The sequence below is a fragment of the Dama dama genome, chromosome 21 (genome assembly GCF_033118175.1).
Source record: "Dama dama isolate Ldn47 chromosome 21, ASM3311817v1, whole genome shotgun sequence".
In the NCBI taxonomy this organism is placed as follows: domain Eukaryota; kingdom Metazoa; phylum Chordata; class Mammalia; order Artiodactyla; family Cervidae; genus Dama; species Dama dama.
Window position 1 is genome coordinate 3,612,529 of NC_083701.1, and position 69,061 is coordinate 3,681,589.

Consider the following 69,061-nt stretch of genomic DNA (forward strand, 5'->3'; position numbering starts at 1 on the left):
ACCATCACCACCACCATCACCATCACCACCATCACCAACACCACCACCATAACCATCACTAATAGCATCACCATCACCACGACCACCACCACCATCACCACCACCACCATCACCACCATCACTAACAGCACCACCAACAGCATTACCATCACCACCACCATGACTAACACTACCACCACACCACCATAACCACAGAACCACCATTACTGCCACCTCCAGCTCACATTTTATTCACGCCCTGGACTAAAATAAGATACTCACAAGTCCTTAGCAAACCTGAGATTGTAGTATTCTGGGATTCTGAGTGTCTAACCATCGTTCCAGATTAAATTTCTTCAAAAACACTCTAATGCTAGAACTTTAACCAAAACTTACCATTTTAGCAAATGATTTTAAATGCAATCTTAAAATAAATGATCTAACCAGATTTATATAGTAGTCTAATATTCTAACACAAAAAGTTACTTTTAGCTACAAATATGCCAGTATGCAGGTCAAGAAGCAACAGTTAGAACTGGACATGGAACAACAGACTGGTTCCAAATTGGGAAAGGAGTCCATCAAGGCTGTATATTGTCACCTTTCTTATTTAACTTATATGCAGAGTACATCATGTGAAATGCCAGACTAGATGAAGCATAATCTGGAATCAAGATTGCAGGGAGAAATATCAATAATGATATGCAGATGACACCACCCTTATGGCAGAAAGTGAAGAGGAACTAAAGAGCCTCTTGGTGAAAGTGAAAGAGGAGAGTGAAAAAGTTGGCTTAAAGTTCAACATTCAAAAAATGAAGATCATGGCATCCAGTCCTATCACTTCATGGCAAATAGATGGGGAAACAATGGAAATAGTGACAGACTTTATTTTCTTGGGCTCCAAAGTCACTGCAGATGGTGATTGCAGCCATGAAATTAAAAGATGCTTGCTCCTTGGAAGAAAAGCTATGACAAACCTAGATAGCATACTAAAAAGCAGAGACATTACTTTACTGACAAAGGTCCGTATAGTCAAAGCTATGGTTTTTCCAGTAGTCGTGTATGGATGTGAGAGTTGGTCTATAAAGAAAGCTGAGGGCTGAATAATTAATGCTTTTGAACTGTGAAGAAGACTTTGAGAGTCCTTGAACAGCAAGAAGATCAAACCAATCAATCTTAAAGGAAATCAGTCCTGAATATTCATTGGAAGGACTGATGCTGAAGCTTCAAGACTTTGGCCACATGATGTGAAAAACTGACTCACTAGAAAAGACCCTGATGCTGGGAAAGATTGAGGGCAGGAGGAGAAGTGGACGACAGAGGATGAGATATTTGGATGGCATCACCGACTCAATGGACGTGAATTTAAGCAAGCTCTGGGAGTTAGTGATGGACAGGGAAGCCTGGCGTGGTGCAGTCCATGGGGTCACAAAGAGTCAAACACTACTGAGGGACTGAACTGAACTGAACAAATATGCCATTAAAGTTATCCTCCCCTCCTAATCAACAACTGGTAAACTAACATTCTCACAAACATTTTACCAAAATTTTAGAACAGTAAGATTCTGTTAATAATAAATAGTCTAACATTCATATATTTTTATATCTGATGTACATGCAAACACCCTAACACACTTTCAGACATCTCAACAAATACCCTGACATGCCCAGGAACATTTTACCATCTGACCATCTTCGCAAGCATTGGCGTGTTCGGTCAGCCTTCCCAAGTATGACTCCACCAACAGCATTCCGTCTTCCTTTGGTTATCAGTTGCCCCTGGGCTGTGGCTGGCTCAGAGAGACATGCGGGAGAGCACACTGCAATATGGGAGCACTTGGGACCCCAGAGGTGTGGGGCTCGGGCGTCTGGCGGTGCTTAGAGACTTGGGGAGCCTGGAGCGTTGAGTCAGGGTATGAGCGCAGCCAAGCAGGAGGGTGCCCAGTGCCGTGGACCATGGTGACAGCCCTCCCTCCCACCGCTACAGGATATCATGAAGCATCTCACGATGGCAGAGCTGACTGACCTCATCTGGACGGCCGTCAACGGCCTGGGCTCCACCAGCCCCTTCCGCGTGCAGGCAGCCGCCGACATGCTGCTCACTGCCATCCAGGAGCATGGGGCCAAGCTGGAGACTGTGAGGGCAGTGGGGCTCCGCGGAGGGCCCACTAGGGCGGGGCAGGGGGCAGGGGGGCGGGCTCAGCATCAGCACCCAGGGGTTAGGGCCTCGGGGCCCAGGCAGCATCCCCAAGCTTGGGCCTGAGGGGGCGACCCAGACCCCCCCCTCTGATGGGTTCCAGTGAGTGAGTGAATGCAGGACAGAATGGCCCACCCAGGTGTCCCAGGGTTCGCTGGGTCTGGGGCAGACATGGGCTGATGGAGCAGGGATGGGATGGGAGTGGGGGGAGGAAGGCGCAGCCCAGACCCTCCAGGAGCTCTGAATCTGACTCCAGACTGATGAGGAGGGGCAGCGCAGGCCCCTGGGGGGACCGCCAGATAGAGGATGACTGATGCCTCAGGGGGGTGCTCTTGGAGCCAGGCATGAATGGATGAATAATGAGACCCGAAAGTGGAAGGGGAGGGGCCTGCCAGACATCAGAGCAGCAGGTACCAAAGTGATGACCAGGACACGATGTCATCTGAACGTAAGGCAGACACCCTGTCCCCCCAACCCCAAGACAGGGGCTAGAGGCTCTAGCCCCTGGGTGTGTCTGAACCTTCAGCGATTGGGCAATGTTTAGACAGACTTGGACGACCCCAAATGCTGTGCAGATGTTGCTTGTCCCCCTATCTGCCCGAGGGTCCCCTTCTGACTCATGCCCAGGGCAAAGAAGAGCCTCCCCATCAGACCTCCCTCTTAGAGCCCCCAGGGCAGGGCTGTGCTTCCCCCTCAGGAGAGCAGCTACCTGAAGGGGCTCCACGCCCACTGGGCAGCTCCTCCCTCCCCGTTCAGGCCCCCCGAGGCGGGGCCTGGCCCCCTGCCCAGACCAGCCCTCTCCCCATACTCTTCCCCCCTGCACAGGTTGCCACCCTGGGCCAGGCCATCCACCTGCAGCTCTGCTCCGTCCGCATCCCCCAGGCCAAGGAAAATGCCCTGCAGGCCATCACCCTTCTGGCCCGGAACCACACCTCCGAGCTGGTGGCCACCTTCCTGGACTTCTCCATCTCCCTGGACAGGTGCCCAGCCCTCCTTCCCTCCCCGCCCCACTGTCCACCGTCCATCCTCCCCCAGGCAGAGGGCACCCTGCTCTGCCCTCCTGCTTGCCCACTAACGGCCACAGGGCTGGGAGTCCAGAGGGAGCACTGCCCTGTTCATTTACTGTGCACCTCCCGGGGCCAGCCCTGGGGAGGCACCACACACCATCCCTTCTCTCGGTGACCCCATAAAACGCCCCGCCCAGTCACCACCACCCATCACCTGGTGGAGAGGGGCCCGGGATCCTGGGTGCTCCCGGCAAGACCGCTGTCAACACCAAACCCCCCATCCTTCCTGCTCCTCAGGGACCCTCCCCCTCCCCCCGCCCCCCAGTGGCACTGCAGTCCCCAGGCCCCTGAGCCTGGAGACAGTACTTTATCTCTAAAATCCCAGTTCTGAATCCCAGGTCTTCAGTCTATATCATCTGCTTACCCAGCCACCACGCACCTGCCCTGGGTCACTCCCGGAACCTTGAGGTTGTAGCTCCTGGTCGCCGACACCCTCTCACTCACTCCCGCTGCCTTGATCTTGGGGATGCCAGCATCTTTTGCTCGCCCTGATGCCTCAACACCTGGACCTCCTCTCCCATCTCCCTCAGCCGGCCCCTCCCACAGTCATAGCCTCAGCTCAGTCACCTTCGGTTTCAAGCAACTGTCCCCTACCCTGACCCCCTGCCGCCTCACTCCGTCTGGTACCCACCCCCGACCAGTGAGCCTCTGCCCTCCGGGACCTCCACATTTGCTACCTTGCTCACCTCCTCACGGCCCCTCCCCTGTCCTCACCTGCCTCCTTGCCAGCATAGAACCTGCCTTTCGATGTCAGAGTAGCTCCCTGCACACACCCCAAGCCCCTTGGCCCCTTTGTCACGCTTAACTTGCAAAACTCAACTGGCTCCATCTACTCCACACCTGCACCTGTGCAGCCAAGTGCAGGAAAGAGCCGCCCTCTAAATCCCCAGCCACACACCACCACGGAGCCCACAGCGTGGCCCAGAAACCACATTTCCCCACCCTCCCCTCTCCTCCGTCCTCAACACCTCTGTCCCCGCCTCACACTCAGCCACCGGCCTTGCTTCCATTCCCCTGAAAAATCGTAAGCCACCAGAAGAGAACTCTCACAAGCTCCCAGAACCCAGGACCTGTTTCCAGGAAGATTTCTAATTTTCATATGGAAGGGACTTTTTGTTTTTATTATCAATGTCTAGTTTTATTGCATTGTGATCAGAGAATGTCATCAAATATTTCTGGTTTATGTAATTTACTTATCTTTTAAACAATTTTTGTGAATATTCTATGGGCACTTGAAAGGGTGTTTCTTTTTTTTTTTTTCCTGTTATCAGGTTTAGGACTTGCTATAAAGATTTACTTTATTGATTCTGTTGTTTAGGTCTTCTACCTCCTTGTGTCTATTTGATCTGTCTTGTACTGAGAGTGGTGTGTTAAAGTTTCCTATTATTAATACGTTTCTATCTATGTATCCTTCCATCTCCTGTGGTTTTTATTAATACTTCATAAGGTTGTCATGTTATTTGGTGTATACATATTCATAAGTGTTATATCTTCTTTATGGATCGTGACTTTCAGCATTAAAAAGTGCCCTGCCTTGTCACATTTAATGCTTGAAGGACTTGAATTCCATTTTGTTATCAGAATCACGTCCCCCACTTTCCCATTTTTCCCCATTTGCCCAGTATTCATTTGTCTGTGCTTTCATTTAACCTTTCAGAATCCATTTGTTTTAGGTGTCATCATACATATAGCACGTAGTTCGGTCTTGACCTATGATCAAATTGAAAATCTTTTGATTTTAATAGATGAGTTAAGTCCGTTCACATTTATTGATATGACATTTATTGATGTGTCAAATCTCAGTTCTGTCATAATATTTTGTAATCGCATGTGTTTTATTTGCTACATGTTTTTCTGAGATGTGTATTCTTTGATCTTTGGCTGTTTTTTTTTATTTAGCAAGAGTTGTATTTTTATCCTAATTGTTACCTTTGTACTCCTAACCTATTTTAGTGTCCTTAGTCCCTTGTTTTCTTATTTAACTTTTTAACATCTGGTTTACCCATTTTTACTGATATCCTTAAACTCCCACCCATGCCCGGGTAACAACCAGTGAGATTATTCATCCCTGTCCATCTGTGTTTTCATTTGCACAGTTCTTTGTCAAAATTTGCACTCTACTCCTCCCACGTTGGTTTTTAGTGAGTACACACGCTCACCCTAAGTCCCTTTGCCAAAGATTTTAGGTCATCCCGTAGCTTGACAAAGTTAATGCTCTGACAGTTTCCTCAAGAAGGCTCATGGATTCAGAATGCCCTAGCTTATTTTATGTTGAAAGTTGTTTACTTGAAAGGTGGCTTGATTGAATATAAAATCCTTGGTTCACACTTTCTTTTATTAAGTTTTTTGGTTTTTTTTTTTTTTTTGGCCACACCATGCAGAATGCAGGATCCTAGTTCCCCAACCAAGGATTGAACCCAAGCGCCCTGCGTTGGAGCATGGAGTCTTAACCACTGGACTGCCCAGGAGTCTCTAATTTTTTAAAGTGCTGCTCAGCTGTTGCTTTGCTTTGTTTTTGAAAAGCCTCATGACAGTTGTTTTGTTTTGTTTTGTTGTTTTTGTAAGTTATCTTTTGGCCTGGAGACTTTGGAAATTGTTTTCTTTATCTTTGAAATTCAACAATTTTACTAAGAAATGTCTAGATTAGACCATTCTGTGTTCATTTTCCCAGGTACCTGTTAAGTCTTTTGAGTATGTAGATTTAAGTCTCTAACATTTCTAGAAAGTTCTCTAGGTTGTAATTATTCTCTTCCAGTTTATTGAGACATAATTGGACATACAGCACTGGGTAAGTTTAAGGTAGACAGGATAATGATTTGACATACATATATCATGAAATGATTACCACAATAATTTAGTGAACATTCATCATCTCGTATAGATACAAAACAAAAGAAATAGAAAAATTATGTTTCCTTGTGATGAGAGCTCTTAGATTTCCTTTCTCCGTAACTTCCACACATAACATGCAGCGGTGTTAATTAATCATGTTGTATGTTGCACCCCTAGTCTTCTTATCTTATAACTGGAAGTCCTTTTGACCACCTTCATCTGATTCCCCCATCCCCACCCCTCGCCTCTGGCAGCCACAAGTCTGGTCTGTCTTTCTATGAGTTTGTTTGTTTGAAAGTATAACTGACCTGCGACACTGTGCTAGTTCCCGATGCACAGCATGGTGATTCAGTTTCTATACATTTCCAAATGCTGTCCGCACACAGGCATTGCATTATCACTAACTGAATTCCCCATGCTGCATATCTCATCCCCATGACTTACTTATTTTGTAACTGAAAGTTTGTACCTTAGTGTGCCTCGCCCTCTTCTCTCTTGGTAATAAGTTTAAATATTGGTTCTGTCCCATTGCTTTTTTCCTTTTTCAGAAACTCCAGAGATTCAAATGCTGTTCTTTCTTCACCTGTCTTCCATTTCTACTACTTTCTCTGTGACCCTTAGTGCTTCTCTTAAATTCATCTTTATTGTCTTGGTGGTCTCTCTACTCTTCATCAATGTTCCTTCCTAAATTTTCACTTGAGTCTTATCTCTCTTGAGCACCTTATAATTTTTTTTCACTTCTGAGTTCAGTCAACTCTTTTTTTCCCTTTCTTACTAGAGGGTGTTTCTTGGTCCTTTTTGAATTTATAATTCAAGGTGGTTTTTCATGTCTTTAAATGCTTGCTTGAGTATATTTACCTGCAGGAGAGGTGTTTTCTTACACTTTTTTTCTGCATCATGATTGTTTATCAGGGGAGGAATTTTCTTATTGGATCTGTGTTTTCTGTTTTCAAGGGAAGGGTTGCAATAACTCTGTGAATCTATTAATTTTTCTCCTGTTTATATACAACACTATTGGAGTGTTTTGTAGGATTTCAAATTCAATGGCACCCTCTTCTGTCAGCATAGCAAAGGCCAGATAACTTCGCAGATTTTTAGTTTTGGTGGCAGGTGAGAGGGCCGTGTATCCTCCACTCTCGGGGGTGCCCTTCTTCTCGTGCAGGTCCTTGAATTTTTCCTATTTCACACCTTTACCTTTCACTAACCAATTTCAAAGGGTGCGTCTTTCTTTTCTGCCCTTTCTTTCCTCCCCAAAGCTGTGTGTCTTGAAGGCTGCCCTCCCAGATGAGCGTCCTTTTCGGTCCCTTTCCTGGGATCCATGCTCTGATTTACTTGCTCTCCTTCTTTTTGTTGTTTGATATTCTCAGGCTTAAGATGGACCTCGTCTCCCTGAAGATGATTTAGATCAGCTCCGAGCCCTGTTAGCAGCTCCCGTCCCCTCTCCTCTCTAGGGTTTCTCCAGCCTGCCTTTATCTGCTGCAGAGCTTTGTGGAGGAGCAGGGGTGGTTGAGAGAACGAGACATTGCAGGCTGGGCTGGCGTAGCTCTCTCCCGCTTGCAGTATCTCTCAAGGCACACTGTGGCATGGTGTAGCTTTACTCTTCTTCTTGCTGGATTGTTTCTCAAGGACATTTTGAGAGGTGAGGGGACCCCGGCAGCCACCGTTGTCCTCAGCTGCTCAGGTCTATAGATCAGTTTTACCCATACTGGAATTTATATCTGGTTTCCTCAGTGCTAAGAAGCACATTTTTCATACGTCAACATCTATGCAGTGGGAGCACATTTTACACTGATGCCGCCTTTACCTGGGCTGGCGGGGGTGGAGGGGTTCTCAGTCACCTGGGTGCACTCTCAGCCAGAGACCAGTGCAAATTTTGAAGTCCCTGCTGGAGGGTTTTGGGGGGCCCACACTGGTGGTGTGAATTCAGAGCCCTGTGTGGGTTTTGTGGCTCAGATTCTCAGGCGCACCCTCTTCTTCCCTTCACAGGCTGAGTGAGCACCGGGTCTTCTTGTTATTTCTTCTTGCCGGACAGACATTTTATCTTCTCTTGTTTTATCCTATTTACCTTGGGGTACACACAGCCCATGGGGTCCAGCCTTTATGATGGGGTCCTTATTAGACTCCCATCTTGGATTGCTGTCCTTTCTCAGGAGCACGTGAAATAATGGTGGCATGTCCTAAAAGTATCAACAGAATTGTGTGATTTGTGCCCTTCTAGTATTCCACTGTTGTCTGGTTTCCGCCCCCGCCCCCCCCGCAACATTTTGTGTTTAAGATTCATCCCGTTATGTTACCTATAGCTGGAGTTCACTCACTCTGAGTTGCCGTATCATGTCCCATCTTGGTAAACACCAGCTCCCCTTGTCAGCGTGGACGGACGTCTGAGTTTGGGTCTGTGCCTAACACTGCTGTGACGCTGCACATGCGTGTGTCCTGAGACACACCCACACTCAGCTTCCTTGTGCAGGCATGTCGCTCACCTAACATGATGTGAAATACTCCCGACATGCTTAGACCACCTCTCACACCCACAGTACTTTTATGTATGTGGTTCCTGTTACTCCATGTCTTCACTGACACTTAACATCAACCTTTTAGTCAACCATCAAAATTTTAGTCAATCTGGTGTGTGGTATTAATCATATTTCCATGTTAACTTTCATTTTGCTGATTAAATAATGAGGTTGTACATCTTTTCATGCAATTTTTGGCCATTGGGGCATCTTCTTTGGGATGCCTGTTCAAGTATCCTACAGATTTTTCTGTTGGGTTGTCCCTCTTTTTCTTATCAACTTCTAGGAATTCTTTATATAATCTGGATACAAGGTCTCTGTTGATTATTATATTACATATCTTCTCCACTTTTCAGCTTTCCTGTCTCTCCATCACTAGATCCTTTCATGAAGAGGAGTTCCCAGGTCCATCATTTATTCTCAGATGTTACCTTATAGAAGTCCTAGAGTGTGGGAACTTCCCTGGCGGTCCAGTGGTTAAGACTGCTCTCCCAGTTCAGGGGGCCCTCAACCCCTCTTTGAGGAACTAACATCCCACACATCACATGGCACCGGCCAAAAAAGCACCCCAGACTTTGCCTTTCTCATTCAGCCCTCCGACTGCCCAACTGAGGGCCGTGTGCCGGGCCCTGCCTTCAGGCTCTCTGCCTGGCACTGCTGTCTGTGCCGGGCCAGCACCCAAGGTTCTCATTCCTACAGCTTTAGAACGATTCACCTCCCCGATCCAGAAAGCTCCCCCTCCTCCTCCTCCTGCAAGGCTGTCCTGGCCACTCGTGGCCCTTTGCCTTTCTCCGTAAACTTTAGAATCATCGCCTAGCTTCCTCGTTTTCTTTTTCCCCGTTCACCCTTGGGCGACTGGTTTTATTGGATTGGCCCTCAGAGCTGGACTGGGAGTAACCCTTGCTTGGTCACTCTCACCCACCCTGGCTCTAGGCGTGGCCTGCTTTCTTTAATTTAGTTCTTTACTCAGAACAGGGATTCTTCTCGGTAATCGAATGCGCACCTGGGAGGCCCTTGTCTGGACGAAAGCCAGGGCCCTGGTTATGAACTGCACCTAAGGACCAGGCTGCCCACCCTCACTGGCTCCATCCCCTGCTCACCCACCCAAGGGTCTCCATTCTTTTCCTTTCATTTTATATAGTGTGTTTGCATCCAAACATATTCTTAAAACATTTTAGTTGCAGTTTCTCTAATTTATATAAAGAACATCACGATGCATATAGTCTTCGAAGACTTTTTTCACTGGCCTTTTTTCACTAATGTAGATTTTTAGGTCTAAATTCTCTATTCTAACCTAAATCTAGTAACACCAGTTCTTCTTTCTTTAAGATTGTATTGTATGTCTCTTTCCACTTTTTTTTTAATAGACTGTTTTTGGAGCTGTTTTAGATTTACAGAAAAATTAAGCAGAAGTTGCAAAGTTCCCATCTACTTCCCTCTCCTGCCAGGCTCTTTTCTTGGTAACGTCTTGCCTCAGTATGGTAGGCATATTATACTTGATGAACCATTACTGATATATTAACAAGTCTATAGTTTACATTACAGTCCACTCTTGGGGGTGTACATTCTATGGGACAAGTGTGCAGTGACAGGTATTGACTATTATAGTATCAAACAGAGCAGATCTGTGGCCCCAAGCCCCCTGTGCGCTATCTGTTCATCCCTCCCTCCCTCCAAACCCCTGGCAACCTCTGATCTTTTGACTGTCTCCATGGTTTTTCCTATTCCAGAATGTCATAGAGCTGGAATCATCCTGTGTAGCCTTTTTAGGTTAGCTTCTGTCACTTTCTGATAAGCTTTCAGGTTCTTGTATGTCTTCATGTCAACCACTCTCGCCCCCAGGAACTCTTTCTTTCTTATTTCTTTTTTGTTGGGGGTGGGGGTGTGAAATGATCCCCACAGTAAGTCTAGTCAGCAGTCATCATCATTCCTAGTTACAGATCGTCATTCCTAGTTGCAGATCTTTGTCCTTGTGACGAGAACTTGTAAAATGGCAAAAGTTGGAAATATGCAATACAGTATTAGCAGTTACGGTCGCCCTGCACTATGTTACATCCCTGTGACTTATTTATGTCGTAACTGGAAGTTTCTGCCTTTTGATCCTCTTCCCCCATTTCGCCTACCTCCGACTCCTCACCTCTAGCAACCCCCAACCTGTTCTCTGTAGAGAGGAGCTTGTGTTTTGTTTCTTTGGGCTGGATTTTGGTTTCATTTAGATTCCATGTATAAGCAAGATCATGTGGTATTTGTCTTCCTCTCTCTGATTTATTTCACTGAACATAATACCTTCAAGGCCGATACATGTTATCTCAATTGGCAAGCTTTCCTTCTTTCTTATGGCTGAATGAGATTTCATTTTACACATACACACACACACATAGGGCTTCCCAGGTGGCTCAGTGGTAAAGAATCTGCCTGTCAATGCAGGAGACGTGGGTTTGATCCCTGGTCAGCAAAGATCCCCTGGAGAAGGAAATAGCAACCCTCTCCGGTATTATTGCCTGGGAAATCCCATGGCAGAGGAGCTTGGCAGGCTACAGTCCAGGGGGTTACAAAAGAGTTGGACACGACTTAGCAACTAAACAACCACAGCATGTGTGTGTCTGTTGATGGGCAATTATGTCTTTTCCGTATCTTGGCAATTATAAATAATGCTGCTATGAACATGGGGGCTCACATATCTTTTCAAATTAGTGTTTTCATATTCTTCATATAAAGTCCCATAAGTGAGACCATGTGGTGGTCCGATTTTTAGTGTTTTGATGAATCTTCATACTGTGTTCCATAATGGCTGTACCAATTTACATTTCCACCAATAGAGCATGAGGGTTCTATTTTCTCCACATCCTGGCCAGCACTCACTATTCCCTGTCGATTTGATAACAGGTGTGAGCTGACAGCTCATTGTGGTTTTGACTCCCATCTCTTTGATGATGAGAGACGCAGAGCATCTTTTCATGGACCTGTTGGCCGTCTGTAGACTTTCTTTGGAAAAGTGTCTGTTCAAATCCTCTGCCCATGTTTTAATTGGACGGTGTGGGGAGCTTTTGTTTATTTCTGATATTGAGTTGTGTGTGTTTTCATATGTTTGGATATTAAAACCCCTTTTCGTAAGTATGATTTGCAAATATTTTCTCCCATTCACTGTGTTGCCTTTCATCTCGATGGCTTCCATTGTCGTGCAGAGGCGTTTCAGTCTGATGCAGCCTCGCTTGTTGATTCTTTCTTTTGTTCCCTCTGCTTCTGGTGTCAGATCCAAAGACTGATTGCCAAGACTGATGTCAAGGAGCCTACCGCCTATGTTTACTTCTAGGAGTTACAGTTTCAGGTCTTACATTCAAGTCTTTAATCATTTAGACGTCATTTTTGTATTTGGGGTAAGATAGAGGTCCAGTTTTATTATTTTGCATGAGGCTGCCCAGTTTCCCCAACACCATTTGTTGAAGAGACTGTCCTTTCCCCATTGTATATTCTTGGCTCCTTTGTCGTAAATTAGTTGAGCACGTCTGTGTGGGCTTATTTCTGGGCTGGGAATGCTTCCTTAACGTGGCTTTCAGACCCACACTTGCCTGACCCTCACTACACATCCCCGGCTGCTGCTGCTCAGCCTCCTGGCTGCTTCCTCCCGTCCCCTGACTTCTTAGCTCGGGGATTGCAGGGCTGACCTCAGGCCTCATCTCCACTTACACTCCTCCCCTGATGGTCACACCCCCAGACCAGGTGGAAAGGCCATGGGACTAGACACGCCTGACCTCTGGTTATGAGGCAGGGCCCTGATCAGGGTACACCTGTCTCTAGTCCTCGGTTTCCTCATGCGCAAAATGGGCACAAGGTCTCTGCAAAGCCCTACACACACCAGCGACGGCCCCTAAGTTGGCCCAGGTCAGGCCCCAGGGAGCTGGTGGTCCCCAGCAAACCCAGGCCTAGAAGGAAACGGCCACTGTATGGCAGGCCCTAAAGGCTGAGCAGGAACAGGCCCTGTGAGGAGGCCCAGAGGCAGGAGAGGAGGGAAGGCAGCCAGGTGCTGGAGGTCAAAGGGCAGGGGTCAGAGGGTGACAGCTCTGGGTACCAGCTAGACTTGTCCTGACTGTACTTGGGCACCATGGAGGGTGACAGAGTTGGCCATTGGGATGAGAGGGGCCTGAAAGAGGGAAGACCCCAGAACACGGGCCAGGGCAGCCAGCCCCACCTCTGCTGCAGGCCGCGGGCCGCACACACCGCAGTCCTGGCCCCGGCCCTAGTGCCCCTCCCCCATCTCACCCACCCATCCTGCCAGGGTTCAGCTCGGCACCCTGCTGCAGGCACCTGAGGCCCTGGGCACAGTGGCTGCTGCTGTGACCCAGGCTGGGCTGGCCAGAGTCTCAGCACCACCCTCACGGCCACCCTTTGCCTGCAGCCACACCTTCCGGTTGTGGAGGGCCCTGGGTGCCGAGCAAGCCGTGAGCCACCGGGTGCTGGCCGTGCTGCTGGGCTGGCTGCTGAAGCGGCCCCTGCCTACCAGGATCAGCGGCGGCAGCCCCCAGCCCAAGAAGAAGGCCTACCTGCACTCCCTGGCCGTGAGTCTGCCCCCACCACCCCACGTGCCGGCCCAGCTGCCTGCTCGAGTGTGTTCAGTCACACATGGGTGTGAGGCACCCACTGTGTGTGCCAGGCCCTGGGGAGGGGGAGCCCCATACTCAGCCTGGCCTGGACGAGGTGGCCCAGCTGGGAGCCGACCATACAGGCCCCGGGTCCAGGCCCAGCTCCCCACTTCCCGACCGAGGGCCCTGGACCCCTCCAGCCAGGTGCAGGCAGTGAGGAAGGGCATGGAGAGATTAGTGAACCCCTGCCCCCATAGTTGGGTTCTGGAGGAATCTTAGAGGCTGCCTCCAACGGCTCCCACCCTCCTGTAGGCGTCCATACCCATTCACCAACCCCCAGCTTTCCCCACAAGCCTAGACCCTGCTTGCACAGCCACAAGAGCAGGGGGCTCGTTTCCTAGCGTGCCTCACCTGGGCTGGACGCTGACGGGGCCGCAGCTGTGCCCCAACCCTGTCTGATCCAGGGCTAAGCACCCACTCACACCCCCCAGCCCCCTGAGCAGTGGGCAGAGTCTCCTAAACAAGCTGCCGCCCCCAGCCGAGGGGTGTGATGGCCATACTCGGTGCCCGGGGAAGCCCACCCTGTCTCCATGCCAGCCCTCCATCAGCCCGGCCCCTCAACACCCCCAGACCCGGACCCTCCCTGTCGGAAACCAGACTCAGCATGGGGTCAGCAGGGCCGCCTTCCTGGGTCCCGCCCTCCTCTTGTCGTCCTCCCCACCTTGAGAACATTCTGGACCCAAGGCCCCTCTCCAGGTGTGGGAGGCCCCAGGGCTGCTGTCTGGTAGCTCCCCTTCCAGGACCGTGTATCTCGTCCAGCATTCGTTCTTGGGCACCTGCCATGTGCCAGGGTCTGTGTTGGGGGCATTGCAGGGAGCACAGCCCACGGGGCAGAGGGGCCAGACCCAAGGCAGTGAATGAGGGCGGAGGGCAGAGCGGATGGGGATGGTGGGCCGGAGGACCCACTGCAGGGCCAGCAATGGGAGGGGGCGGGCAGGGAGCATGCAGGGTCCAGAGGGCGGGCCGTGCCCCCAGGAGGTACGTCTCAGGCAGGCTGTGGTCCCGGAGACAGCGGGCAGACACAGGAAGGCGAGGTCGGCTGTGGGTTCTGTGGGAAGGCTGGCGTGCAGGCCCGGCCCCCAGGCCCCCTCAGCGTCCCCTGCCGCCCCTGCAGGCCATGAACACCCTGCACGAGCTGCAGTTCGCCCATGAGTTCAAGCAGGCCATGCAGGAGGCCTTTCCCGAGCTCCTGCTGGCCCTCCTCTCCCAGACGCACTACCTGCTAGAGCTGAACCTGCCCCAGGAGCCCCAGCCCGGCACGGAGGCCCAGGAGACAGCCCTGCTCGGCCCCCAGAGGTAAGGCCGGGCCCCGGAGAGGCAGTGCGTGGGCTCCCCAGGGCTGAGGGACAGAGCTCCACAGCCGGGCAGCCTAGAGCCGCAGGCGGGTATTCTCGCGCAGTGCCAGGGGCTGGCACTCCGGATCCAAGGTTGGCAGAGCCACGCTCCTCTGAAACCTGCAGGGGAGGCTCCTTCCCGCCTCCTGAGTGCTCCTGGCTTGTAGACGCCCCCTCCCATCTCTGCCTCCGTCTTCACTGTGTGCCTCTCTGTCTCAACTGCTCTCTTCTTATGAGGACGTCAGTCCTGGTGAACGAGGGCCACCCTGCTGACCTCATCGTAACTTGATTCCACCTGCAAAGACCCAAATGAGGTTGTGTCCCCAGGTACCCTGTGTCAGGACTTTGCTGGTTTCTGGGGACACAGTTGGATCTCCAATAGGTGTGATTCCAAACACAGCTGCCTCCAGCAGTCAGCCGGGAAGGCAGGTGGGCACCCCGCTTCCTTGTGACTGTGGATGCCTGGCAGCCAAGATGCCCGGTGACAGCTGACCCACGAGGACTCCAGGGGCCCGCATGGCACACCATATCTTACCCAAATGTGGTCCCTGCGGGGATTCTGAGAGACAAATGTTGTCTTTCCCTTTGACGGATGAGGAAACTGAGGCTCAGAGCGGGCCAGAGGCTTCCCCCGAGCCAAACAGAGTGTCCGTGCGTTGCTGACCTAGAGCCCGTAGGATGGCAGGGGTGTCTGCCCAGCGACCACTTGGCCCTGCAGGCAAATGCCCACCAGGGCCTGTTGCACAGAGTGCTTGACCCCGACACCTTTTGACTCTGATGTCGTGGGCAGTTGTCAGCCTCCCCCAAGCCTGCACCCTTGACCAGCGTGGACAGGACTCGTGTGGGAGGGTCCGCGCCCCACCCCTCACTCGGGTGGTAGCACTGGCTGGCCGCCTGGCCTGCCCCCTGCACTAGGGCGCATCTTGAGAAATCCATTAAGCGAGTCTTTAAAAACCGCTGGGGCGACTCTTTTCATCTGTTTGTATTACGATGTGCTTCACACGATTTGTCAGTCTGAACAGCTCTCCCCAAGGCACATCACTGAAAAAAAAATGTCACTTCTCTCATATTGCTTCTGAATTCGAATGTACATGAAGTTCTTTTTTATTCAAATCAACCATGCAAAATGCATGAATCTTCCCTAATAAGCTAATAAAACGTTCTCCTCCCTGAAATAGGAGGGTTAGGAGAAAGCTCTGATGAACCGCCTCCATCCATCAGCTTCCCTCCCCTGCCCCCATGGGGCCAGCCTCCACCTGTTCCTCCCCTGCCCCCCGTTGCTGCCCTCCACCCCAAGTCAGATCAGGCCTCACCTGTGCTTGGAACCCTCCCATCCTCTTCCCCTTCTTTTAACTCCGAGAAGGGCTGAATCCTTCCAGCGGTCCAGTGGCCCTGCATCTGACTCCCCATCACCTCCAGAACCTCATTTCCTGCCACACACCCCTACCCTCCACATGCACCCTCTGCTCAAGCCTCAGTGTCTTCCTACCCTTCCTCAGGCCCCACGCTCCTGCCTCAGGGCCTTTGCACTTGCTGTGCCCTCTTCCTGGGATGTTCTTCCCGACAGCCTCACCTCCTGTGGCTCCCAGCCACCTTCTGTACAACAGCAGTCCTGCTCCCCACTGTTATGTTCTGCCATCTACAGCTGTCGTCTGTGCTCCGTATAATGGAGGCTCTGGGGAGCAGGGATTCTGTCTGTCTCACGCAAGGCTCTCCCCCAGACAGCAAGGGTGTCTGTCATCTCACTGGGGGGCAGGGGCCTTCTGCTCGGACACAGCTGTACCAAGATGCTCCAGCAGCATCGACCCTCCCCTTCCACCTCTCGGGTCTTGGCTTCTCTCTGGGCAGATTCTCCCGAAGAGGAGGGTGGGGGCCCAGCAGCCACAGAATAGACCGGCACCCTAGGCTCAGTCCCTCGGCTTTCATGGGCCCAGCTTAGCCCACACACTCACCCCTGAACCAATCGCCTTGGTCACAGGGGCAGGCGGGGCTCCTGCTAGTCAGGTCTCGGTCCATACCCTCCCTGGAGCTAGGATGGGCCCCCTCCCCCAGAGGACAACTGCAATACTGCTACCATCCCCAGGGGCCCGAGAGTGGGGCAGGCCAATCAGCAGTGAAGCTGGCCAGCTGGCCAGGACGGTGAGGAGGTCTGCAGCCGCTCCCAGGCCTCAGAGGGCGGCCCCGCCCAGGCGGAGCGCTGCAGTCCCCAGTCTGATGCCTGGAGGAGGCAGTGGTACCATCGAGGGAGCCAGGTGCTGAGGAGGAATCTGGGCACAGCTGTTGAGAAGCCCCCTGTCCTGTAGTTGCCCCCGAGAGCGTGGTAGGTAGAGTGGGGGAAGGGGTTGCAGCCATACCTGTGACAGCCATGCAAGACTCAAGGCAGAGTCAGGCTAGTCCTGGACCTCTGAGGCTCCTGGCATCCTGCTGAGCTGGGCTGGCCCCTGGGACCAACAAGCGAGGGTTTGGCTCCACTTCCTGCCGGGGCACAAGCACCCACTCCAGCCCTGACTGCGGGACCCTCCCCTTCCTGTGCATCTCTGATGGACAGAACCCCTTTCTTGTAGAGACATTTCCTGCTTTGGTCAATTCTCAGCCAGCACCTTCTCAAGTTGATGTCCATCCTGCCCTACGAAGGACTTCTCATTCCTCTTGTTTCATCCATTATGGGCTGAGTATCTCATTTCTCCTCATTCCAAAGACATGTCTATCAACCACTTAGAGGTATAAACCAACATATTTCCCTTTTTGCCCTGGCTGCCAGGAAGCTTGCAAATAAAGTTCAGTTCATTTCAGTCACTTAGTCGTTCTGACTCTTTGCAGGCCAGGCTTCCCCGTCCATCACCAACTCCCGGAGCTTGCTCAAACTCATGTCCATGGAGTCAGTGATGCCATCCAACCACCTCATCCTTTCATTCCCCCGCTTCTCCTCCTGCCTTCAATCTTTCCCAGCATCAGGGTGTTTTTCAATGAGTCAGTTCTTCGTATCAGGTGGCCAAAGTATTTGAGCTTCAGCTTCAGCATCAGTCCTTCCAATGAATATTCAGGACTGATTCCCTTTAGGATGGACTGGTTTGATCTCCATGCAGTCCAAGGGACTCTCCAGAGTCTTCTCCTGAGAGTATATAAAGTTACTGTTCAGTAATCTCTCACTGTGGCATGGGGTGCTTCCTTTTGTTTCTCACTTACTGATTAGTCTTTTCAACTTAAAGCTTTAAGTTTAATTCAAAGTTCTTTTATTTAAAATCATATTCGCGGTCCTAGGTTTTGGCAGTTGACAAGTAACAAATCAGCAATGAATAATGACATGCTGCTTGCCACCTGGCTCTGAGATCTAAGATCTCCTCCTTACCCTGCTGTGAGTGCTCCGAGCTGGTCGCTCCATCTCACAGCCTGGGTTTCTTCTTCTGTGGGAGGGGCTGGTCCCTCCCTAGGTGTTAGGAGGGTCAGGAGCAGCAGAGGACTGGGCAGCCTCTATGCTAGGGCGACCCTGGGCGAGCCGCCGACACTCTGGGCCTCAGTTGAGGGCAGAACAGGGCCCTCAGGCAGCACAGTCCCTGACCCGCACGCGGTCCCAACATGCTGCAGTCTGGCACACTCGCTTGAGCCCACGCAAGCACACCGCCAGCAGAACCCGGTTTCCCACATCTTCAGGGTCCTGGCACTCTCTGGGTTCCCGTAATGCCACACCCCCAGCTGCCGTCCCACCCCGTCCACTACCCCTGCATTCTCAGCCCCACATTCAAATGGCACAGTCTGTCAAGGCTCAGTCAGACCCCCTCCACCCTGCAACTTGGGGAACCACTGGCCCCCTGGTATCTCTGCTCCTCTCTCCAGCCCTATCCGCTCAGCCTCCGCCCTGAAAAGCCAGCTGTGGGCATCTCGCACTGACCACGCACCTAACCTATCTGGAGCTTCCCCCTGGAACCACCCCCGCTCCCAGGACAGCCCCTGCCCATCCTACACCCCAACATTTCTGCAGAAGGAGGGCGGCAGCGAGCTGCCCCAGGGAGGCTTGGTGCTGCCAGGCCCGGAGCAGAGACGGAAGCCAGGAGGCACCTTTCCACCCAGGGCAGGTGGGCACTCTCCCCGGGGTTGAGGCTGCCCAGTGACCCCTCTGCTCCCCTGCAGCATGTCGCTGGAGGCACTGAAGAGCCTGCTGTCAACCACCAGGCACTGGCAGGACTTCGCCCACATGGAGCTGCAGGGCGCCTGGGACCTCTTAGCCACCATCCACACCTACCCACAGGGCGTGGGCCTCCTTGCCAGGTAGGGGCGGGGCGGGGCCAGGGGAAGGGGCCCGTCCTGGGTCATCCCTGCCCAGAAAGCTGGGCTACGGACTGCAGCGACCCCCAGGACCTGCCGCGAGCACAGCCCCAAGGACTCACGCGTGTGCACAGAGGGCGCCGGGGCATGGACGGTGCGGGCTCACTGGCACACCCTGGGAGCCTAGAATGCAACGGCCCCCACCTTGGCCGGAGGCTCCTAGGGGACCAGGGCCAGGTCCACTCCCCTGTCCATCCCACGCTTGGCCCACACCTGGCAGCCAGTGGGTGGCCAGTGGGTGCAGAGGGAGCAACAGAAGGTCAGACAGGGGCGTGCCCACTCCGCTCAGCAACACTTCTGGCCGCCGGGCCCCTGGGTTGGGTGGTGGTGGGAAGGCGGACATGGGCTGTCCCATAAGCCCGGCCCGCCCTTCACCCTGTGCCCAGGGCCATGGTGCAGAACCACTGCCGGCAGATCAAGGCACTGACCCTTCATCTGCTGCCCAACCTGCGGAGCCGGGAGGAGAGGGATAGGAAGGCGGCCATCATCATCTTCACAGAGGTGGGGGCCTGGGGGGCCCCTCAGGGACAGCCTGCACCCCATCTCCAGCTGAACCCACCAGGACCTCCCTTGACCAACAGATTCCTCACACCCTGCCTTCCCACTCCCAGCTCCTTGGGGCCCACAGTCAGGGGCTCCTGGTTGGGTCTCCATGTCTCAGGCCCTCTCCACCTGCATCCTGGGGGACTGTCTTCTACTCCCCCAGCCCTGATGTCATGGGGTCCTGCCCCTGGAATGGTGAAGCCGAAAGGGCAATGGCTGGAACCAGACAGGCGCTGGGTGTATCGGGTCCTGGGGCTGAGAGCTGGGCCATGGCCGGACAGAGTGGGGGCCTTTGTCATTTCCATAATGAACTAAGCCTCGTGCGATGCCACACGCCAACCTGTAGTGACATCTGGCTATCCCTCAGGGACTGGGTCTCCAGGTGCTCCATGAGTCAGGCTGTGTTGAGTATGTTGTTCCCAGCTTCGCTGTGTGGCCTCAGACAAGGCCCTTTCCCCTCTGGGCCCGTTTCCCCAGCTATGCACTGAAGGACTGAAGCAGCTTGGCGTTGGGTTTCAAACACTCATTAACCAAGATACCCAGAGCGGGGTCGGTCAGCCACCCTCCCCGAGCCCCAGCCCTGGTCCTAGAGCCCGGCTCCCAGACACAGACGCAGGCCCCCTGCGAGAGGCTGCCAGGCCTGACCCGCCTGCCCGGGGCCCCCCAGTTCCTCTACAGCCCCACCCTGCTGGAGGTGCTCCCCAAAGAGGCCGCCCTGTCCGTGCTGGTTCGAAGCCTCAGGGACCCCAGCCCCGAGATCCGCGTGCTGAGCCTACAGGGCCTAGGGAACATTCTTTTCCACCCAGAGAAGGTAAGCAGGTGCGGGGAGCTGTGACAGACGCCCCATAGAGCAACCGGGCACATGGGGCCGTTGTGTCATTCCCGTTAGAAATCTGCTCTGCTGGCCCAGGCCACAGTCGGACCTGGGTCCCAGCACCCAGGTGGTGCCCAGAGGGTGTTTGTTGCTGTTAAGTGACTCACTGGCTGAAAATAAATCTAATATTGTAGAACCAAACAGAGTTTAGGAACCCAATGAAGTTGCCGAAAACTTGTTTGAAAGTTGCAAAACCAGCCTAGTTTGCACGAGGAGTCCCTGATAAGGCGTTTGACAGTAGGAATCGTTCATTTGCTGACATGTCACTTCCTGACAGTTCATCCAGACAGTTCACATTGCACCTGAGAGGAGCAGAAAGAACTGGCAGAAAATGAACTTAGCTTTTCCTTTTTAATGTAAAACTGGGAAATGGTCACTGCCACTTAGAAGGTCTGGGGTCATCACTGGTGCACCCACCTCCCTGTGACGTGAGATGCCAGTGACTTTAGCGGTGCCCACCCAACCAAATTTGTCTTGTCTGTCCCCCAAGACCCCTCTGACCCCTGGGGAAGCCAGGAATGAGGGCAAAGGCAGGGTAGGGTGGAGGAAGGGAAAGTTGGTCTCCAGGACTTGGTGGGGGGCCCTCTGGCCAGAATGGGGACAGACAGGAAGGACCTGGCAGCTGACTGACATGGGTTAGTGCTCCCCTAACCCCCCAGGGTCTCAGAGAGGGGAAGCCTGTCCCGTCTGTCCACAACTCCCAGGGGACAGAGCAGGGCTGGGAGCACGTCTCCCAGGACGGCAGAGCCAGGGCGAGATGGAGCGGAGTGGGTACAGCGCGGGTGCCCAGGCCTGGATGGGAGTCTGGGAGGGGGCCACAGAGGCACGCTCGGCCCACCGGCGCCCCCCCAACAGGGAAGCCTGCTCCGCGGACAGCTGCCGCCCTTCCTCAAGGGCTTCTTCCAGAGCAGCGAGCCGGTGGTGGTGGTGCGCATCATGGGCACCGTGTCGGAGGCGCTGCACCGCCTGGGCGCGCACATCACGGAGACCCTGGGCCTCCGCGTTGCCATCAACACCCGCGCCTTCTTCGATGATGTGAGTGCACCCGGGAGGGGCGGGCACCCCATCTCGTGCCCCTCCGGCGCCTCCCCCGGCCCTTCCTCGAAGGCCGCTGTCGCCCTGGGGCAGGGAGATGGAGGGGCAGGGCAGCTCCCCGGGTGTGTGGCGTGCGTGGCACAGGTGGGCCGGCCAGGGGCTGCCGCCGGCACTTGTCCTGCACCTTCAGCTGAACGCCACACCTTCAGTCTCAGCCCCACGTGTCCTCACCCTCCTGACTCATCAGCCCCTGTGGATGACAGACTCTCCTTCAGGGGAAGACAGAGGGATAAGCCCGCCCTCCCGAGTCAGCATCCCTGACACGTGGGCTGTCAGGATGCGACCATAGGCACGAGAGAGGAAAGAGTGTAGGTCCCGGAGGGTGGCCCGTGACCCTCCCCAGGAGCCGGCAGCGGGGGGGAGCACAGCCCTGCCCCCGAGCCCTGACTGAGGGGGGAGCCTCATCCCTGCCCCAGAGCCCTGACTGAGGGGGGAGCCTCATCCCTGCCCCAGAGCCCTGACTGAGGGGGAGCCTCATCCCTGCCCCAGAGCCCTGACTGAGGGGGGAGCCTCATCCCTGCCCCAGAGCCCTGACTGAGGGGGGAGCCTCATCCCTGCCCCAGAGCCCTGACTGAGGGGGAGCCTCATCCCTGCCCCAGAGCCCTGACTGAGGGGGGAGCCTCATCCCTGCCCCAGAGCCCTGACTGAGGGGGAGCCTCATCCCTGCCCCAGAGCCCTGACTGAGGGGGAGCCTCATCCCTGCCCCAGAGCCCTGACTGAGGGGGGAGCCTCATCCCTGCCCCAGAGCCCTGACTGAGGGGGAGCCTCATCCCTGCCCCAGAGCCCTGACTGAGGGGGGAGCCTCATCCCTGCCCCAGAGCCCTGACTGAGGGGTAGCCTCATCCCTGCCCCAGAGCCCTGACTGAGGGGGAGCCTCATCCCTGCCCCAGAGCCCTGACTGAGGGGGAGCCTCATCCCTGCCCCAGAGCCCTGACTGAGGGGGGAGCCTCATCCCTGCCCCAGAGCCCTGACTGAGGGGGAGCCTCATCCCTGCCCCCGAGCCCTGACTGAGGGGGAGCCTCATCCCTGCCCCAGAGCCCTGACTGAGGGGGAGCCTCATCCTTGCCCCAGAGCCCTGACTGAGGGGGAGCCTCTTCCCTGCCCCAGAGCCCTGACTGAGGGGGAGCCTCATCCCTGCCCCAGAGCCCTAACTGAGGGGGGAGCCTCATCCTTGCCCCAGAGCCCTGTCTGAGGGGGAGCCTCATCCCTGCCCCAGAGCCCTGTCTGAGGGGGCAGGCTGAGGTCTGTTCCTGGAGCCTGGAGCCCAGATGAAGGGGTCCTGCTGAGGGTACTGGGCCCCACGTCACTCTGGAGTGGAGGGTCCAAGGTGGGTCTGGATGGGCTCCGAGCCTCTGCCTTGCAGGAGCGGGACGGGGTCCGGGCAGCGGCCATGGCACTGTTCGGGGAGCTGGTGGCGTCGGTGACAGGCCAGAAGTTTGGCGGCCTGAGAACCCAGGTGCACCAGAGCATGGTGCCCCTGCTCCTGCACCTGAAGGACCACTGCCCCGCTGTCGTCACGGTCAGTGGTCAGCGACGAGCCTTCGCCTTGGTGGGGCTGGGGACCCACAGTGGGCAGGGGGCTGCCTGAAAGCCAGGGACACCCCCTGGGCCGGCGGGTCCAGCCCCCTCACTGGTTTTCCTGCTCCTCCCCATGTGCACACATGTGCACTCACACATGTGCCCACATGTGGCTGTGAGTCTGTGGTCAGGACACCATCTGTCCTGCTCACTGCTGTGTCTCCAGCGCCAGGCATGTCCTCAGGCGCAGGTGGTTGATTGAACTTGAAATATGGGCTGAGCCCTACGTGTGCCAGCTGCTGCCCCGCACCAGGCCATTAGGAAACGCTCAGCCTTCCTGCAGCTCCCGGCCACTGGGGGGATAAACAAGCAGACAGTTTCCAAGCAGATGGGGACTGAACACTGCCTTCGGTCCGGCGGGGCCGTGCTGCTGGCCAGGGAGGCGGGCGGGCTCAGAGTGCAGCCTGAAGGCAGCGGGAAGGAGCTGGGGCGCCCAGGAGGGCCGTGCCCGCTGCAGCTTCCTTGGCGCCGGCGCCCACGCCCGGCCCTCCCTGCCGTCCCCGCAGCAGGCCAAGTTCGCCTTCTACCGCTGCTCCGTGCTGCTCCAGTGGCGGCTGCCGCACACCCTCTTCTGCACGCTGGCCTGGGAGAAGAGCCTCAGCGCTCGCCACTTCCTCTGGAGCTGCCTGGTGAGGGCCCGCAGTGGGGAGGGGATGGGAGGCTGGCCACCAGGTCCCCGGGGCCGGCCGGCTCTGGCCCCAGCGAGTGACAGAGACACGCTCCCCAGATGAGCCACAGCCAGGACGAGTTCGGCACCTACTGGGCGCAGGCCCTCAGCTACCTGCACAGGCAGCAGCACCACCTCAAGATCTGGGCAGCACTCTTCCTCGGTGAGCGGGGCGGGGGGCCGGGCTCAGGGACCCCCAGGCCTGCCCCGCCTGAGCACCCCGACCCTCACCCTCGCCCATCCTCCACTGTGGCTGGAACATGGGTTCCGCTGGCAAGCGAGGAGAGGGGCGAGTGAGGGGGTCTCGGGGGTCTGTTCTCCGGGCCGGGCCCTTCTGTGTTCTGGCCCTGTCTCCAGCAGTCCCTCACACAGGAGGACTCCTTCCCTATGCCAGGGAGGGGGAGAGGGAGAGAGGGAAGGGGGGAGAGGTTTGGGAGCCCCCTCCCACGGGCCGGCGTGCTCCCCGTCTGTCGCGCAGGTTATACCATCTGCTACTACCCCCAGGCCGTGTCCCAGACGGTCAGTGACATGGACATAAAGCTGCTGGTCTGCAGTAAGGGAACATCCTTACTCCATCCACCCCCATCCGTGTCAGCAGGGAGCATGGGCCCCCAAACACAGCGGGTAGGGTAGGGAAGGGGAGTGCCCAGGCCTGGAAGGCCGAGGAGGCGGGGTCTGGGTGCCCAACTGCCCCCACCCCACGTGGGAAGGAGGGCACTACTCCACCACGGCTGTGGGCAGACAGGGAGTGGAGGGTACCTCTGACTTGTCCCTCCTTTCCTGGAGCTTTTGAGGATCTCAAAAAGAACCCCGAACCCAGCATCCGATACTTCGCCAGCAGGCAGGCCTCCTTCCTTCAGAAGGTGGTAGCCAGACCACAGTGACCTCCAGCTGTCGACCCCCCCCCCGTCCCCCTCCCCCGTGCCCACCGCACCGCGCAGCCCTGCCCTGTCCACACAGAGCTTGGCTGCATGACATCTGTCCATTTGAAAGAAAGATCTAGGTTCAATAAAGAAGCGTCACACCTCTGCGCTCCGTGACCACCATCCCATGGGCCCCCCAGAGACACTGGCAGGCAAGGGGGTGGGCGCAAACGGTGTGTCCCCCAGAGACAGACTGTGAAGTCTGGGCAGGGACCCCCACTTGTGGCCACCAGGTAGCTTCCCGGTGACCGGAGCCCGAGCCACGGCCCGCCCATGTCCTGGGCGCTGAGTGGGCACTCCCAAGGCCTCCATGGCCCTTGGGGCCCACGGCTGAGTGGAGTCACTCACCATGGCGCTCCCACAGGCTTCAGTCTGTCTCCGGCTTAGAGCTCTGTCATCACTGGGAGGCTGATGGTAGGGAAGAGGTCCCTTGGCTGGTCTCCCTCTGCTCAGAGGACTCAAAGTCACCCTCCACCCCCGTCTCTAGCCTCCTGAGCCCCATCAGGGTTGGCACCTGGGGTTGGCAGCAGAACCGGCCTGGCTCAGAGTAAGAGCTTCCAGGTGGGCTTGGCCCACTCTGAATGAGCCCCATGGACTGAGGCGAGGGTCTCAACACTCTGAGCCTCAGCTGTCCCATCTGTAAAACGGGTAGTAAGACCTTCCTCCAAGATCCCTTGGAAGGTTGAGTCCAGAAGAGGTCCCCGGACTCCAAGGGAGCCCCTGAAGACCCACCTGAGCTTCAGCAGGTCCTTCCCCTCCCAGCCTTGGTTTTTCCATCTGTGCAATGGGCAGGTAGGCCCTTCCCTTGCCTGAGAGTCTCCCGGCCGGAGTCCTCCCTAGGGCCTCCCCCAGCTGGCCACTCTCCAGCAGGAGGTCCAGCCCCACCCATCCTGCCCCCTGCCTTTCCCCCCACGTGTCCTCCCAGGCCCTCCCCACTCGGCCCAGGCAGAGCTTCTTCTCCGAGAGCTCTCCCCACACCTCCCGCCTTGGGACCTCCAAGTGACCCGGCCCTCAAGGGCCTGCCAAACAAGGTCCCCCACCCCTCATCAGGCTGTCCCACCACTCCCCATAGATTGTGAGCCCCTCGAGGCAGACATGGAGTTGCACCCAGTTGCACTATCCACAACTTGGATAGTGGATTGAAAAAATACAGCAACTGCACACTCACTGTTGTTGTTCAATATGACCAGCGAGAGGGGTAAAAGACCCTGGGCAGAGCTGGGGCCTCCGCCCACCATCTGTGAGTCTCTGAATGGCACCACTTGAGGAGGGGCTCTGCGTGAGCTTGGCTTTTCACAGCTCTCCGTTTTGTCCACGGGCCCCTGTGAGTGCCCCCCATCCCACTTGTGCTACAACCCCTGGCTGGAAAGAGGGGCCCCTGAGCCCAGCTGGGGGGTGGGGGTGCCATCTCCCCTAACACGGAGGCTTCCCTGGTTCCCCCCAGTGGGCAGTGGGCAGTGGGGCCTCCTACACAGCCCCCCACCTCACCCCAGTTCATCCTGCCCCTGGGAAGTCTAGTCTTAGTAAAACCTGGAGCTGGGTAGGCCGGGACCCAGAGGCTTCGGCAGCCGACAATGACTGAATAAGCCCCTGGGGGAACCGAGACAGCTGAAGCCTGAAGTTGAGGGAGCAGAGGCCTTAGCAGCAGGGTAGAGGGCTCCAGACCCGGGCACACAAGAGGTGCCCACTAACCAGCAGCAACCGTTGACTGCCAGGCTGGCCACAGCAGGCCAGGGGCGGGAGACAGGGCCTGAGTCCTGGTGGGTGGGCCACCATCCCACCCGGGGAAGGCGCGGCCAACCTGACCCAGGGAGGGGCCGGCCCCCAGCTCTGCGAGAGCGGAGAGCTGCTCACAGAGCAGGGCAACATCCATGCCCTCCAGCAGGCCCAGCCCCCAACACACTTTCACCCCAGGAACTCCGGGGTCACTCTCCACCCCTCCAGCCTCCCCTCCCTGCCGCGGGGTGAGGAGTTGGCGTGTCCCTCCACCCCAAGCCCAGTGGGCACCATCACCCCCTCCCTTCTCTGGGCTTCTAAGACTGAAGTGAGGACACTTAGTGGGGGGCAGGACGGGGCAGCCACCCCACCGGACACCTGACCCGGAAGAATTACCAAGTGACCCATCCTGTCCCGCACGGGGGCAATGCCGGTGACCCAGCCCCCAACACAGCAACAGGGCAACTGGGCAGAGCCCACTGGGCCTCAGCCCCTGCTCTGTTCAATCTGGGACGGCCCCGCCCTGAGTCAGGGAGTGCAGGGACCCAGCGTGGACGCCAGGGGGCAGCCAAGCATAGCCGGCAGGAAGGGATGGGCCCCGCAGCATCCCTGGGTTCCGCCAGCCCCCCAAGGCCACCCACACCCCATTCTCCAGGCACACGCAGTCACAGGGTCTGGTTTTATTGCCTTCGAGTGTCCGGAACACCTGACTGCCCCAGACCCAATAACTTAAGGTGCCAAGAACAGGTCAGGGTGAGGGGCCGCAGACGAGGGGCTGGGCCCAGTGGTTAAAAAATACACCAGCCCCCAAACAAACAGGCCAGGAAGGAGAGCTGCCCAGAGGCGGTGTGGGCAGGTCATTACAGGACAGCCAGGGACATGGCGGGTGGGGATTGGGGGGGATTAAGCCTCAGAGGGACAGTGAGGGCTGAGGGCAGAGAGACACGTCAGACACAGAGACAGACAGACAGACACGCAGGCATGGAGACAGAAGGAAGGCTGGGCCAGATGGCAGTGCGCGCACATGCACACGTGTGCACGCACACACACGCACACACACACCTGCTGGTGTGGGCAGAGACAGAAAACACCCACAAAGGGTGCGGGGGGCGGGCTGGACGGCTGGTGGTGGGTGTGCCCGGGGGGCTGGGAGCAAAGGGCAGAGGGAAGCCCCGTGGCAGGAGCCCTGCTGAGCCCGCGGCCAGGCGCCCGCGTCCTGAGCTACATGATGCAGCACTTGGTCTTGTGCGCGTGGGGGTCCTTGAACCGCAGTCTCTGCTTCGGCCGGTACTTTTCCAGGTAGGTGAGCTGTTTGCTGTTGATGGCGCCGCGCCGCTTCCTGGGCAGACGGGACCGGGGTGGGGGGTCAGGCAGGACCCAGGCTCGGCCACACGCCCTGCCCCGGAGCTGTAGGCCCCAGAGGCCAGAGAGGCTGGAGCGGGTCCCCGTGACCCACAGAGCCCTCCCACCTCTGGGCCTTTGCCGGGGCCATTCCTACCGCCAGAATCACAGTCACTGCAGCCACAGCGGCTGACCTTCAAGTCACCTGGCTATGGCTCCTCCAGGCTGACCACCTCACCTCCCCAACCCCAAGGTCCCCACCCTCCAAGGCCCCCGTGTTTACCTGGGTACCACCCCCCGAAAGCAGAGCCCACGGGGATGGAGCCTGGCATGCCAGCTGGCTGGGAGGGAGAGGAGAGGAGGCGGGAGGTGGCCCTCAGGTGCCTGGGTGTGGGGGTACCTAGCACTGCCCACCAGGTGCTTCCGGAGGTCATCTGTCCCCACCGCCCATAACCTTGGATATGGCCGTGGACTGGCTCTGGTCAATGATGCGTGGGCCGGGGAGGAGCAAGCCTGCGCTGCCCTGAGTCACCAGGTTGGGCCCAGCCCCCAGTCTGGGGGGTGCCAAGGCACAGAGCTGCACACAGGCTCACGGAGAGGAACCGTGCCCCCGCTGTGTGCACACGTGCCAGGGTCCCGAGGAGGCCGGAGCTCCCGCGGGCACAGGCAGGCCTGGCCGCCTGACTGGTAAACAAGCCTGCCTCTGGGAGAGAGAGAAGGCTGTGCCCTGGAAACTGTCGTCGGGGGAGCAGCACAAGAAGACACCCAGGCACGGACTGTGCGTGTGTCTCACACACACACACGCACATACACACTCACGATGGGGGGGGGGCTGGGGCGGGTTCAGGCCCTCTGCACCCACCCCACTGTCCCTGCTGCCACCCCAGAACCCTGCTCCGCCGGGGCTCCTTTCCCGGGGGCAGCGGCGGACAGGAGCCCCCTCCCCACAAGGAGAGGAGGTTGGGAGACCTCCATGGGGGCCGAGAATGGAGGGCAGAGCACCCAGGGGCCAGGGCTTCAGAAGGGCAGTCCTGAAAGATCCTGGGGTGTCGGCTGTCCCGGAGGGGTTGGGGCAGGTGGGGCAGGTGGCACTGGGGGTCTCCTTTCACTGCTGGGCTGGGTTGGAAGGCTTCTGGGGGCTCTTCCTCTCCCAAGAGCTGAGGGGAGTGACACCCCGCATCAGGAGTGCTGGAGGCTTAGAGGGGCCTGCCCCAGCTCCCTGTGTCAGAGATGGGTTTGGGCCGGCCTGCTCCTCAGCACCATAGGCCCTGTGTGGACTGGTACACCCCCGGCTGAAGGAGCCATGGACCCCAGAGAGGGCACCAGCCAGGCCCTCCAGGCAGCCACTCCTCACCCTCTCCTCCCAGTCTGGGGAGCAGACCACACACAGCACCCGTCCTCAGTCAGGGCTAGGCAGCCTGAGGGGTGCGCTGGGGCCACAGCAGGAGGCTGCACTGAACTGGGGAAGGCCTCAGAGGACGGCACAGGGCCAGGGGTCAGGAGTGCCTCCTGGTGGGGCCCTGGGCCCCTGGGGGGCAGGGAGGGAAGGATAAGGACCCCCAGCACCCAGACTCCCGAGCCCCCACCAGCGTCCTTCCCCACCAGCCACTCACTGTCGGATGAACTGGATGGCGTCCTCGTACTTCATCCCACTCTCGATGAGGGCCAGCGCCACGAGGACTGGAGCCCTGGGCGGACAGCAGGGCCAGGTCACCCAGGCCCGGGCACCCACCCCTTCCCCAACACCTTCACCCTTGGGGCCTGGGGAGGCCCAGGCTTCCCCAGTTTCCTTCCCACCCCCATGGAGGGCACAGGCTCCTCCTGCACCTGCTGTGTGACCTCAGGTGGGCAGGGCCACCTCTCTGTGCCCCAGGCTCCTCATGCATAAACGTGTAGGTGGGAGGGTCGAAGGAGGAAGAGCAAAGTGCTGGGCTCAGGTCTGGCCATGGATGAGAGCTTGATTCTCGGTTATGAACCCAGTTCACGATTCCCATGACTAGCTGGCAGGTGTGGGGTCTTTGTGTCTGGGGAGGGGCAGGGCTGTCAGCTCCTTCCTGCACAAAGTCCCAGCCACAGCAGCGGGGAGCGGGGTCAGACTTTGGGAAGGACTTCTGCCCCGCCCCCCCAGGAAGGAAGTCACGTGACATGGACTCAGCACCCATGCCCGACAGCAAGCCAGGCCAAGAGGTCCCCAAGTTCAAGCCAGCCGCCCTGCCCCACTGGCTCACCGCCCCAGGCCGGCCACGCAATGCACAGCCACGCAGCTGCCAGGGTCATCACAGAACTTGTTCTTCAGCAGGCTCAGCCAGTCCTCCACCACTTTGCCGGGTGGGGGCGCCCCATCATCAAACGGCCAGTCCTGCAGAAGGCAGCAGCCCGTCAGGACCCCCACCTTGGAGGTAGGGTGAGAGCCAGGACCCAGGCCAGCCTGCCCAGGGGCACTCTGACAAACAAGGAGGATGTTGGGAGCCCCCCGAGGGTGAGGGTCGGGGCACAGGCCCCAGAGAGCGCCCCCCTGCAAGGCTCCTCCCCACTGTCTCCTCCAGGAAGCCTTCCCAGAACACCCTGCTCTTTTCGGGGGGCAGCCCGGGAGCCCTACTCCCCCTCTCGTCAGTCCACGTTGCAGTTCTGACTCACCCAGCCTGAGCCAGTCTGGGTCCACAGACCCAAAAGGTCTGGTCCATGAGCGTGGCTGACATGTGCCTGCCTGTGTCCCAGCCCCCAGCATAGCGGCCCAGAGCAGGCTGGGCCCTGAGGCTGGAGACCATGCACTGCCCGCGGAGCACGCTCACGCTGGGCCGCCCCAAAATCAGCACCGCTTGGCACAGGGGTGCATCCACGTGTCCACCGAGGCCAGGCACCCGGGTATCTGGTCCTGTTCCCAGGCTCCAGATTCAGCACCCTGGAAGGCCCCTGGAGGACACGGTCTGCCTGGCAACTGCGTGTCTAACCCAAACCCCTTCCTGCCGCCGGGGAAGCGTGGGAAAGCCGCTGACCCCTGTGCTCCGGGCTACGTTACAGCGTTCACCTGGCGCCCTTCAGGCACCCCCGCTCTAGATGGAAGGACCCTGGGTCACTCAGCGGGGAAGGGGCAGGCCTCTCCGCCCCAAGGCTTCAGCCCCTCTCACCACCGTGGCCTGGCTCGGGGGCCTCCCCACAGGGACGTGGCCGAGCCACCAGGATCCACGTGGCCCATCCCACGGGGCCTGCTGCCTGGCCGCCGGTCCCCAGTACCGGGGACCAAGGAAACCGCCCCAAGGGTCCCTCCCCACGGCCTCGGGAGAGCCTCCCCAGGGACCCGCCAGGTGCACCTAGCCCACCCCCCGGGAGGCACCCGCTGCCCAGCGACAAGGCCCCAAACGCCCGGCGCGGCGGGACGGAGAGGAGCCCAGCGCCGCGCCGACGCTCTAGAGATGCAACCTGCACACAAACACGCAGCAAGGCCACACACGCCTGCCTCCCCACCCGGGGCCCGGCCGCCCCCCACCCCGCCGCACACGGCCCTCACCACAACCGTGATGCCGTCCTTCTCCAGCGGGGCCTTGTCGTAGGTCACCTCACACACGCGCACCACAGTGGTGGCCCCGTACTTCTTCAGGTCCTGGCAGGGAGGGAGGGGGAAGGCGGGGCTGGGCGGGGCACCCCACAGCCCTCGGTGGGACAGAAAGGCTGGGGCCCGGCATGAATCGCCAGCGGCTCACGGGCTTTCGGGCTCGGGGACCTGCGGGGGTGGGACCGCTCTTCCTGATGCTTCTGGGGCGACTATCCCTGAGCTCGCCCCGCAGCAGGCAGGTGACCCACCCACCCGCATCACCACTGAGGCGACACAGCTGGGAGCCTGACTTCCGGCATGACCTCCTTCCTCCCGGATGCTGGGAGCCCCGGAGCACACCAGCAGCTTGCAGACCGAGACCCCGCGCCCCCAGGCAGGCCGAGGACGCCAGAGCCTGCGCGCGAGCCGCTGTGTGGTCCTGCTCTGAGCTGCCTCCCAGCCTAGACAGCAGGGACAGGTCCACCCAGGGGCAGAGCCAGACCCTGCACAGCGGCCTTCAGGGCCTTGGGGAGGGGCACCTCGGGGCAGGGAGGGTGGGCACCTGCCCAGAGGGCGCCCAGGAGGGAGCCAGGCCCCACACACCAGCGGGGAAGCCCCAAGATACCCGGGGAGAGGTCAAGGCAGTTCACAGCCCGCGCAGGGATATTTATACGCTGTGGTGGGGGGGCTCCGCTGCATGGGGTCCATGTGCACCCACCCCCACCTGCTCCTGGCAGCTATTTTAGGAGCAGTGAAGAATCAGCTGCTGGACCTTGCTCATCATGCGACGGGGACACCACACAGTGAGGAGAGCACAGAGCTATTCTGAGAATGCAGGGAGCAGGGGCGGTGCAGGGGGGCGGTGCAGGGCTCTAGGGCCAAAGGGACACCGGAGATTCCTCTGGACCTAAAGCAGAGAGTGCTGCCATCCAGCCCAGGCTGGGCCCGGGCCTCACGACAGACAGAGTGCTGACAGCTGTCCCACTCTGAGCCCTGACCCTGGTCACACACTGACCCCTGACCCCAGTCACACTCTGAGCCCTGACCCCGGTCCCACTCTGAGCCCTGACCCCGGTCACACACTGACTCCTGACCCCGGTCACACTCTGACCCTTGACCCTGGTCACACTCTGACCCTTGACCCCGGTCACACTCTGAGCCCTGACCCTGGTCACACTCTGACCCATGACCCTGGTCCCACTCTGACCCCTGACCCTGGTCACACTCTGACCCCTGACCCTGGTCACACTCTGAGCTCTGACCCCGGTCCCACTCTGAGCCCTGACCCTGGTCACACTCTGACCCTTGACCCCGGTCACACTCTGACCCCTGACCCTGGTCACACTCTGACCCATGACCCTGGTCCCACTCTGAGCTCTGACCCCGGTCCCACTCTGAGCCCTGACTCTGGTCACACTCTGAGTCTTGACCCCGGTCACACTCTGACCCTTGACCCCGGTCACACACTGAGCCCTGGCCCCGGTCCTGCTCTGAGCCCTGACCCCAATCATGGGCCATGCAGGGGGACAGCCCTCCTCCACAGAGTTCCAGGCTCAGTGTCTAGAGTCCAGGTCTCCCGACGGCAGGGTGCCTGCTGCCTCCCTCCGCGTGTACACAGTTGTGAAGCCCTCCTGTGCCCGGACCCCTGTTAACCACAATGAGCACTCAGAGGGGCCTATCTCTTGTTGCAGAAGGAGGTCTGAGGTCACGAAAGGCCCAGCACACAGACACAGGCTCTGCAAATAGCAAGGAGCGCTGCAGAGGCCAGGCTCCTTCAGGAGCCCCGCAGAGAATGGCAGGCTCTGCAAACACATTTGGTCCCGTCTGCTGGGGCCACGAGCAGCAGACAGCTCGCCTACTGGCTCTCGGGGTATGATGGTCATTCTCTCCCGTGGCCAGCTTGGACTCCTGTCCAGCCCTTCCTCACACAGATACCTGTGCCGGGAGCTCCCAGCCCAGTTCCAACGCAAGGAGCCCCTGGAGCCCATGGGCTTCCCTCGGCCTGGGCTGGTTGTGGAGCTGGTCTTCATGCCTGGTCCCCGCCCTGCTTTCTCCAGGCTGTTTAAGCAGCTGGTCCTCCCCTGGGGCGACCACCACCCCCTTCTCCTGCTCAGCCTCTGTACAGAGGCCAGATAGCCAGCAAAGGGCTAGGGACTGCACCGTTCACAGGCCCGTCTCGTCTCCTACCTCCACACGTCTCTGCTCACACGGCACGGGGGCCCGCTGCCCACCCTGCTGACCCCCCGCAGCCCTCACAGCACCCCCAGCCCCACATGTACTCTCATGTGCCTCTCCCGGGGGGGCCTGTCATCCCACGCTCTCCTTTCACTCGGAGGCCCCCAGCCTTGCCACCAGACGTGCTGGATGCTCACCTCGATGAAGCTGCTGAGGGTGGCGTTGGTGGGGTTGTGCGTAATGAGGAAGCGCATGTTCTTGTAGCTGACCTCCACAGGGGCCGGCCGGTTCATCCGCGCCATGGCTGCTGCCCGCAGACGGGGCTGGGGACGTGAACGCAAGAAGGGCCCACCACCCCCCAGAACCCAAGGAGCACGAGATCCCTGCGCTTGTCCGAGAGAGAGAAATGCTTTAAAAAAAAAAAAAAATCCTGCCCCCCAGACCCCGCACAAATATTGTGCAAATACTTGGGTGGGGGGAGGATGCTGCCCGGATCACGGGTGGATGATTAAAAAAAGAAAACCCAACCCTTTACAAGACAAAAAGAACAAAAGAGTGCCCCCAGAAGTAAAGCGGGCCAAGTCCAAGCTCCGGCCTCTCAGAGCTGGAGAATTACTAGGGGGCAAAAGTAAAAACAACAACCACCAAAAAAACTCAGCAAAGAAAACTTTAAAAAGCCCAAAGTGAATCGGGCTGCCAAAGCCGCGGCCGGCACTGTGCCTGTCGCCGGGGACACCCCCTCGGCATTGGTGGACGGCTAGAGGGCCACCTCTGCTCCAAGACCCCAGACCCTCAAGGATTAGAGGAAGAACAAACTTGAAACTGAACCAATGGGGCCGCCGTGGTGTGGGGGTGGCAGGCAGCGGCCGCAGGGGGACAGCGGGCGGCGGTGACGCGGGGCCTCCGTCACGTTACCCCATTGGGGTACAGCGAGTCCTGGAGGGGGGCGGTGGGCTCAGGCCGCAGAGCCAGCCCCGGGCCAGGCGGCAGGGGCCATGGGCAGGCGAGGGCAATGGTGAGGCCGGAGGCGCGGGGGCCTCAGCAGCGGGTACGGCGCAGATGCTGGGCGCGGCAGTACTCAGGGCTGCCCCCCAAGGGCCTCTCCATAAATCCCAGGCTAGTCAGCGGCAGGCAGCGTCTGGGGAGAGGGGAGAAGGCAATGAAAGGGGGTCCCGGCCCGTGCCCCTCCCTCACCGGACCTCAGTTTCCCTGTCAGGGAAACCATGAGTGTGCTGAACCCCAACACACGATTTCAAGGCATTTGTGGTGACAGAGCCACCCCTGCCCCGAAGCCCCTCCACGACTCCCCGCCCCCACCACCAGACAGTCAGGCCCCTCCTCCGCGGAATTCTGGCCTCTGCGGCGTCTCTGAGCCCAGGTCACTCTGGAGCAGCCCCGGTCCTCGGGGGAAGGGGCTCCGGAATGGAGGCCAAGGTGACAGAGCACAGTGGGGGGTGGGGGCAGCGTGGCAGCACCCCCCCCACACAGACACGAGCCACCTTACACTTCTCTCAAGGGCTCCCCCGGTAACTGGAGGCTCTGGTCAGCCTGTGCCCTGGGCCGCTGTCCACCACTCGCCCACAGGGCTGGCCACACGATGGAAGCAAACAAGCCACGGCCCCGCAGGAGCTCAAAGAAGCAGGGACAACCCACAGGAGCCTATGGGCCGGGGCCGGCCGCCAGGCGCTTGCCAAGGTGGCGACAGCACAGGTGGCTGGGAGTGGGGTCCCACCATGACAGGGCCTCAAGGGGGAACATTGCCAGGCCCCAGAGAGGGCCATCAAGCACCTGCAGGCCTGTCTCTCCCTCTCTAGGCCCCAAAAGGCCAGGGGCCCCAGCAGGAGCAACGTGCCCCACTCCCATCCCCACGGACAGGCTGGGAGACCTTGAGCACATCACTAGCCTCAGTTTCCCCATCTGCAAAATGAGGGGCCAGAGAAGATGTCCCCAAGGCCCCTCCAGCACAACCCAGTGGTCAGCAGACCCCTCCAGCCACTGGGCTCAGCCTGGCCCCGCTGTGAGAACCCACACCTGCTTACCAGGCAGGTCCTCCATCCACCCACCCCATACCTCTTACCTCTGCCCCGCCCAGCACCCCCTTCCCCAGCTGCCCACCAGACCGGCTGGGCCCCTGGAGCCTCAGCCCGGGTTCGGACCGGGCCTGCAGCTGGGACCCGGACACGGCGGGGTGGGAGCGGCGGGCGGCTCCACGACTGCTCCAGGCTCACTGCCCCTTGCCCAGTCCAGGAAGGTTATAGGTGGGTCCCCAGGGAGGGGGTCAAAGGCAGGGAGAAGGGACCGCGCACCATCCCTGAGCGGTCTTCCGCTCGGAGTGCAGGCAAGGAAAGCGCCAGGAGCCCTGAGCAGCACGTGGAAACCTGCCCTCCTGGGGCTGCGGGAGGTCCCTGTGTGTGCATGTTTACAGAGGGAAGGGAGGGAAGGGGCCCAGCGAAGCCACAGGACGACAGGCCTCTCCCGAGAGCCCGACCCGCCGCCTCCCCACCCACAGCTGCTGGACATCTGGGGAGACCCCATGGGCAAGGGCAGACGGCCTGGCTCTCCTGCCAGCTTCCCTGGAGGGCCACCCCACAGTCCTGCCCATGTGAAACTTGTCACCTGCAGGCAGGGGCCCCGGGTCAGGCTGGCTGGGGGCAGGGGGTAGGGTCTGGGCTGAGGCTGGACCAAGATCACTGCCCAGCTGGGCTGGGGTCTGGCCAGACACCCTACTTGTCTCCTCAACGTCTAGGGCCCCCACCCCCAGGTGAAAGGAAAAGAGTGCAACCCCCCTTGCTGCCCCCAGGCTGTCCCACAATGCTCAACCAGGCCTGCGGCCTCCCCCTGGGGCAGAGCCCCCCGTCCGAACCACACCACCCCCAGCTTGAGGTCACCGAGCAGGCCCCCAGCCAGGGCTGACCCCAGTCCACCAGCCAGTACCCCTCCAGCCCACCCCCACGCCATGACACAGGAGCCCTCCTCGAAGCCGGAGGCCCCTCCCTCTGGTCTTCCCACCAGGGGCCCCACGCTGTCCTGGGGCCCCAGCCGCCCTGCACACAGGCCCTGAGCTCTGCTACATCCCTGACAGTCCGCCTTTCCAGAGCCATTAGGAGAGGCCCCGGCCTGTCCCCTGATCGCAGATGAGTAAACAGGCCAGGGAGGGCTGGGGGACTTTCCAGGGCCCTGACCAGGCCAGGCCCAGGAAGAGCTCCCCGTGGGAGTTCCCAGCCGCAAGTCCCCGAGGCTCATTCCTGGCGGCACAGCTGCAGCTAGAGTTTGACTCCAGAGGGCTTCGAGAGCGCCCGCCTCCGTGGACCCGGGACCCCGTCCGACATGGGGGAAGGGTGCAGGGCCAGGGCTCATGGGGGTCCCAGGAGAGCTAAGAAGGGGGTGCGTGGGAGCACCGTGCGCAGGACCGGGCTGGGAGGGCGCGGGTGGGGCCGTGGGCGGCGACCCCCTGTCCCGCAGCGCGCCCACCCCACCGTAGGGCGGGTGCAGGAGGGGCGGCTCCCTCCCGGGGCGGGGCTGGGGTCCTCCCGGCACGCCCCCCGCCCTCTCGGCCCGGCTCACCCGCGGGCAAGCGTCCTGCCGCCGCCTCCATTCGCGCGGGGCTGGGCAGGGCCGGGGCGCGGCGGCCGAGACTCAGTGCGCGGGGCACGCCGGCCTCCCCGCGGACGCTCGGCGGCCGGGCTGCGGGGGGGCTATTTATAGCGCCCGGGCATCACGTGGGCGGCCTGGCCGTGACCAGCGGGCGACCCGGCTGGTAGTGACTCCCACACCTGCCGCCTAAATATAACCACAGGCCATCCCGCACGCCGGGGCAAACAAAGAGGGCCGGTCCGGGAGAGGAAGCACCGGCGGAGGAAGGGGAAACGCAAGGGCGGGGGCGCTGCCCGCGCACCCCGCCTTCCTCCCACCGTGCCCTGAACCCTCCAGCGGCTCCCGCAGCAGGGAGCGGGCGCTGCCCCAGGTCCGGAGGAGCTCAGCTGGAGCCGGAGCCCTGGCGGGGGCCTCGGTGCAGGTCCGGAGGGCGAACTTCCTTTTGGGAATGGAAAGGAGGGTGCCCCGTGGCCCAGGTGGGCTCCAGAAGCTGACGCCCACAGGATGGAGATGGTGACCGACAGCTGGTCTGGCCCTGCCCTGGGCCCTGCCCAGCTCTCCAGCCTCAGACCCCAGGACCTCTCTACTTTCCTGAGCACCTACTGTGTGCCAGACACTGCCGTCCCTCACTGAACCCTCGACACACCCCTGGGGGTGCTGCCATCACTCCCTCCCCCCCAACCCCCCAGTATGCCGGTGGGGAAACTGAGGCGGAGGGACACTCGAGGAAGCAGCCTTCACCCAAGAAGGTCTCCATCTCCCGCTCATCCTCCAGTGCTCAGTGCAGATGCCCCCTCCCCAGGAGGCCCTCTCTGATGGGAAACCCTCCCCATCAGGCCCAGGCCTGAACCCCAGCAGGGTGCTGGCTTCACCTCCTGGAAGCATCAGCTCAGGAACACACGCGCTCCCCAGACTCTGAGCCCTGACAGCACGCAGCCGGGCACCACAGGCAACCATGTACCTGCCCCAGCCAGCCCCGGGGCCCACGGAAGGGGGTGGAGCAGGGTGGGTAGAGCCCCCAGCACACAGGGTCCCCAGAGGCCTTGCCTCGCTGGGAACCCGGCTCCAAGCCCAGCTCCCAGCCAGCCAGCCTGGCCCCTGCAATCATCGGTCAGTGCCTCAGGGGCGGGGTGGGAGGAACTGGCCAGGGGCCCAGCCCAGAGCAGGGCCGGGTCCCAGGCTCTCCCCACACACATACCCAGAGTGTCAGCCAGGCCTGGGGACCCATGCTCCCCCACCCGCCAGGCGGAGCCCCACCCAAACCTCGCCGGGGCCCTGCCCACCAGCTCAGGAGCCCTGGGGCAAGGGCTCCTCCACCCAGAGCCAAGGTGGGCTCGGCCCAGGACACCCACTCCAGTGCTCTTGGGTCCCAGCTTCCAGCAGCCTCTCCCTAAAGGCCAGCTCTGGGCACTCAGGGCCCCGCCAGTCTCCCATCTTGACGGCTTCCTGAGAGTTTGTCCCCCTCAGACACTGTGCTGGACGCTGCATGCCTTGAGCAAAGCCCATCGGCCACACTGTATTAATGAAATAGCAGCTCAGAGGGGTCGAGGGACTTAACCCAAGTCATACAGCCGACAAGCAGAGGAACCAAAGTCGGGCTGAGTTTTGCTGACCCCCGGAGACCCTGACCCTCTGGAGACAGGACCCCTGGGCAAGCTGCTCTCCCACCACGTCATGCTGCATCCCCACCCATACAAGCTGAGAGGTCCCATCAGCTTTGTGGACCTGCACCCAGGACCCAGAGCCCACCAGGCTGCTCAGCCCGCAAACCAGCACCCCTGCCCCCCCTCACTGGGGGCACCCACTCTGGCCAGGCCTGGGGGGCACCTGCTGGCCTGGCACCATCCCAAGCCCTTCGGAGAAGTCTATTTTTATCAGGGCAGGAGCCGTTCCTGGAATCCTCCCAGACAAGCCCGAATCCACATGCTGCTTGGGGGCGGGGAGGGGACCCAACAGGCCAAGCCCACACCCACCCCCGAAGAGTCTCCCCAGAGCCCCCTGCCCCTGTGCCCACAGCACTGAGGGTCCAGCCCCCTCACTGACCAAGTTGGGCTGCCTGCCCTCCCTACAGCCACAGGCCCTTCAGAGTAGTTTCCCCACCCCCCGAGGAACATGTGTCCTAAAGGAGGGGCTCAACTCCACCCGCTCCCTCTGCGCAGGGCCTGGCACCAGGAGGCCCCCCACTTGCTGTGGAAGGAACAAATGACCCAACGTCCTGGGCAGAGCTCCAGATCTGGGCAACATCCAGAAACCATCACGGGATCGCAGCCCCTGAAGTCCAGAGGAACCTCAGAGGTCACCCGCGCCGTCTCATCACCAGCTTGCACACCTCTGGTGATGGGGGGCTCGCTGCTATTTGATACCACCTTCCACGCTGGGCAGCTCCCCGAGTTATGCATCCATCCCCCTCTAGGGCCTCCTGGATGGGCCCAGCAGGAGGCACCCTGCAAAGCAGAATAAGCCAGCACAGCAGGCGCTGTGGAGGGCAGGATTGGAGGATCAGGTGTTCAGGGAAGGCTCCCTGGAAGAGCTGGCCGGGGAGGGCGACAGGCATGCAGCTCATGTATGGAAACTCATCATCAGGGCTCGAGCAGCTGCCCCAACCCCCTAGGCAACCTGGGGCTCTCACTTGCTCTCTCTGGAGCTTGAGACCTCCTCTGTAAGTGGTGACACTGCCAGGAAGGGAAGCCACTTTCCAGTGGTGCCAGCTCCAAGCCGGTCAAGAGGCGCCCAGGCTCTGACCTGGAAGCGGAGCTGTTAGGAGTAGGCTTGAATTTCCACCCAGGGAAGGCACCTGTTCTCTGCCAGGATCTGGGGATGAGAAGAGGGCTGCAAACACACTGTCCCTAGACGCTGCACGGGGCCGCCCTCACCACACCGGGTTCAATGGTGCCTCATGGGCGTGGTGCACGCTTGCCAACCCAAGTGGCCGGCACCTACCTGCCATCAGCCACCAGCACGGCCCGGGTGGGCCACAGCGCCACTGCGGACTCAGGAGCCATAACTGCCACCTCCATGGGCAGGCGGGTGGGTGTGGGCGAGGCTGCTGGGCCCCGGCCTGGCCGTCACCAGTGGTGGGCACAGAGCAGGCAGCCAAGTGAGCCAGACCAGGCACCTCAGGTCTTCTGAACCCCTGGCCACCCCGAGTCCACCAGGCCCACCCGAAGCCTCCCTGGTCTCAATGGCACCACCGGACAGGCACCCCTCACCTGGGTGAGGCACAGCCGGGCTCCCGGGGCCCTGGCCCTCCCCACCTTGGCCTCAGCTGGCCTGGCCTCACCGTGTGGGGCCTGGACCCTCCCTTGAAGGACCCAGCGTGAGAGGAGAGGGCAGAGGACGGACAGAGGGCCGACCTGCCCACGGGGTCTGGGGTTGAGCCTGACGCTGTCTGCGACCACCTGCCCCTGGGGTCCCGGCTCCTTATCAGAAAAAGGTATGACAAGCCCTGCCCGGCTGGGACGAGGGCCTGTGGGCACTAGTGGCTGGAAAATGGGGCCTCTGTGGCCACCAGGCAGCAGCTCCGAGGAAACAGGGCAGTGGGGGGAGCAGGACTGCCAGGAGCTCTGCAGGTGTCACCTCTGCCCCCCACAGCGGGGGCCCCCACCGGAGCCAGCCCCTCTCCTGCATCCTGTCAGCTCTTCCTGCTGGCGGATCACAGCCGGCGGCACATGCAGGGTCAGTGGCACATGGAAGGGGTGGCTCCAGCTGCCCAGGCAGGCTGGCTGTGCTGTCACACGGTGACACGCTGGCCGCAGCTCACCCCGGTGTCCAGAATGAGGGGGGACTGCACCCCTGGGGCTGCCTGCCTCTGCTCAAAGCCCCACCACTCACCCGTCACTGACCAGGATCCCCTCCCCACACCTGAGGCCTCAGCCCTGGCTCTGAGCCCAGTCTGCCCCCCGGGTCCTACCTGCAGCCTCCCCTGCTCCCCACCCCTGACCTTAGGACTCCTCCAAGGGGGACAGGGGAGCCAGCATCTGTTCATTCATTCATTCATTCACCTGATTTACAAATGTTCACTGAGCATCTTCCTCCACTGCCGGGTGCTGGGCTGAGCTGGGGGACACATGGGGAGAAGTCACCAGTAGATGCAAAAAGCCTGCCCTGCCCTCTCCTGCCCCAGCCCCGCCCTGATGGGGCATCTGGCCACCCCTCTGCACCCCAGCCCCCACCCTGAGAAGCCACCTCCCTGACTGCCCAGCACAGGTGGGCTGGATAATACTGTGGCTGCCCAGGGGGCTGGGAGTGCCCCCCCGCAACCCTGTGCAGGCACCATTGCTGAATCTGGGGTCACCGCAAAGAGACCTCACTCCCCCGGTGCCTCAGTTTCCCAGGCTGTCACGTGCAGGGTTAGAATGTGGCATTTTCACAGTGCCACCTGTCACCAGCTACCAGGTCCCACATGGACCACACCGGCCAGCAGCCCAGCCGCCCCTCCCCTGGCTCCTGCCGGGGGAGCATCACCCCCCTGCAACTCCCCCCTTGCCTCCAGGGGTGGGCGCTGGGGGTCAGGGGTGAGCAAACCTCCACGACCCCAGGTGGGGTGGGGGTCGGTGGCAGGACACACAACCAGGCAATGGACTGAGTTAGAAAGGACACTGGTGGGTGGTAAGGGGGTAAACACGAGGCCTCTCAGAGGATGTGGCCTTTGGGCAGAGACTCAGGACGCACACGCACTGCACGGGTCCCCGAGAGGGGAGGCATCAGACCCCGCTGAACCCCGCGAGAAGTGCGTGCCCTGTCTCTCTGCTTGCCACTCCAGGACCTTTCCACCACCGCCATCACCATCACCCTCAGCCTGCACACCCCCCGCCTGAGGCGGAAGACCGAGTGCCCCGTTCCACATGGAGCCAGATGGAGACGCAGAGCAGAGCTGTCTGAGACCCAGGTTCCTTCTCTTCGCCCCAGTGAGTCATGGAAACCTCACGGTTCGGAGCCCGGGCCCAGGGGCGTGCTAATGCAGACAAGGCCTTCAGTGCAGCCACAACAGTGGCCCAGCAGCAAGCATCGGCGTCAGCCTCCCAGCTCCAGGTCCTCAACTCAGAGCCCAGCAGCTCTCGGGCTCAACACAATTAGCACCAACCCCTCAGGGGGTTACTAAAACCCAAGATAATAATGGCTGACAGTCTAAGCTGCTACTCGTTAACAATAAACATGAATGATGGTAGTTCTCGCTTTTTGAGAACCTGCTTTCTGACGAAGCCCTAAGATAGCTGGAGTCAAAGGCCAGGAGGTCCTCCCTTCCTGGCTGGGGGTTCCGCCTCCCTGATCCGTTTGGTACAAGGGGGCTGGACGAGGCCCAGCTTGTCACTGTAAGGCTCAGAGTCCCAATCTACATTAATAGCCATACCAACCACAGATGTGCATGCGTCAGGCTGTCGCCAGCCCCAGAGCACCCCCTAGGGCACCTGCTGACTAAGTGACCCCCCAGCTGGCAAGGACTGCCACCTCCTTTCACTCCCCAGCATGGTGACACGTGACCATCCATGTGGTCACTGTGTCGTGACCCTCGTCTAACAAGAGAGGACATGGCTGCAGGGGGTCTCAGTCACTACCCAAGGGGCAGAAGAACCAGGCTGGACAGACCCCTGCTGGCCCTAGGGCCCTGCTCTGCACTGCGACCCTGTCCCACCGCCGACTGTGTGACCAGCGGTCCCGGTCACCCTCGCCCTGTGCCACTGAGGCAGGGATCCCACACCCCAGAGGCCCAGGGAGCACAGCAGTATCACAGAGCCTGGAAGGAGAGTGTCCAGTTTGGGCTCAGGAAGGAGAAGGCCCCCTCGCCCCATTTGACAGAGGAAACCACTGAGGCTCCCAGCTGAGCCACAAGCATGAGCAAGAAGGCCTGGGGACCCCAGGGCCCCATGCTCTCTTGGGCTCTGCCCCCACCGTGTCCCCATCCCAGTCCCCACCCACGTGAGCCTGCCGGGAGCCCACAGACACTCACTCACTGTCCTGCGTCCTGAGTCCTGCAGGCCTGCAGAGGCCGCGCCCCCAGCCCAGCTTTATCCCCAGCCTGGCCTCCCGCCCTCCCCGCCCTCCCCACGTCAAAGGCCCTGGGACCGCCCGCCAGCCCAGGAGGCGGGGGCTCAGGCAGGGGCAGCCCCGGAAGGACCCGGGCTCCCAGGGCAGTCCCGGCGGCAAAGCGGGGCGGTGGGGGGGGGGGGGGGGGGGGCTGGCCAGGACACAAGTTGGAGGTCACAGCGGGCACCCCGGTCTCGGGAAGAGGGCAGGAGAGCCCCTCCCCTGTGGGCCGGGCTCTGGGGCCCACTGGGGGCAAGACAGTCCCCAGGGCCCTGTAACCGCTGGCAGTCAGAGCTGAAGGGGACAGGCGGGGCAGGTGGGCGGCAGCAGAGCCGGCGGGGAGGGGTCAGAGGCCCAGCCCGGGCCTGCAGCTGGCAGGGTGGGCGCTCCGACACACAGCCTGGGGGCTCCCCAGGTCTCTGGCCTGTCTCCCCACTGCCTGCTGTGGGCTGGAAAGGGGCTCCTGGGGCCCTTTCCTTGCAGAGGGGAGCTCACTGCACCTCCAGAGAAACAGCCCAGCCCTCTGCAGTCTGCCCCCCACCTAAGAAGTCCCTCAGGGAGCCCCCAGCCTACTCAAGGGGGCAGCCAGGTTTGCCCAGAGCCCCGCTCTGAGCTCACTGCTCAGTTCCTCCTCTTGTCCTGTTTCCTCCACAAGGAAGTGGGGAAGAAAGCTAACAGGCAGGTTAGCCCACCCACCCAGGCCTGGGAGCCGGGGCCCACAAAAGCACTAAGGAAGTGGGAACCCCCGCCCGTGGGGGAAGGGCTGTTCCTGCTTCCCAGGGTCAGGGTCACTCGCCCCTCCCCCACCAGGATGTTGCCCCAGTCATGGTGACATCAGGAGGGGTGGGACCTACAGGGCTGGGGTGGGGTATGTATTTCAGGCTCACCCAGCCCCCAGGCCTGTACTTCTTGGGGGCAGAGGGAGGCCATGCCCTGCTTACAGGCCACCCGGTGCGCAATGGGGGCAGCTCCTACCCTCTGCCACGCATCCAGCCGCCCATAACCTCCCCCTCCCTGCCCCATCGCTAGGTCCCCGCTGGTCGCCCCCGGCCACCACCCCAGACGGAGGCCCTTCCCCAGCGGCCTGTCACCCAGATTCAGCCCATCGTGACTACCCAGGGCCTCAGCCAACCCCCAAAGCCCTCTTCAGCAACCCCCCAGCCCTCTGGCCTGACGCTGCCAGGGTCCCCCACACAGACATGGGGTGTCCACCGTTCTGAGCCCAGGCCTCCCACCCTCTGGGGGCCCTGGCATCTGTATTCACACAGGCAGCTGGGCTGACCCGGGCGGCTGGGAGCGGTGTTCTGTAGGTCCTGCCAGGCCCCCAGGCTCTCTGCTTGGAGAGCCCCCAGCCCCAGGGGCGGGGCGGGGATCTGGTTATCTGGGATGCAGGGCCCATCACGCTGGGATTCTAGACAGGAGGAACAGAGCTTCAAGCCTGCCCCGCGCTCAGAGTTAGACCTGCACCCACAGCCCCTGGCACGCTCCTCCTGGGCCCCGTGGGGCTGGCACCGACTCCTGGCATCATGCCACCCCATCTCCAAGGCCCCTAAAGGCCAATGCCCAGAATGGGCCTGGCCTCCGGGAAGGGCACGGAGTTTCACGGATCCACTTGACGCTAACGGCCCCTGAGAGGCCCTTGAACCCGCCCACCCCCCCCACCCCCTGCCAGCTCAAGCCCCTGCCAGGAACACAGAGGCCCCGAGGAGGCCCCTGATCCTGGCCTCCCGAGAGCTGAGCACTCCCCAGGCAGAGCCCCAGCCCCTCCTGTTTCACGAGCACATCGCCAGGACCCTCAACAGGCAGAGGGACCTGGGCTCCCACGCTGGGGCCTCAGAGAAGAGGGGTGGGAGCCAGGGCCTCACAGACGGTCCATGTGGCCTAACAGTCCTCACTGCCCAAGAGGAGGCTGCCCGCCAAACCCTCACCCACCAGGATCAACTGGAGACCCCACAGGGGTCCTCAGCTGGCAAGGGGACAAGGCCTGCACAAGTGCCCAGGGCGTGGAAGTCCTCCTCCCCTGGCCGCTGGGTGCCCTGGGCCCATCTCCTCCCCTCTCTGGGCCTTCTGAGCCAGCAGCAAGGCACAGGATGAGAAAACAGAACTGCACTCCGTAAGTGCCCACAGAGCGGTCATGTGGCCTGCTGGGCAGGGGTGGGGTGCACACACGATAGATGGGTTCCAGCGAAGCCCACCTTGCCGGATGGATCCTGGTCAAGCTGGGTGATGGCCCCCAGCCCCTCTCCGTGGGGAAGTGGCTATGGCTAACTCCTGGGGACAATGAGGGGACAGGGTCCCTGAGGGTAGGCAGGAGAGCCTGAGCAGAGGAGAGGGGCACCTGGCAGGCACCCCCTCCTGCCACTCCAGAGCACCCCAATCCCAAGGGGGAGCAGGGTCGGCTCCCCCCAGCACCCTCAGGCAGGGTCGCCAGTCCCCTGTGCCCACCTGAGCCCTCTACACCCACCAGGGAGGTGGGGAGCTGAGCTGGCCCCTCCTCCTGCAGGACCCTGGCGGCAGGGTGCCAGGGAGCTTGGGGGCCCAGGGGCAAGTGGACCTTGGAGCATCAGGGTGTGATGGCCACTTCTGTCCAGCCCCACACCCAGGAGCCTGGCCAGAGCAGGACCCCCTGCCTGGGTCACAAGACAGGAGACTGTGGCCCAGCTGAGCCCAGGTCCACGGGACCCCCAGAACCCCCAGGCCACCCTCAGCCACCGCCCAGCTCACCCCTCCTCTTACCTCCCACGCACATCCCAACCCTGGGCCCAGGGTCCAACCCCATAAAAGGGGAGAAGGCCGGAGGCCCCCTCCAGGTACTGGCCCCTCACAGGGCCCTGGTCGCCGGGCCCTCCCCACATCCATCCCCAAACTGGCACTGGAAGACACCCGGCCCCCCATCGCCTGGATGAGGAAACCGAGGCTCAGGCCTCACAGGGCAGCTCTGAGGGGCTGAGCCAGCACTTCCGGCCAGCCCAGGGTGGGCACTTCTGTGTATTTTCTCCTCCAAACAGGCCCCAGAGGGGAAACTGAGGCCCAGCCTCCGCAGATGTCCGGGTGACATCGTGTCCGAATGACAAGGCCTCCCGGAACCTACCCAGTCCCCCCACCCCACCCCCGCCCTGTGCCCGGAGCGCAAGGCCGCTGGGGGTCAGGCGGGCAGGAAGGGGGCGCGAGATCGCAGAGGTGGCCGGGGCCACTGGCCAAAGCCCTGGTGGACGCACGTCAGAGGGGCCTGCAGGAACCGCGGGAAAGAGCGCTGACCTGGCCTCGGGAGGCCATGTCCAAAATAACCAGCCCAGCCGCCCTGCAAGGACCCGGCCGGGCGCACGTAGGCCTCTCAGCCCGGGCGCTGCCAAGCTGGGTGCAGAAGGTCATAGCTATTTCTGGGCCGGCCTGGCAGCGAGACACAGCCCCCCAGTGCCCCCAAAGAGCCAGCGCAAGAGGGGCGGCCGAGGCGGGTCCCAGCCCCGTGACGCGCGGCCTCTACCTGGGGCGGGGGTCCTGCCGGGGGACCCCACACTGCCCCCTTTCAAAAAGCCCATTGGCATCATCAGCATGTCAGGGTCACGTTGGTCCCATCGGGCGGTTCCAGGCCTTCTCGGCCACGAATCCCTGTGCTGGGCCCTTGGCCACACAAAGAACCACAACTGCCAGCAGCACACGGGGGCTCTGTTCTCTGCTCTCCAGCAGCTCCAACCCTAGTGCCAGGGGAGGCCTTGACTGTGGCAGGAACCCCCCGTGCCCACACAGGCACCCCTGCCCACCCGGGCACACCCACGGAAAGGCCAGCACTGCTCCTTATCACACACAGCCTCCAGCCTGGGGCTCTGCCTGCCTCATGCGGGTCACCACCACCCCCATAACCAATGATCGTCTGACCAGTGGGAACCTGGGGCCCAGAGAGGACGTGAGACTTTGAGGTGCAGCCTCACTCGAACCCCCAGGCCAGGCAGGTTCTCCGTGGGCCGAGGGGAAGGGGACGGTTCCCTCTCATCACCCCAGACCCAGGCTTCTGTCCACAGAGCCTGCCCCTCCAGCAGAGCACAAGCTTGGGAGCCTGCCCCAGTTCCCATCCTGGCTCCCCCATTGCGAGCTGTATGCCGCTGGGCACACCCCTCAGCTTCGCTGTGCCTCAGTTTGTTCATGGGTGAAACGGGTTCCCTGGAAGCTCGTCCCGCATGGAGCTGCTGCTGGCTGTTCTCCTGGGCCTGGAAGGACGCTCCCCTCCCGAGCAGCCTTGCCTGAGTCCCCAGATGCTCGCACTGTGCTGGGCGCCCACAGGGGCTCTGACGGGACTCTGGGATCCCCGGGAGGGTCCACGTTCAGGGTCCTGAGTCCCCCAATGGGTTCCTTGGACACTTGAGGGGATTTCTTCCCGCAGGGTGTCTCAGAGCCCTCATTTCTCTACACACAAGGCAATCTGAAGGGAGGCAGTCAGCAGCGCATTTCCAGAATGTCTCTGAAGCCAGGCACTAGCAACAAGGCGCCTCCCAGAACCCACCTCGGCAATAGCAGGCGAGGCCGGAGGAGGGCCCCAGCTGCAAGGGTCCGAGAGCCTCCGGGCCTGGTGCCCCACATCCTGCTCACCTGTGTGTCTGGGAGCATCTCTCTGAGCCCTGTCTGTGAGAACAGACAATGAAGACTCCAGGCAAGGCTTGGAGGAGTGCGGCGGGCGGGCCACGCTGGCGGTCACTGCAGCAAGGGCAAGGGCTGAGCACGTACTCCTCCCCTCCCCCCGTGTCCCCACCTGGACCATGCCAGGGCGACAGTGACCTGAGGGTGGCAGGATTAGCTCCTGGATGCAGGCGTTCCCTGCCACGAGAACAGCCGAGGCCGGATGCCCAGCCCGAGCAGGCAGCAGGAAGGCCCCAGCCGCGGGGAGCTCATCGCACCCCAGCCCCACCAACCCCAACAGCGCAGCTTCCCCAGACAGAAAGTAGCAGAGGCCAGCACCGTGCATCCGGGGCAGCTGGGCGTCAAGACCTGGGTGCCTACGCCCCCAGCTCAAGCACCTCCCCAGCTCCCGGGGAGGGAGCAGGGACCCATGGGGACAGAGGACCCACAGGAAACCCTCCTCTCCGCGGCCTGAGCGGCCTGCGGGGCTGAGGTGTCTTCCAGCCTGGGGTCTGCACTGGGCCCCAGCTCCCTTGAGGGGCTCTGGGCATGGCTTCGGGCCAGCGGGCAGCCCCAGCCGCCCCACCCCTCCCTGCCCAGCAGCTGACTTCAGCCCCTCTCCCTGGACCGCACGGCACAGCCCCACAGCATCTGGGGGGTGCTGGGGGCAGAGGCCAGGGGAGCTGGTCTGAGGGTGGCCCCCAGGGCCCAGGGACTTGTCTCCACCTGGCAGCATCATGCCAGCCATTCCCACGGTCAGAAGGAAGCAGCGGCCCGCGGGCCTCCTCCAGAGAGCCAGGCCAGCACTCGGAGGGGACAGCTGCCAGTCAGCACCTTGGAGCCCAGGAGGCCCCAGGCGACACCTTCTCCACACCGGGCACAGATGCCCAGAGTCAGACAAGCAGGTCCTGCTGCAGAGCAGGGAACTCCACCAATATCCTGTGATAAACCACGAAGCAAAGAACATGAAAGAGAATACGACGTGGCAGGCTTCCCTTGTGTCTCAGTGGGCGAAGGATCTACCTGCAATGTAAGAGACCCAGCTTCGACCCCTGGGTTGGGACGATCCCCTGGAGAAGGGAATGGCTACCCACTCCAGTATTCTGGCCTGGAGACTTGCACGGACAGAGGAGCCTTGCAGACTACAGTCCACAGGGTCACAAAGAGTCAGACATGACCGAGCAATAACACTTTTGCTTTTCATGAAAAAGAATATATCCATACGTGTAAGAGCCACTTGGCTGCACAGGAGAAATTAACACAACACAGTAAATCAATTAGACTTCAATTCAGTAAAAATGCCCAGGGCCAGATGGGTGTGAGTGCCGGGCAGCCCCTCCTCGCCAGACCCAGCAAGGCCGATGTGAAAAGAAAAATACGTGCAGGGGCAGAGCAGGCAGGGAGCACACACCAGAGACCACCAAGCGGGTGCCCTCTTTGCTCCATCTGACCCCTCGGCGACGCTGAGCCCCTGCGGGGACCTGGGGTGCAGGGCACAACGGGGGCTGCCCAAGTGCCCGGCTCTGTGCCCAGGCCCCTGGGGCGCCCTGCCGCCTGGGCTCTGGGATCAAAGCGGCGGAGGCACCAACGACAGATCCCAGAGAACACAGGCCCCACGCCACGGGGGGACAGGGGTCCCAGAGCAGGGGAGCGGGCCTTTGTGTGCTCGACCTGCCCCGAGGTCATCAGGCCTCTCTCCACGCAGACCGGGGGAGGAGGACACCTACCTGTGGTCCCGCACCCGCTGGGCCCTGCGTCCCGACAGCAAGCAGGTGCTGCTTCACTTTCTCCTGCAAGAGCGGACCGAGCCCCTGCCTGCTGGAGCCCTGGGCCAGAGCCGGGTTAATCCTATTTGGCAGACTAACTGTGAGCCTGCTCAAGCCAGCCTGTGTAGGGCAGGGGAGCTGTTTAAATTTTTTTTTTTAATGGAGATAAAATCCACCTAACGTGATGTTCCCCCTTTTAGCTATCTGAAAGTGCACGCTTCGGTGTTTTTTTTAGTACGTTCACATTGTTGTGTAGTCATCACCACCACCAATTCCAGAACATTTCCATCACGCCCTAAAGGTACCCCACACCTATCAGCAGTCACTGCCCATCCCCCTGCCCCAGGCCTTGGCAACGGTGAATCTGCTCTCTGTCTCGATGGATTTGCCTGTTCTGGACGTTTTACACCAACGGAGTAAATCACGTGTGGTCCTTCACATCAGGGTCCCTTCACTCCGGATAATGCCTCCCAGGCTCACACACACTGTCAGGACGCTGAGTGACGTCGGCAGTGTGGACAGAGGACGTCTGGGTCATTTCCAGGTCTGGTCTCCCTTCACCCACGGGGACTGAGCGCGTTACCAGGGAGCAGGGCTGCACGGGAGGGTCGAGGTGACATGGGGCCACCCGTGGCAGCGCCTGGCCAGCTCCTTCCCAGGCCCACCAGGCTGCCCAGGCACCGGGCAGGTCCCAGAGGGACAGAGGCCCCAGCAGCTGGGTGGGAAGGAAGGGGCCTCCAGGGTTCCAGGCAGGACAGGGCTGGCCTTCAAGGAAGGGGAAGGTCGGTCAAAGCCTTTTTAGAAGTTAAAAACATAATTGTGACACAAGTAGTGACCACTGGTCTAAGGTCTATTCCATCTGTGATGGAACTGGAGGGAGGCAGTGCTGGTTCAGAGGAGAATTCCTCGATTCCAAGTGCTAAAATCAGAAAGGAGGGGAGAGACGGGTGGTGTTCGACAGGGCAACGCCACCATCGCCCAGCGAGGCCACCAGACAAAGTGGCACATCCAGGCGACTCCCCCCCATCCAGGGCAGGTACAGACGTCCCGAGAAAGCTGGATGGCACCCAACAGTCACAGAATGACACGCTGTCCCCCCTTTGCCTTAGGAGGTCCAACCGGGTGAACGGGGGTGGGCCTCTGGGTGAAGGGCATGGCCTGAGCAAAGGCCTCAAGGCAAGGGCAGGGTCCCCAGGGCGGGCGGGTTTGAGGGGGGCACTGGTCCTCTGAGTCGCCAGAGGGATGGGGGGTATCTCTGCAATCCCAGATCCAGGCATGTCACAGAGTCAAGTGCGAGGTGAGGGTGAGGCAATGGAAACTCCCCAGAATCCCTGGTCGGGGGGCGAGAGGACCGCCGCGGGCAGTAAGCAGGCAGCACCTGGGCCCAGGTAACTGAGGCCACCTGGGGTGACAGGAATCTGGGGAGAATCTACCCAGAGCCAGTCCCCCGCTGGCATCCCAGGGCCCCCACGCCACCCCCACTCCCTACGTGGTGAACGCTGAATCAGTGCGTCCTCCTCGGCCGAATCATGCGGAAGGAAACACAGCCTGCTTACGGCTGGAAGGAAGGCCCCCGCCGTTTCCTTCCTCCTCTTCTCCAGCCTCACCTGTGTGCTGCATGGAGGCGACTCTCTGCAGTCCACGGACTGTAGCCCACCAGCCTCCTCTGTCCATGGGATTCTCCAGGCAAGAATACTGGAGTGGTTGCATTCCCTTCTCCAGGGGATCTTACCGAACCAGGGGTTGACCCACGTCTCCTGTGTCTCCTGCACTGCAGGTGAATTCTTTACCGGCTGAGCCCTCGGGGTAGCCCATCTCAGCTGCCCTCCTGCTATTACTGAACCGCGCCCCCGGGCCCTGCCGCTGGCTCTCTGCACCCACGGTGCCCTCTGCCAGGAGCAGCCTGGCCTCGTGCCATCCTGCTCCCCCACCAGGCCTCTGCCTTCGGGTGCCACCTCCCCAGGACTCCCTCCTGGCCCTCCTGCGCCTCTGCAAGTCCCGCCTCCTTGGAAGCCCGCTCACCTGCTCACAAGCTCTCACTGAGCTCCCACGGGTGCCCTGGCTGTGCTGTGGACCCAAGGGCACTCTCGAGGAGCAAAGCTCAGCTCCTCACACAGCAGCCAGAGGGTGACATGGGGGCCAGGCACCCCCAGACCACAGCCCTAGCAACGGCAAGACAAGAGGAGAGGCCTCAGCTGCTGAGGAGCCCCGGCCTCAGCTGCTGAGGAGCCCCTGCCCCAGCTGGACCCCCAACACACTGGGAAGCCCCCATCTCTGACCCAGCTTCCACCCACGCCCCTCACCAAGGGCAAGGGCGTGGAGCCCCGCTTCACAGGCCATCACAGCACACGGCTCCCAGGAAGACATGGTCTGGGGCCCGGGGCCAGCCTCCCAGGCTCCGGGCTCTCGGCTCAGTGTTCCCCAGCACCCCTCAAGGCTTCTCCTATTCCAAAATCATCTCGACAAGCACCGGAGAACCCAGCCTCGGCCTCTGCCACCTCCCCCACTCCTGGACGTGAGTGCCGCCTACGTTTCTTAAAAACAGCATCCCTCCTCCCCCTCCTGTGTTCTCATTACAAGGCAGCAGGGCGAGGCCAGCGCTGCTCAGACCTGGGTCAGCCGCACTCCACCTCTGGGAGGTACCCACATCCCCAGGGCAGCTGCAAGGCTGGGTCACAGACTAGCAGGCCTGGCATGAAGTAGGTGCTCGGAAAGAAGGGTCAGGGACCCTCCTGGGCCAGGCCCCTGGCTGCCTGTCCTCAGCCCATGGATGCCCCTGGACCATCCGCCCTGGCCCAGGACTGGCTGGTGGACACGCCTCCCGGCAGTGGGTCCTGCATCCCAGATCTGCCCGAAGTCCCAGTTCTCACGCTCACTTCCTCGGGGTGGGGAGTGGGGGCAGGGCACGACACGCTCACCCAGGCCCTGAAACCCCAGCCCTCTCTCTGGGAGCCTGTGCCCACAAGGACCCGGGGCCAGAGCCTTTCACTGGGAGGGGGGGTGAGGGGGAGGAACAGGGGAGCACCAGGCGGGAGACGAGGAAGAGGGGCGGGAGGAGAGCAGGAGACCCGGCGGGGGTGCTCCCTGGCCTCCCCAGGGCTGGCCAGACAGGGCTGTCTGACCCTGAGCCCACCAGGGTCCTTCTGAAAACAGGAGGCCGGGCAGGAGCGATGCAGCCAAGAACACAGGACGCGAGGGGTCAGCGTCTGTCCTAGAGCCGGGCAGGCCCGGCTGGCAGTGTCCGTGGGAACAGAACCAGGGCCCGGCCGGCCACACTCAGGCCAGTCAGTGGGCATCGGGGCCACGGCAAAGGCCGGGGCGGCTGGGCGTGTCCCAAGCAGCGGGAGCCCAGGCCCCGATCCTGCCCCACCCGTGTCCAGACCTGCAGGCTGATCTGGGGCAGGGGGCTGTCTCGTGGGGGCCCTGGGGAAGGCTGGAGGGGTGGTGAGGGGAGAGAGAAAGGGTCGGCGAGGCACAATCACCCCTACCCTCACCATCCACGCCCCCAGACCCCGGGAGGCGCTCTCCCCGTCTCCTACCTCCCCTTGGCCCCAGCCCCCTCCTGCCTGCAGCCCTCTCCCCGCCCCCCTTAGCCACCTCCTCCCTGACCCTCACCTGGCACTGAGTGTCTCCCTCTGGGTTAGGGGCTCCTCCTCCAGCTCCCTGGACCCCCACCTCCCCTGACCACACACCCACCCAGGGCAGAAGCCGCAGTGGCCCCATGCGTGTCTGGAGACCGTGACTTCGTGGGCTCTGGCCACACTGGACCTCAGGTGGGGGACAGGGGTGGCTGACAAGGTGGACAGACAGCTGGACACTCTGATGAGTGGCTCAGTCTGCAACCAGCCCACACACCCCGCAGGCTCTGCCCAGCTCCATCCTCTGCGCTCCCTGCCCCCCACACTCCACCCGGGGACCCCCAGCCGCTGGCTGTCCTCACAGGCCTGGGGGCCCCTCGGGACGGCCCTTCCAGTGACTTCCTGCCAGGGAAGCTGGGGGGAGGGGTAAACAAGGCCTCCAGATGGCTTCCTGCGGGCTGCCCGCGAGCGTGGGAACCGGCCAGCCCCGGGGCCATGGAGGAGGGGAGGGCTGTGCCCTCATCAGAACACCTTCTGCCCCCCGCCTCCCAATGTCCCCTTTGACACCTCCCGACACGTGCACCTCCACCTACAGAGCAGGAGACTGAGGTCCCACCGGCGGGCCAGAAGCAGGGCCTCCTGCCCACTACAGCCCTTCCTTATCAGGCCTGCCCGCCCACAGAGGCAGGGCCCCACCGCCCCATTTGAGAGGCAGGAGACACCGAGGCCAGAGAGAGGAGGGTCTCCCAGGGCGCGATGAGTCAGTGGCTGGGCGGAGAGGGGTCAGCCCCCACCTCAGCACGCATCTGTAAACAGGGGGACGACAGTACGGCTCCAGGCCCCTCGACAAGGACGGCACAGCCCCGGCCCAGGGGGCACCGGTGACAGCACATCTGGCCCCCCAGACTAGGGTCCTTGGTCCTGGGAGACAGTGCAGCGACAGCCACTGCCACCCAGCTGACCGAGAGGATGGATGGAGGCTATGCCTGGACCAGTACCTCTGGCCCAGGGCAGCCTCACGACGGCCACTGAGGAGATGCCCTAAACTCAGGCCCTGAGCCCCGGGGAGCCATCCTCACCCGGCTCCCCTCCAGCCGCGGTGATGGCCACATCTTTCAAGCCCAGGTGGGACACCACCTCTTCTCCGAAGGCCTCCCTGATTTCCCATCCCCCCACAACCTCGAAGTCCGAGACACACGCTCCAGGAAGGCGACAGCTATCCCCTGAAGGTCCTCCTGTCCACCCGTGGCCCCTCCCAGGGTCAGGACCACCTCTCTGTGCCCTGTCCCATCCCCCACAGGGCCAATGCAGGCCTGGGAGCCCCTCGAGGGGCACATGAAGGCAGGAGTGAGTAGGGGTCCTGTAGCCTGCACCCCCTACCCCACTACACGGCAGCCAAGCTGGTGGTGACGGCAAGAGGGACGCACCTGGGGAGAGGAGGCTAACACGGGGGTGCTGATTCATGAAAGGGCTCGTCCAAGCCTGGGACGCAGGCCCCCGGGTGCCACCAGGAGAAAGGCCCGCAGTCGGTGGCGAGGGAGATTTCAAGTGAATAACTGCACGTTATTCAGCAGCCTGTTCCTGTGTAATCCAGCACAGGCCCAGCAGCCCAGCCCAGAGTGGTTATGAACCTCCTGGGCTGTCTGACTTTTCATGAGGGGCCCCATCATAAGGAGCACCACTGAGTCTGTGCTGAACACTAACTTGGAGCACGGTTAGGGTGATGCGTCACCCCCAACGTGAGCTCCTGGGGCGGGCAGTACCGTCAAGGTAGGACCCCAAGCCCTCTCTGCCCACACCCTGCACAGGGTCAGGCCCAAAGCACAACTTGACAGGCCAACGGAGGCCCCCCAGATGGCCCCTCCCCAGGTTGCAGCCTTGGAGTCTTAAAGGGCTAGTCTGCCGGGCGGTCACATGGGGCAGATGCACGCTTGCAAGCAGGTCGTTTGGCTCAGGTGGCTCCGGCTAAACTGCCAAGGCCACCAGCTTTGTCCTGACCCCCATGCAGTCTGCGGTAGGGTCCAGGGTCTACTCCGAGCTTCCCATTCTCTAGACAAGAAAACTGAGGCCCAGGAAGGGCAGGGGCTGGCCCAGCGTCACCCAGAAGCCTGGCAGAGCTGGGGCCATGGCTCTGGGCTCCCTAGGGCCGTGTGGAGGGGACAGCAAGGTCTTGGTGGGAAGTCCCGGGCACCCTCGGGCACCCCCTGAGCTCCTCGTGGCAATTCCCAGCAGATGCGCCAGTGGGCAGCCGGCCAGAGAGAAGTGAAGGCCAGGAGAAGGCCCAGCAGCTGACCCCGTGGGGAGATGAAAGCGGAGGAAATGTTTGGCTTGGCAGGGCACGGTCTAGGCAAGGGAGGAGGGCTGCCCTGGCTTCAGCAGACGATACCCGGGGATGCCAGCAGGCACAGCAGAAAGGCGCACCGCTGGGGGCGGGCGCAGGGCAGGCAGCAGGTAAAGCCACCACAGGTGGCCGTGGGTGGTGACGGACGGGCAGCGGTCGCTGGGGGAGCACCGGGTGGTGTGGCGGGGAATCCTTCTGGCCCTCCCGCGCCTCTTCCAGGAAGCCTGAGTCACAGGAGGGGCCCCGGGGCCAGGAGAGCGGCCGGGAGCACCAGTCCCACGGGAAGGGGACAGGGCAGGGCCACCCGCCTCCTCCAGCTGGGCCAGCCCCGGCTTCGGGGTCTTTGCGGCAAGTGAGGCCATGGGAACAGGCTCAGGCCACTCCCAGGAGGAGCTGGAGGGATGGAGGACAGCAGGTCAGAGCCCCCCTTCCGCAGGAGGGGAACTGAGACCCCAGAGGAGAAAAGTTGGCTCAGAGCCAGACAGTTAATGACCAAGGGGGCTCCGGTCAGGCAGGCCTGGGTGCCGGGGAGACCCACAGCTGTGTGCATCAACGTCCTGGCCAAGCCCTGTTCCAGCACATCAGCTCCCTGCCTTGCACCAGAGACCATCCCACCACCCTGCTCTAGAACACTGCATGGCTCCCACCGCCCCTTCCCTGAGTCTGAGTCAGGAAATGGAACCAGAGCACAATGCAGCCCCAACCTTCCACCTACCCGCATCAGCCATGCTGCTTCCTGCCTGGGGGACATGGGGGTGCACGCACAGAACACCAAGCATCTGGGGGCGCCACCCCTGTCAACAACCTCAGATCTGATCCTGGGCCCTCATTTGCGGGTACAGGATGGAAACCCAGGGCGATGACACCCACCCCTGGATTCATCCAGGACTCAGCCAAGCTCCAGCCAGGCACACAATAAGTGCACAATAAAGGCAGTGTCCGGGAAGACTCAGGAAAAAGAGTGGGTTCGTGGCTCAGAGGCCCAGGAAGTGGGGACAGCTGGAGGAGCCACATGGGGCTCAGGTCTAACTGCTGGACAAGTTTCTCCTGACGTGCCTCCCAGACGCTGCAATGGCCGAGGACAGCAGAACCCCCATCCAGTCATCCTGGAGGATCACCACCTTCTAGAGCGCTCTGGTCTCTGCAAGGCTCGAGCCGCCTCCCTGCACGCTGAGGCCTCGGGCACTTGCGGCTCGGTGCTCACGTCCAGTGTACACACCACCTGCCTTATGAGGGCCGGCAGGGGACTCGCACTCCTAACAGAGGCCAGGGAGGGGACAGACCCCACGCCAGGCCGGACCAGGGCAGCCATGCAGCGGAGGGGTCACTGTGACGAGTCCTGGGCCTGGCTGTGACTTCCACCCACCCCTGGCCTGGACAGCCCTTCCAGATTCCCAACAGGAACCGTTTCTAGCCACCTGGGGGGACTCACAGCACCAGGCCAGCGTGGCGTTGTACAGAGGCGGTCACCTGCTTGAGCTACGACTGCCTGGAGCCCCTGTGACCTCGGGAAGTGAGGAGCCTCAGTGAACGTTGGCCTCTCGCTGCAGGGCGGGTGGACAACGACTCCCATTGCTGGGGGACAGACCAGAATGGACAGAAGGGGCCTGGCACTCAGCAGGCACTGACACACCCAGTAACCACCTTCTCCGAGGCTCGGCTTCCTTACCTGGAAGGGAGCCACCTCCTCTGCCCCCCGGAGTCCCGGCGACAGGAGATGCTCTGACCCTGGGGACGTGGACAGAGTCTTGTTCCACAGAAATGGACCTGCCCTCATTCCCTCCAGCCTTCGGAGGGCCCCCAGGCCTGGCGTCCTGGCCAGGAAAACAGCAGGGTGGAGAGGCCAAGCCCTGCACCCTCCAGCCAACCCAGCAGCCCACCCAACCACCCACCCAAACACCCAGCCCTGAAGGTCAGGTGCGTGACAGCAGGGTCACACATGTCCCCTGGTCCTCAGTGCCCAGAGCGCGGCCCCTGGACGTGTGCATCATGGGCATACACAGCCCCATCGGCCACTTGGTATCACTGTCCCAACTGAGAGAAGCGTATGGTGAGGCGGGGGACCTGGGGCGGGCTTGGAGGTCCACCATGCCCCGCCAGCCCCTCCTAAGGCTGCCCTCTGCCCCTCACCAGCCCCCAGCTCGGCGCCACTTCTTCCTGGCACAGTGGCCACCTACAGGTGTGGGCACTGCCACCTAACTGCCAGCTCCACGGGGCCGGGGCCAGGGCTGCCCTGATAACAGCTTATCAGGGCCCAGCACACAGTAGGCACTTTTATCAGGGCCCAGCACACAGTAGGCGCTCAAAGTTGGTGCCTCTGTGAGACAGGAACGCCACCTTGTCGCTTCACCGAGGACCACCACCCAGACCAGCCCGCTTCCCAGGGCCTGAAGCGGGACGCACCATTACCCACCCCTCAGTCCAGCACTGCGCCTGGCACAGACTGCGTGGCAAGCTCTACGGGGCTGTTGGCAGAGGCCAGCTACCCGAGGGGACAGTGGGGGGCATTCTCTCTTCTTGAATACTTGCAGTGAGGGAGGCCTGGGTGGCTGTGGAGAGACCCCCAAGCCCACCTCCGGCCCCCTTTACTCCACACAGCAGCCTGTCAGTTAGGGACACCAGCACCCACTTCACCAGGGGGAAAAACCAAGGCTCTGGTGAGGGGCTGGACATGACTCTACCTCTCTGGTCCTTAGTTTCATCTGAGAAGTGGGGTTAATAACCTCATGGATGGATCTGAGGAGGTCACTGAGGCAAGGTGCCCACATAGAGCTGCAGAGGGGGGTCCCCATCCAGGCAAGGCCACAGGCACCCCTGTGTCCACTGACACCCCCTCTGGCCCACAGCCCCACACGGTTCCGGCCTGGGACCAAGGACACACTGGAGTCTACACACCACTGATGCTAAGCTCCCAGGCACTCACCACCACCTGCTGGGCTGACCACAGAGCCCGCCAGCCAGGAGGGGAGGAACAGTACCCCCCGCCAGCCAGGGCCAGAGTGCCCAGCACACTGACCTCTGGCCTGGACCCTCAGACCCATGATCAGGGTCCAGCCTGTGGGGTCACCACGCTCCACCCAGGTAAGGCCAGGCCCAGGGCGACAGCTGCCCTGCGGTCACAGAGCTGACATGCCACCCACCCCAACTCCACCGGCCACCAGCTAGCTGCCCTGGAGAACACAGGAGCGTGTCCCCCAGCAGTCTGGCCAAGGCTAGGACCTGCTCTAAGCTGGGGTACTGCTTGGACAGGTGAACCGCCGCTGGGCTACCAGCGCCCGCCCAGTGTGAGAGTCGGGGCTCGCATGGTTCCCCGGGACCTGGAGCTCAACCTGAGTGCCATCAGCTGGGCTGACAAGCCCCGTGGGGTTTGTGGCGGGCAGGGGCGTTAGAGACCAAGTGCCCCCAAACTGTGCGGAGGAACGAACTGAGCAAGGGGGTGGGGGGCGGCACGCGATCCCCGGCGCTGCTTGGGACTCAGGGACTCCGGATGAGGGCCTCCCGCCCCCAGGATCGGGAGCAGAGATCAAGCCTCCCAACCCGGGCGTCCACCGCCGGCCACGCGGGGGAAGCGGCGGGCGGCGTCCAGAGCCTGCCCCCGACCCCACCCAGGGCTGAGAGCTGCACGTGGCAGGCGCCGGGCCCGCACGCGCGCCGCCGAGGCCGCCGGGCGCGGGGTCCCGGCCCCCCAAGAGGCGGCCCGCCCCCCGGCCCGCGCGCCCGCACCGCGCTCCCTCACCGCGCGCGCCCCCGCCCGGGCGGGCACGAGGAGACTGACCTGGCGGTCCGGGCGCCGGCTCCACGGGCGGAGGGCTCGGGGCGCGCGTGCGCGTGCACGAGGGCCCGGCGCGCGCAGGCGCGGCCCCGCTCCGGGAGCGCGAGGCCCGGCCCTCCGGGTCACATGGGCGGCGCGGCCCAATGGGAACGCTCCCCACCCGGGGGCACCCGCGGGCGCGCGCGCGCGGGCCCCGGAGCCCCGCCCGGGCGAGAAGGGGCGTGGCCGTGGGCTCCTAGCCTTGTCTCGTCTCCCTCGCAAGCCGGCTGAGGCTGGACGACGGGGCGGTTGCGGGGCGGAGAGCGACCCGACCCCGAGGTGAAGCCGAGGCGGAGAGATGGAGTCCGGCGTCCCAGGCTTTCAGAAAACTTCTGGAGTCATGGACTTTCCCCTGTGTCAGTTGGGGCTGAGCCACACGCTCACAGGACGGTTGCCGTGAAGATGGGGCACGGAAAAGCAGTCACCCCGCCCCAGGCTTGGGGTCAGACAGAGGCTTGGGGCCAGACCGGAGCTCGAGGCCTCCAGGCTGCCCCTAATGCACGCAGTGGGCTGGGATCCCCAGGAGATCTTAAGGTGCCCCCTGGGGGACTGGTGAGGAGGCCCCCTTCTGGATCAGCCCTTCCTAGAGAGCTCAGGCTCCACCTGTGGTGACTTACGGAGACCCAGCACAGAGTGGGGAAGGAAAGGTGGGCATGGGACCGGGCTGGGGATCTCCTGGGGACCTCACTCTCCCCACCGTGTCCCCCACACCAGTCCATGGAACCGCAGCCCAGCCAAATGCCCAGCCTCTCCTCTCAAACCCTGATCCTGCCTCCACTCCCTAAGAGGTTGCCCTCCTGCCATCCACCCGCCCACAACACCTGGACCCCTGGGCCCGGGACCCCCGAAAGGCAAGAGTGAGCGCCCGTCTTTCTCTGCGGAGTCCTGCAGGGCGCTCCCCTGCCACCCGACCCGGCACAGCCTCCCTCCTCCAGCCTCCCTCCCCGCCCACCTCACTGCCACAGCCTGACGCCTGCCTGCAGTTCTTCCCACAGGGCAGGGTCCACCCACCGCAGGGCCCTTGCACTTGCTGTCCTTTCTGCCGGGGGAGTCTTGGCCCAGACCATCCCTGGGGTGCTGTCTTTCACATGTGATCCCTCTCAGCCCTTGCCTCCTCTGAGAACTCAGTCTCCACTGACCACCCCTCACTCAGCCCCACAGTGCCCCAAGCTCTACCAGAAAGTCCCCCAGGCAGTTATACACAGCGTCCACTGTGGTCTGGGTGCAGACCCGCGTCAGGCATACCAAAAGTACACTCAGTCACTGATGCGGGTAGTCAGATGGTCCCCAGAAGCCCCTGATTCCTCCCTAAGAGGTATCAGGGCTCAGAGCACAGAGCCTTGCAGATCTGGTTAAAATCTCACTTCCCCAGCTCGTTTAATCCCTGCACAGCCTTGTGAGGAAAGGACCATTATCCTCTCCATTTTGTAGGTGAGACACAGAGAGGTTAAGAAACTTCCAAAGACCCCACAGCAAGTCGGGAATAGAGCTGGTCCAGGCCTGCCATAAGAACCGCAGAGTTGGGGCTCCCGGTCCTTGGTGCCTTCGGGCAGGGAACAGCGGGAAGACTGTGTTGTTGGGAGAGGCAACATCTGGCTGTATTCCAGCTGTGAAGTCCTGGGAGCCCTCCATTGCAGTGAGAGTTGGGCACCCACTAAGGCAGCCCATTTCCCATAGAGCTGTGGGACTTCAGGGTCCATTTCAACTCTTGATTTTCCTTTTAATGTTTATCTTGACCTGCACCCTGCAGGTTTCACAGGCTTCCTCCCCACCTGTCCCAAGTCTCAGGGAGGTCTGTCCCCAGCGCCCTTTGTGCAGAGCTGTGGGTGTGGCATTCCTCGTGGGCTCACGGGCTGGGGTCTCTCTCGCCTCCATGTCCCCGGCATCACTGTGGGACCCTGGGAAGGAGGATCCCAGAGCTCAACTCCCGATGCTTGCTGAACACTGGCCTCTTGCAAGGCACTTACACCGCCTGTCCAGCCAAGCTGGAACCTTGCCTGCAGCAGAGGGACCACCACCCTCATTCTGCAGGTGAGGAAGTTGAAGCTCAGTAAGGCAGAGCCATGGGAATTCCCTGGAGGCCCAGCGGTCAGGGGGCTTCCCTGGTAGCTCAGTCAGTGAAGAATCTGCCTGCCGTGCAGGAGACCCAGGTTCGATCCCTGGGTGGGGAAGATCCCCTGGAGGAAGAAATGGCAACCCACTCCAATATCCTTGCCTGGAAAATCTCACAGACAGAAGAGCCTGGTGGGCTACAGTCCATGGGGTCGCAAGAGTCGGACACGACAAAGCAACTAAACCACCACCACCCAGTGGTCAGGACTTGGCCCTTTCACTGTCAGGGCCAGGGTTCAATCCGGGCTTCATGATGTGGTAAAAAAAAAAAAAAAAAAAAAGGCAGAACCAAGATTCAAGCTCAGGTCTGGGGAAAGCAGACACTACTGTGAGTGGAATGGGTGAGGCTTGAAGGGAGACAGCTGAATGGTGATTTCGTAGTAAGGATGGGTCACTCGGAACTGATCTCCTTTACATGGGAACGGGGCCACAGAGGTGACAGGTAAGTGAGGGAGAGGCAGAGTTGAAATCTCAGCCTGAACTCCTAATGCCCAAATCCTCCCTGGGATTGAGGGTCCCACCCTACCTACCCCCAGTCACTGGACTTGCCCCCCCTACCAGCATGGCTGCCAGCTGGGGCGGAGGACCTGCAGGGGAACTGGGTTAGGACAGGAGAGGGGCCACCGGGGCTGCAGGATTAGCAGATTAGCTCCAAGAAGGACAAAGACGAGGTCAGTGCTAAGTGGATTTCCAGAAAGCAGCCTCCAGCCCAGCAGGCCTGGCCCCAGAGGAGGCAGGGCCCTGAGGAGGGGTTGGGAGCCAGCCATGGGCAGTGGGCAGCCCCCCCACCACCACCAGTGGACAGACCACACGTCTTAACCTCTTCCTGCCTCCATCCCCTCATCTGTGATGGGGTCAGAGGGACAGATCCATCTCTGCAGATGAGGCTGGATGCTGACTTGGCTGCTCCTGGCACTGAGCACTCAGTACATGTTCTTAGGACGCTCCTTCCAGAATCGTCCTCAGGCCCCAGCATCAAACATGAGCAAAGAAAAAAAAGAGCTTCTTTGGGGTTTGTGTTTGTTTATTTGGCTGTGTCACACAGCGTGTGGGGTCTTAGTTCCCTGACCAGGGATCGAACCCCGATCCTATCTGCATGGTCCTGCGTGGTCCTTGATCTGCATGTCCCCAGCAGTGGAAGTGCAGAGTCCCAACCACTAGACAGCCAGGGAAGTCCCAAAGAGCTTCTGGTTGAACATTAGGCCAGGCAGATGCAAACGCTGGGTGCAAGGTACGAGACAAGAAGAGTAACTTCGGGGACTGGCCCCTGGTGGCCGCATCACACCCACTTCAGCCCCCAGAGCAACGGCGCATCCCGAGTCCAGCGGGACTCCCTTCCCCCTGACAGTGCCCCACCCCCAGTGTGCACCAGGCCCCAAAGGTGTGCACACCCAGGACAGCCCTCACCTGCGGTCCTCCCCAGCCTCCTTCCTGCAGACAGACCATCCCGGGGGTGTCCAGAACACCCGTGAGGCGCCGAGAGATCTCCACGAGGCCCCTGTGTGACAGCTCTCCCACCCTTACCTGGGATCACCCGAGTGACCCTCCTGCACCCAGGTCCCCACCGTGGGCTCTGCTGTTGCAAATATGAAGAGGAAGCCAGATTTGGAGAACAGGGCCTTGAGGGTTCATGTCTCTTGTCCCCAAATTTCCAATAACACAATCAAGTTGCTTAAATGATAAGACATTTTTGGGGGGAGAAAAAATTAATGTTTTATTTCTGTTTACAATGGTATAATTTACTACTTGATATAAATTATAAATAACTTATGAGAAAAGAGAAAACATGCCTTATATCCAGAAAATAAAACATTAAAGAACTGTTGTTTTAGTCACTCACTCTTTGTGATCCCATGACCTGTAGCCCACCAGGCTCCAAACAATGAGACATTTAAATGGGCTTCCCTTGTGGCTCAGCTGGTAAAGAATCCATCTGCAGTGCGGAAGACCTGCGTTCAATCCCTGGGTTGGGAAGATTCCCTGGAGAAGGGAAAGGCTACCCACTCTGGTATTCTGGCCTGGAGAATTCCATGGACTGTATAGTCCATGCGGTCACAAAGAGTTGGACATGACTGAGCGACCTTCACTTTCACTTTCACTATGCTGAGAAAGAATTTTGCTCAGATACGCAAAATCACTGCAGATGGTGATTGCAGCCATGAAATTAAAAGACGCTTACTCCTTGGAAGGAAAGTTATGACCAACCTAGATAGCATATTAAAAAGCAGAGACATTACTTTGCCGGTTAGTCAAGGCTATGGTTTTTCCAGTGGTCATGTATGGATGTGAGAGTTGGACTGTGAGGAAAGCTGAGCGCCAAAGAATTGATGCTTTTGAACTGTGGTGTTGGAGAAGACTCTTGAGAGTCCCTTGGACTGCAAGGAGATCCAACCAGTCCATCCTAAAGGAGATCAGTCCTGCGTGTTCATTGGAAGGACTGATGCTAAAGCTGAAACTCCAATACTTTTGCCCCCTGATGCGAAGAGCTAACTCACTGGAAAAGACTCTGATGCTGGGAAAGACTGAAGGCAGGAGGAGAAGGGAATGACAGAGGATGAGATGGTTGGATGGCATCACCGACTCGATGGACATGAGTTTGAGCAAGCTCCGGGAGTTGGTGATCGACAGGGAGGCCTGGTGTGCTGCGGTTTATGGGGTCACAAAGAGTCAAACACGACTGAGTGACTGAACTGAACTCACTGATGCTGAGAAACAGTCACTTCAAGCTTAGCCGCTTGAAACAGCAAAGACCACTTGCCCTCTCTGGGCGTCCGTGGGCCAGGAGTTCCGATGCTTAGCTGGGCCATTCTGGGCGAGGCTCTCTGGGGAGGTGCACTGTGGCCACCTTCATCTGCAGGCCCCCCTGGGGTACTTGGCGACCTCCAGGTCAGTCCCTAGTGTCCCCAGGGCACCTGGTCAAGCCCACCTCCTGGCCTTTGCACAAGCTGAGCCCTCCATCGGAGAAGCTGCATCAGAGAGCCAGTGGCCAGAGGACCCAGTCCACTAGGGGTGTCGGCAGTGAGGAGGCCCAGACACTCATCTTGCCTGTGTTCCCAGTACCTTTGGGGGCAGTGACAGCTTGGTGTGGACTCCTCCAGCGCCGGCCCAGAACAGACATCAGGCGCACCTCGGGGGTGCCCCCTCGTGGTGCCTATGGGCACGGCCAGCGCAGTGAGGCCTGGCGCTTGAGCTCAGCCCAGGGTATTTAGTGCTCTAGTGTCCCCGGCACCACAGAGCATTTTAAAAAACAGAGACATTACTTTGCCAACAAAGGTCCGTCTATTCAAAGCTGTGGTTTTTCCAGTAGTCATGTGTGAATGTGACAGCTGGACCATAAAGAAAGCTGAGCGCTGAAGAATTGATGCTTTTGAACTGCGGTGTCGGAGAAGACTTGAGAGTCCCTTGGACAACAAGGAGATCCAACCAGTCCATCCTAAAGGAGATCAGTCCTGAATATTCATTGGAAGAACTGATGCTGAAGCTGAAACTCCAATACTAATGCAAAGAACTGAGAAGTCCTTGGAAAAGATCCTGATTCTGGGAAAGATTGAAGGCAGTAGGAGAAGGGGACGACAGAGGATGAGCTGGTTGGATGGCATCACTGACTCAATGAGCATGAGTTTGAGCAAGCTCCGGGAGTTGGTGATGGACAGGGAGGCCTGGAGTGCTGCGGTCCATGGGGTCACAAAGAGTTGGACACGACTGAGCGACTGAGCTGACTGACTGACTGTCCATGAGGGTAGTGCTTATGAACTGGGAGGCCTACAGTTTCATTTCATGCTGGGCTCTGGAAATTATGTCTCTGGTCTTGCCCAGCCCCTCCACTCCACCCTGGAGACCTGGGACTCCAGAGAGATGGTAGCAATGAAATGTGCCGGCAGGAACCCCACCACTCAGTTCAAAATGAGGCACAGAGGGGCCAGACCACACACCCAGGGGCTGGCGCTGAGCCTCTGCACCCCCGGGGAGGGACTGGGATGGGAAGAGCAGGATGCCGCCTTGGCCGAGGCCCACTGGCAGCCCTGCAAACCTTCTGCACAGCCCTGGGGGCGGTCTCTGGTCTCAGTTCTTCAGGGCCCCCGATGTGTCTGAGTCTGTCCCCTCCACCGCTGTGGGCCCACGGAGGACAGGTCTCTCTCTGTCTCCTCTCTACCCCAGGGGCCAGAAGGGAAAGTGAAAGAGTTAGTCGCTCAGTGTCTGAGCGTCAGAACCCCTGCCACACACAGCACCAGCAGGCCACCTGAGAGGGCCCGTCCTTCCGCAGTGACACGGTGGGAAGGGCCTGGCTCAATGTATTGCCCCCCTCAGCAACTGAGGCCCACAGTGGCTAGAGCTGGGAGCCCTCTCGGGTGCAGTCCACAGTCAGGGGGCCTCGGGGGACCCCGAAAGGTTCACTTCACCGCACGGGAGTCAGCACACAAGAGACGGGACACGGTGCCTGTGGAAGGCAGGATGGCAGTCTCTGATGAGACAAGATCAGGAGGCTTCCTGGAGGAGGAAACGCCCCCCCCCCCCTCCCCAGAGGCCTGAAGGGGGAGGGCAGGTTGGTCCAGGTCAGGGTGGGGGCTTCAGAGGCCTGGGGGAAGGAGGGCAGCCCAGACCACCAGCAAGCAAGCACTGGCAGCTGGGCGGCCTGCAGCAAGTCAGTGAGCTCACCCCCAATGTGGGGCACCCCCAGGGTAGGTCCCCCAGTTCCCCGCCCTCAGCACAGGGCTCAAAGGCAGGAGCTCCTGACAGTCTGGGGCAAGCGGCTCACGGAGTGGGATGGTGCAGAGAGAGTCCAAGGGCCCAGGAGACCCAGAGGATGGCGGGGCAGCTGGCCAGCATCCAGAAAGTCAGAGGTGGGTAAGAGCGGGGTGGGGGCCCCGGGGCCATGGGAACTGTCCAGCCAGGTCTCCACAAGCCTGGCCTGTCCTGACCTGCAGAGTCCCCCGGGGGAGCCTGTGAGGAACAGAGGGCAGCCTAGGAACAGGTGGCCTCGTGTCAGAGTCACGGGGTCCCCGACAGTAACACTTCCCATGAGACAGCAGGTCTGAGCCAAGCATACCTGATGAGTGTGAGGGTCCCGAACCCTTCCACACACAGGACAAAGACTGCATGAATCCAGGGGCTGTAGGGGGCCATCCTCAGGGCTCCCCGAGCCTGAAGACGCCCACTGTCCACATTCTGGTGGGTGTCTGTCTTCTCCCTGGCCCCCGCCCCCATCCTCGGTGTGAGCGATTCAGGAGTGTGAGCCCAGCCCAGGGCTGGGAGAGCTTCGGTGCCTTGTGGGCCGTGGCCACCAGGGGGCAGCACGACTCTCCGACTGTCCGCAGCCAGAGCTCCCTGGGGCGGCTCTCTGAGAGCCCCGGGGGAGGGGGTGGGGGGAGACCCCACTACTCATCACAGACACCATCATCTTGGGCTGCTGACGGCTGCGCAGGAGGCTCTCTGGGGTGGCTGGCACCCCAGGAAGCTGCCAGTGCTGAAAGTGTGGCCTAGCAATGTGGTGAGCTCCCCATCACAGGAGCGCCCCAAACGGATACCCCGTGCTGAACCTCTCTGAGGCTCCCAGCTAGAGGGTGCAGACCGCAGAGCCCTCACCGACCCTGGAGCTGCCCGCCGCTCAAGAGGCTGCACCGCACAGTCACTTACCAGGAGAGCCCACGTGGCTGGGCTCCCTGGGAGGCAGGAGGGGCAGCCGGGCCCGGGCCCCACCCTCCAAGGGCGGAGCCACTCGGGGTCCAGGTGACTGGAGGAGGCTGCCGCGGGCCCCCGCCCCCCGCCCCCCCGGGTAAGCAGGGCAGATGCAAAGGCACAAACGTGCAGAAGCACAGGGCAGGTTGGGGACATGAGGCAGCTGGCACATCGGGACTGGGGCGCACTGTCAGATGTGCCCGGACGGCCTCAGACGCCAGGTGACGTGCCCGGCCTTCGCTCTGCAGCGCAGGACGTCCCTCCTGGGCTCAGCAGGGGCCCATGAGGCGCGGTCAGGACAGGGGCTGGCATCTTCTGAGTACTCATCACGTGCAGGGCCCTGGCCAAGCACGCTTCCTGCTGCATCTCCTTGTCTCCCACTTAACAGAGGAGAAAACTGAGCCTCAGAGAGCTGCAGGAACGCGCCTGGCAACAGAGGAGCCAAGGCAACCCAGGCCCCCAACGCCGATGCTCGCCTAGCCACCCACCTGCCTGGGTGTTGAAGACACTCCCAGATGCACAGATGTCCCCAGCTGTGAAAGCTGGGGACAGAGCCAGGGTGAGGTCCCAGGGCAGGGAGGAGCCGAGTGGGCTCATTATGGGATGTGGGGCTGGGGAGACTCACATGTCCCTTTGGGACTTAGCAAAGAACCGTCAAAAGTAGACCCCACTCTTGGTGAGGCAGTGAACGCCTCGTTCTTGGAGGTGACCCTCTGGAGGCTCCTCTGAAAGCAGAGGGGGGAGGAGATGCCCCTGTGGGGGAGACCAGCCTGCTGTCCTGGGCACAGCAGCATCTGAAACTCCTTTTGGGAGATGCCCCCTGTGGGGGGAGACCAGCCTGCTGTCCCGGGCACAGCAGGATCTGAAACTCCTTTTGGGGAATTTTCTTCGGCGCGATTTACGAGGGACAGGAAGGACCAGGCGCCACCCAGCTCCAGCCCGCCTGTGCCCAGACACGGCGTTTGGCAGTGGGCGCCCTCAGCTGGCTCTGGGCCCAGGGGGAGGGGCTGCCCACCAGTAGACGGGACCCCTCCCCCCGGGCACTGGCAGAGGAGACTGGCCACTACAGTGTGGTGCTCATCATTTCTTTAGCAGCGGATTTCTTTCTGCAAACAAAACTCCCCAGGAAGCCCAAGTTATCTCTCCGAATCTATTCATGGTTCAGCGAACTTCAGTAGAACACCTGCTGCGTGCCAGGTCAGTGCCAGGAGGAGACAGTGACAGGGGATGATGCCGGGCATCTGGGCAGGCACCAGCCGAGGGCAGGCCCTTCATGCAAAAAAAAGAAAAAGAAAACGGCCCTCACTCTCCCACACGTCCTGGGGGAGGCAGGGATTGTGAACATGCCTGGGTCTCAGGCGGGAAATGCAGGCCAGCATGAACAGTGACTGCAGAGAAGAATCAGTGTGATGAAGGAACTCTGAGGTAACGCCCTGGTATGTGCCCCAAAGACGGAGCCCAGAGACTCAGACCAAACCCGGCCTCCAGCGGCTGCCCCACTCAGGAAGCCCCAGGGGGACGCAGCGCAGGTGGTCTGTCACATGGTCAGAGGAAAAACAGCGTGGTCCGCCCTGCCGTGGGACATTCTTCACCACGGGAGGGAGTGAGGCCTGACACAGGCGACCACGGGCGTGGACCCTGAAAGCCTCACGCTCAGTGAGAGGCCGGATGCCAAGGACCACGTGTCCTTCCTTGAACACGCAGGGTCCAGAACGGGCCAATCCACAGACACAGACAGGACTGAACGGCCTGGAGCGGGGAGCGGGGAGTGCCTGCTTCATGGGTACAACGTTTCTTTTCTGTCTGGATTTGTTCTAAACGGAGGTGATGGTTGCTTGACATTGTGTATCAAACACCATGGAATTACACACTTGAACATGGTTCATTTTCTGTTCTGTGAATTTTTCCTGAATAAAAGCAGGTGGACACTGTGGAGCAGGCAGAGGTGAAGTGGCCAGGGAGCCCCTCCCAGGCTCGGGGGTGGGGGGGGGGGGGGGGGTCACCGTCCTACCCCCGACACTAGCCGTGGCCGAGCCATCGACTTCAGCCCTGGGACCCTAAGTGGGGTGACGGGGGCACTTCCAGGCTGGAGCGCTTAAGAACCAGAGAGCAGTCCTGTGGGGGTGGATCCCGACGCCTCCCACTGGGGACCGCGGTGTCTTCATGTGACGGCGGAGCCTCTGTCGCCCTCCTGGTGGGTCTCCAGGCCCCCAGGGAGC

The 69,061-nt window shown here is 60.7% G+C and overlaps 2 protein-coding genes across 5 annotated transcripts in view; one reads left to right on the forward strand and one right to left on the reverse strand.

Annotated features, from left to right (window-relative positions):
• LOC133042249 (maestro heat-like repeat family member 5) overlaps positions 1-24,526 on the forward strand; it is a 65,378-nt gene extending 40,852 nt beyond the window's left edge. The window contains 13 exon segments of the mRNA XM_061122782.1: positions 1,967-2,116; positions 3,002-3,156; positions 12,985-13,144; positions 14,343-14,524; positions 18,685-18,828; positions 19,272-19,386; positions 20,096-20,239; positions 21,158-21,337; positions 22,761-22,916; positions 23,482-23,604; positions 23,703-23,805; positions 24,121-24,195; positions 24,429-24,526. Of these exon segments, the coding sequence (XP_060978765.1) occupies positions 1,967-2,116; positions 3,002-3,156; positions 12,985-13,144; positions 14,343-14,524; positions 18,685-18,828; positions 19,272-19,386; positions 20,096-20,239; positions 21,158-21,337; positions 22,761-22,916; positions 23,482-23,604; positions 23,703-23,805; positions 24,121-24,195; positions 24,429-24,526 (1,785 nt within the window).
• Positions 24,527-26,946: 2,420 nt separating this feature from the next.
• Positions 26,947-59,048, reverse strand: PTP4A3 (protein tyrosine phosphatase 4A3). 4 transcript variants are annotated; one of them, XM_061122786.1, is made up of 6 exons: positions 59,019-59,048; positions 33,527-34,467; positions 31,131-31,223; positions 29,851-29,981; positions 29,236-29,310; positions 26,947-27,620 (listed from the first exon to the last, which is right to left on the reverse strand). In XM_061122786.1, the coding sequence occupies exons 2-6, from the start codon at positions 33,629-33,631 to the stop codon at positions 27,503-27,505; spliced, it is 522 nt and encodes a 173-aa protein (XP_060978769.1). In that variant the 5' UTR covers positions 33,632-34,467; positions 59,019-59,048; the 3' UTR covers positions 26,947-27,502. The 4 variants fall into 4 exon arrangements, with proteins under 4 accessions (XP_060978769.1, XP_060978767.1, XP_060978766.1 ...); XM_061122784.1 differs by lacking the exon at positions 59,019-59,048 and adding an exon at positions 42,871-42,893; XM_061122783.1 differs by lacking the exon at positions 59,019-59,048 and adding an exon at positions 40,925-40,964.
• Positions 59,049-69,061: the final 10,013 nt, after the last annotated feature.

Coding starts and splice junctions, on each gene's coding strand:
- PTP4A3 (XM_061122786.1), bottom strand. CDS start 33,631: ATGGCGCGGATGAACCGGCCGGCCCCTGTGGAGGTCAGCTACAAGAAC. Junction 29,982..31,130: donor AGGACGGCATCACGGTTGTG/GTGAGGGCCGTG, acceptor TGCCTTCTGCAG/GACTGGCCGTTTGATGATGG. Junction 27,621..29,235: donor GCCATCCAGTTCATCCGACA/GTGAGTGGCTGG, acceptor CCGTCTGCCCAG/GAAGCGGCGCGGCGCCATCA.